General features: G+C 37.7%; 1 long non-coding RNA gene across 1 annotated transcript; it reads right to left on the bottom strand.

Annotated features, from left to right (window-relative positions):
• Nucleotides 1–11,713: 11,713 nt before the first annotated feature.
• LOC103884253 lies at nucleotides 11,714–32,181 on the bottom strand. Its single transcript, XR_646781.4, has 3 exons — nucleotides 31,550–32,181; nucleotides 29,769–29,871; nucleotides 11,714–14,909 (listed from the first exon to the last, which is right to left on the bottom strand). It is a non-coding gene; the product is annotated as an uncharacterized LOC103884253 (long non-coding RNA).
• Nucleotides 32,182–72,089: the final 39,908 nt, after the last annotated feature.

Raw genomic sequence — 72,089 nt, 5'->3', positions numbered from 1 at the left:
CTATCAATCCAACTGCTTCATGATGATGGGGAACATGGTCAGACCAGTGAATTCCATGAGCGTGAGCCCACTGCCACACTTCTTTAGCTGTAAAGTGAGTGCCTTGGTCAGAGGCAATGCTATGTGGAATACCATCATGGTGAATAAGGTGTTCCATGAGTCCATGGATGGTAGTCTTGGCAGAAGCATTGCATGCAGAATAGGCAAACCCATATCGGGAGTAAGTGTTTATTCCAGTGAGGACAAACCGCTGCCCTTTCCATAATGGAAGAGGTCCAATATAATCAAACTGCCAGCAAGTAGCCAGCTGATCACCCCGAGGAATGGTGCTATATCAAAGGCTCAGTGTTGGTCCCTGCTTCTGGCAAATTGGGCTCTCAGCAGTAGCCATAGCCAGATCAGCCTTGGGACAAATTAAATGTTTGACAATTTCTAGATAATGATTATTTATGGTTCCCTAAACACACGAAGATGTTTCATATTTCCATGCCTTCGCATATGCTGTTCCCCCAGCCTGAAATACCGTTCCTTCTCTGGCAAAAATAACCTTGCACTTGTTCTACCTGGCGTCCTCCTCTAGGCATTTGATTGCTCTGTCCATGGTCACACTATGATGCCATTTTCTTTTTTTAAACTGTAGAATCAGTCAAAATATATTGCACAATCTTTCTGCTCCCTATGTCTCTGCCACTGCACTTTGAGGACCTTGGATTCAGTGACTTGCTTGACCCTTCAAGTGCCCAATACATGTTTGCTGGTTGAATAAATAACTTTTGTGGTCCTCATTTGAGTGAACCTTCTAACATAATTAGGATGGCTACCCTTCTGGAATACCTAATAATAATCAGACAATTAATGTATATTGTAATTAGTTATAATTTAATTTTTAACCCTGCAAAGTTTATATTATCACTACCTTCTATTTTGTAGATAAGAAAACTAAGTCTCAGAGAGGTATAGAAATTTGCCCAAGATGCCACTAGTAAGTGGTAGTGCAGTGATTAAAAGCCTGTGCTATTTCCTCCACATTATATCACAAACTTTGCTTGAAATAGTTATTTAAAAAATTTTCTAAAATGCTTCCTTTTGAACATTCCTTGAATATTCTCTTGAGGGTTCTGTTTCCTGCTAGATTTGTGCTACCTGCTTCCATCTGCAAAATCAAATAAACCACTTTGTGCAGCTCCTTCCTCAGGAAATCTGGAAAACTGAGCTGTTCTTTCTAGGAACACTAACAATTCATCTCAATTTACTGGCTCAGTTTATAATTTTTAGTTTAACCCGCTGTGGCTCATGTTCCCCTGGGCTGGCGTTGTTAGCATGCTAAGTCTAAAAAAGTTTCCATTCCCAGCAAATAGAAGCCAGAAACAAAAGTAGAATTTGGGAGAAGGCTGGCTGAGAAAGCAGTTATTTCAGTAACTGAAGTCAAACAAACGTTTTTATTAAAACGATCTTACTAATTCCAATTCTTACTTTGCTCTGCCAGTGTAAGTCTGGTCTACACCTGTCATACTCTGCAGTGCACTTTACTCCAGCGATTGCCAAATGCTGGTCTGTGAATTTGTCCCACTCAAGGCTTTGATGAGGTTTTCACTAATCTGAAGACAAACTAGAAACAAAGGGACAGTGTTACATGTGCATATGAATATACGTATACATCTGCACAGCACGTGCGTGCACACACACACTCACACATACTTTCTCTCTCTCTTTTACAATCATTGGTTCCCTTTTTGATAAGGATTCTTTTTTATTCTACAATTATGTCCTGCCATCTTTTATTGGCATGAAAATATCTTTTCTTTTTAAAGATTATGGTGTGAGTAGAGGGTAGGTAATTTTGTTTATGTCTCCATTTGACAGAATAAAAATGTCTCAGAAAGCCCTATTTCATTCCCTTGATTTTTAATCACATTTTACAGGTCTATGAAATTCCAGAGTCCTGGAACCACGTCTCACTTCCTTTTTTTTTTTTCACCTTTTTTTTTGGTCAGCCACAAAATAACAAATTTGCTCTCAAAGAGGGAAGACTAACACTTTCAAAATGAGTCCTTCCTCTGAACTCTGGTCTCACCTGTTGTCTTTACCCTCCGTTGGCAGTTAGAATATGACACACTGTATTATTAGCTATAGATTTATGTCCTAGCTAATAAAATAGACTGTAACTGATGCTACCCAAGACAGGAAGCATCGCTCTCTACATATTGCCAGAATCTACACATAATTGATGTTCAGCTGTTTCAATATAGATTTATTGTCAGGAACTTGAGCGCAGAAAAGTAATAAAATCATAATGACAATAATTAAAATCAATATTTATTAAGTGCTTTCTACGCACTAGCCACTATTTTAAGCATTTCATGTGTGACTCACTTAGTCCTCCTGACGGCCAAAAGAGGTTTTGTTGTCACTGCCTTCATTGTACAGGAGAGGAAACTGAGATAATAGAGGGTTAAGTAACTTGTCTAGAGTCACATGACTTTTACTTGGTAGTACTGGGATTTGAACCTAGATAAGCTTAGCTTACATGCTCGACATTCTTAACCACCATACTACGCTGCCTTCTGCAAGAACAGCTCTGGGAATTGCATCTGGAGAATGACAGTAACAGCGGTCACAATTGCAACAACTAGAATTGGGATGGCCCCAGGACCGCATGTGTGCTAAGACCCTTATGTTCATTATTTCATGCTCACAACTTTTGCAACTTGGGCTCCCATGATACCTATTTTACAGACGAGGAAGCTGAGCCACAGAGGTCTTAAGTGGTTGGCCCAAGACTGGAGAGTGGCAGAATCTGAATTCAAGCACCGTAGTTTTGTCTGACTCCAAACCCGGAGAGCTTACATGGTGATGATCTGCTTGTGTGAGCCTGGGGTTTGGAGTGAGAAAATTCCTTCTCCAGGTCCTCCAGTAGCTGAGTGGCCATGATCATATTACTGGACTGTCTGCGATTGTTGATTGTCTAAAAAGAGGAGGGTATGTGTGTAAGGTGCTTAAGAAACAACAATGTGCTGCTTAAATGTAATTTATTTATGTGTGTATCAGAGGTTTGTTCCACCCTCTGATCCTCTGAGCATCTCTGTAGGTCCTGAAGATTCTCTGTCCTTCATCTTTGCTTCCTATACTAGCAGGCACCTCAGAAAGGTTTGGGGTCCTCTTCCTAAGTAGCTCTAGGAAATATATTTTGGGCTGCCGATCACCTATAGCCACAGAAAGAAAATCAAAGCCGACAAGCACTGTGCTCATTAGGCAGATGTTCAGTTTTATCCAGTCATGAAGATATTAACAAAAGATATTTATAGCTGACCTTTCAAGATTAATAATTTCAGTGAAAGAGAAACTATGGTATTCAACACAATTATTTTAAATCCTGAATATTGAAGGAAATTATTATTTTACTGCTTGTAGTAAAGGTTGTCATTTATTAAAAATTTAATAAAATGCATATACATATCTATCAGACTTTAAAGACAGTAACAAATAGTACAAATCAGTTCAGTTTTCTAATTTAAAACTGTATGTGTAACATTCTTATAACTCCTAGTTATTTTAATATTTTCTTAAAAATATGTACATTAATCTTATAATTTGAGAAAGTGAAATTCCATAATAACCAGTTGATAAGTGATTCAAAATTCGATCACTTAGACATATTAAAATCAAACCCTAAAGCATTCGTGATTTTAAACATTAGGAAATAAAACTAGAAAAACACAAAGAATTAACATACTGTCTTTTCTTAACCTTTGATCTTCCCTTTTTTTTTTTCTTCAGACTCCACAATACATTGGCAAATAATCTCATGTTTACGTAGCTAGCATGTGTCTGGTGAGGATCTTATTTATTGTCTTGAAAAGGCAAGAATCAGGAGAATCCATTTTATCTCCACATAAATATATTCTCATTGAGGTAGCTTCAGTTGATATACTGTAAGTAATGAAATGGTCTGTGCTATGAACATGAAGTATGGCATATGCTGAGTGCAAAAACTCACAACCCTTCTGGAGGGGAGTAACTTGAGTTTTTGAGGTGTGGAAAGTGAAGGAGGAGGTACCCAGGACCTAGTGTAACTTAACATTGTGGAAATATTTGCTTAAGTGCTGCATTTTTGCTTAAGTATTACATCTGATTTGTTGTTTTTAGTGGAATACAAAGGTTGTTATGAATTTAGCTGAAAAATAATTTAAAATAATTTTGTAAACATAAAAGAATTTCCTGAATTTAAACCTTATCCCTTTTTATAAAAATACTAACTTATTATTAAAAATTAACAATTTTTATTAAAAAATCACCTTGAACACACCAGCTATTTTATTACATTTATTCTTTTAAAGTCTTTGTTCACATATAATCAGAATCATCCATTTTATACTATTTTTAAAATATGCAAAGACTTACATTTTCTTTGTTATTGCCATTATGAAAGTCTATTTAACACCTTGATTTGGTTAGTCACTAGTTATTTAGCCATTCTTTATTTTTTGATAATTTGATTTTTGTTTATTTATTTTGCCTTTCTAGAAATCACAGCTACACATTATAGATTTTCTAAACATTTTGCTACTAGTTCTTAAATTTTCTTTGTATTTGTGTATCTTGCTTTTTGCTTAAAAATATGGTCTTGATAATCATAGTTAAAAATGCAACAAGCCTCTATATGCCTACAGATTTTTTTTTTCCCTATGGTAAGTTGTTTCTTTAAGACAAAATTTTCCTCTCTATCCTTGTTACTTTAATTTTTTGCCACATTCTCATGGTGAAGTCCTACTAATTATTTAATATCCAACTTAAATATCTTTCTGTTGAAGCTTCTATTGATATTCTCTAGCAGTATTTGTCATTCTGTCTTTTATATATTACTTGTTTAAGAAGAGAGTACATGGTGGTGTCATTATGTTTAATTTCAAATACTTCTGCTCCTAATACACTATGTATTTGTTAGGGCAGGCTCTGAGTGCATTTTGCACCTATAGTCCAACTTTATAGAACAGTTTTTGACATATTCAATGATTATTAAAATAATTGAATTAATGAATTAAATAAAAGAGCATACAAGAACCTGGAAGAGTGGAAGAAGAAATAAGATTTTATGTTAGAGTAGTTCAGGGAAAGGCAAGACAATTACAGGCTGGAGGAGAAGAAGAAGGGGAGGGGGAAGGGAAGGAAACCTGTTCGTATTGAGCTTTGTGTGTATCAGGCACTGTGCCAGGTACTTTACATGTCTTATCTCATTTAACCCTGAGAACAACTCTGAAGTAGGTTCTGTTGCTCTCATATTGCATATTTCAGATAAAGAAATTAATGTTTAGTAGTTACATAAGGTCATTCTATTAATAAGTGCCAGAGCTGGAAGAATGACAGAAAAGGGAGAGTTTTGCTGCCATTCAAAAGAAGGGATGATTGGGTGGATTTTGCAGAGGCAAATGCCCACACACAGACGAGAGAGATAAGGTAGTGTTTATAGGTTACCGAGGAGGCTGAGCTGGCTGACTTGGAGAAGTTTTATGGGGGTGAGAGATTGGTAATTTGGGTTCATGAAGTCACATGCTTTAAGAATCATTAAGTCATTAAGGGCTCTGACAGAGTAGAAGGAGTTAAGGCTCTGCTGAAGGATGCATCTATATAAATAATGGTTATAACTAGGTTGAGCCTGGGCAACTCCTGATACTCAAGGCAGGTCATATTCTTACTACTGCACTATTATCAGATGATTACACTGAGCCCATAGGAATTAATTTACATTGCCGGAAGCCTTTGTGAATGCCCAACTGAGGGTTTTAATGAAACAAAAGAGATAATTGAACCAAGGAAAATAGTTCTGGATAGAAGGTAGACTCTGCTACTTGAAGGATGACATTAAAAATGAAAGTGCTTTTAAAGAGAAAAGAGGATTAACAAAAGTTCTTCATTTAATCTCCATTTTTCTTCGTTGTCGGAACACTTGTGAAATGAAATGCAGCTTTTAGGCATGGGTGGTCATGGGCACCTTTTTAAATCAATGGTTTATCATTGTGTTTCTGGGTCCCTACTACCATGACCACCAAGTCATCATCAGTATCAACAAACATGGACCTGCTGATGTGCAACACTGGGCATAAGGCCCAGTCTCTGTTTCTGAATGGCTTATGCCTGAGGAAATAAGGTCTTCAAGGAAGGCAATAAGGGAAGAAACATGTATTGAGCATGTTCTATGTCTGGTCCACTTTTGCGAAACACATCGCATGAGTAGAGACTGAAAAATATCACTCTCTTGATAGCTGGCACAAGAGTTACTTTAAGAAGGAGAGAGTAGTTAGAAAACATTGCAAGGCTAGTTAGTGAGGCCTAGAGAACTGTTCTGGAAGAAGACTGTGTTACAAAGCAATGGCAAAAGTGAAAATTTAAAATTTGGGAATGAGGTAAGTAAACATGGCAGAGGTGGTGTAGTGCTCCATATTTCTCTCTTCTGAAGTGAAATATAGATGTTTGATGGTTAAAATATAGAGATCAAATAGAGTCTGATTGTATTAATTCAGGTCACATGCTTATATGTGCTTATCCTCAAACTGCCCATGCAAGGGGGACTAGAAAAAGGAGTTTTGAATTCTACCTTGGAGAGGTGAGAGAGATAATTCGGAGCACTCCTGAAACACACAAAAGCTGTTCAGAAGATGCCGGGGGGTGGGGGCGGGCAAAATACCGTAGGTTCCTTAGAAATAGAAATCCTCTTTTGAATTTATTTCCATCCTTTCCTTCTTGATTACAGAGAACCACAAAAAATAGTGCCGAGGGACACTGTGTACAGAGAGGAAACATGACTTCTTGGGATGTACCACTCAGATAGACTGTGATGTGAATGGCTCGAGTAGGGTTGTGCAGTTTGGAAGCCATTGAGGTTCCCCTTGCATTTACAATATTAGTGAATAAGAAAAAGCATTACTGAGTGCCTACTGTGTTTCAGGGACTGTCCTACACAGAGAGGTCCAATAGTACCTGGACTTTGGGGTCTGATAGTCCTAGGTTTGAATTTCACATATGGTTCTTATTAGCCATGAGGCCATGGATAAGTTAGTTAAACTCTCAGAATCTTTCTTACTTTGTCTGTCAAGTGGAGGTCCTCATCATGTTGTTCTGCATACCTGGCCCAGAGGGAGCACGTGGGAAATGGTAGCTCTAATTATGATGCACAAGCATTTTCTCGTTTCATTCCCATTATAGTCTTGTAATTCAGTTCTAATTCATGGGGACACTGAGGTTCAGAGGACATGGGACTTGCTCAAGATAAGATAGATGAGTGGCAGAGGATTAATTCAAACTCAGATTTGAGAGCCTGTGCTCATTCTATACTAAGTCGATTTTTACCTATTTCCAAAGATGAATCTCCAATCTAAAGTCCTTTTCCTCCAAGCCCCTCTTACCATGTCCAACATAAATATTAATGCAGCTACCATCTGCCACTACGTAAAAACACTTGGTCAAATCTATTTTAGCAATTGAAGCAAAATTGCTTTTTGTTTGGTTTAGCGTATCTGTGTTATGCTTTCTTTTGACTATCCAGTCCATTTTTGAAGTGGAGTCTTGGTTACCTAGGGAACTAGCATACAGCATTGGTAATTTTTTTTAATGAGTTGTAAGTTCAAAGTTGTTAGAATTGTTGGCTGAATTTCAAGTGGTGACCTCTGTACTCACTGGAAAGTGACATAACTATATATATATATAATAAAATTAAAAGTGTGAGAAAATTAGAGGAGTTGATGAGAGTTGGTGAAAAATAAGATTTTTAAGTTGCAGATATTCTGCCTGTAGTGGGAAGCTAGATAAATCAATATCTTTATTTAAGGCTATATAATTTGCACATAATTCTTATTGCTTTGAGACATGTTTTATGTGTTTTTAAATGGAAATAAATTTTGTGTGCTATGTTATAGGAAATATGTAGCCATGAATGGTTTTGAATTCCTTTCTGGAATGGCCCTGTAAAAAGTCTACAGGATTTTGTCTCTGTCTCTAGCCTTCGCTTTCTTTTTAAAGAAGCTGGGCTTAGTTCAGTAATTCAAAACTCTCACGTTGGACCAGCTATCATAATAAAGATAATTGAAATAAAAAAATAAAAAAATTACTCAGAGCCCCTTCCTCTGTCTCAGATAAAGATAAGGTCAAGGTAGAGAGATTCATCCTGAAGGACTTTGGGAACTAAAGGCATGAGTCAAAGCAAGGCTCGTCTGAGAAACCCAAAGCACTTATTCCAAGAAATATATCATGGGTGCCAGTTTAAAGGGCTGGGGGGATGGAAACCTAAGGATTCAGAATGAAATGTTTGCAGCTAGGTAGACTCAAAGTTGTGAACCTGAATTGCCATTGATTCAGGAGAAAGTAGGGTGATCTTTGTCTTTTACTTTAATGATGGCAGATGATGGAAACTTAGGTTGATCAGCCTATGTTAAAAGGCCAGTGTTGACAGAAGGATAAATATTGCATGTTCTCACTGACACGTGGGAACTGAAAACATTTTTTTATTTTATTTATTTATTTTTTTAGCTCATGGAAGAAGAGAGTAGACCTGTGAGCATTAGAGGCTGAGAAGGGTGGGGGCAGGAGGGGATGGGGAGAGGTTGGTTAACAAATAAAAAGTTATAGCTAGATAGGAGGAGTGTATTCTGGTATCCTATAGCACTGTAGGGTGAATATAGTTAACAATAATTGTTTGTGTATTATCAATATACATTAGAGAGCTAGAAGATTCTGAGTGTTCACAACACAGAGAAGTGATAAATGTTTGAGGTGATATGCTAGTTACCCCAATTTGATCATTACACATTTTATACACATATCAAAATATCACTCTGTATCCCATAAATATGTACAATTATTATCTGTCAACTAACAATAAAAAGAAAATAAAAAAGATCAGTGTTAGGACAAACATGTCCTCACCAAGTGTGTGTTTTAGTTTTTCCATGTTTCCTTCTTATTTATATGAAATAAAATTAAACTTGACTATGTGGGACTCAGTCAGGTTTCCTAAAAGCAGAGCCTGAGAACATGGAGCTTGGGGACGTATGTAAAAAAGTCCAGGGCTGAGGTTGGGATGAACAGCCAAACATAGAACTATCCAAGCATGAATTTAATGAGCCTGGGCAAAGGGAGATTCAGTTATGTGGTGGGAATCAGAGACACCAAAACAGAGCTGGTGGATGGGAATATAAAGCAGGAGGTACCCCAAGGTGCTGGGCGTAGCCACAAAGGTGTATTTCCTAAGGAGCCTCTGGCCACGCTGGTGAGAGCTATGCAGGAAGTTCTTAAGACTTATTGGACCTCGAAGATGGATAAGGTCTGATGGAGGAACCTAAAGGGGAGGGCATTTCAGTGGAAACATATCCATGGGAGGGGTGGTTGAAATGTTTCGTTCATCTCTTTTACCCATTCTCCTCAGCTGCGTGACACCAACATAATGCCATTTAAGAGTCACTTTTCTGGAACATCTGAGACCTTTCAGCTGAGCCCTTGCCTCAGCAAATGCTGAGATAAGAAAACCTAGCAGTTGGTGACGCCATGGGTTAGGAGGGTAGCCATTAACATTGTTCTGAGACATCTCCTTTCCTTATAATGTTATCCTGATTGGTGGTGAAATACCACAACAAAGTAACCTCTCCCTATTCTATAAAGACATTCAGACTGAATAGACAAAGGACATTCCAGAGGAAGTTCACTGGAAAGCAAAGTACTTTCAACCTAAAAGGGGCAGTGGCAGTGAAGTGCAATGCCTACTAAATGCAGAAGGGAAATGTGTGCAAGGGTCAGCAATTAGAGGCGAAGGGGACGGTGAGCTTCTAAGAGCTGGTCCAGGAGGAGGAAAGTCTGAGTAATACTATAAAAGGGCTTGGAATAAATGCAATGGGAGTGCGTGGGTGCCTTGCCATCCACTCAGGAGGAGTCACAAGGAAAGGAACACAGGCTAGAGAGAGCAGCAGTCAGACACTGACTGCCAGCCCAGAGGGAGCATGTGGACCAGCTCTTGGTGGGAGGAAGAACTGGTGGTCAAAACAGAAGACACAGGTGCTTCATGTGTATATGACAAGTATCTTAAATAATAGTTCAGCAAAAATTATTTAGTATGTATATGTGTTACTCTCATTATGTTTTTTCTAAAAAAATTATTAGCTCCAGTTGAGAATACCAGTAAGTTAGTGAAACACCTCAATCTGGGTGGATTTTTCTAGCCACTCATCCCCTGGATTAATGCTCAGACTGGACAGTCTCCCCTAATTTACGTCAACGTATATCCTTGTTTTCCTGATAGGGATGAAGGGGCTTTGGATATTTACTCATACATTTGAAATAAATGACCTTTGATGTAATGGAGTTGTGTATAAATGTAGACAAGCTGCCTACTCTTAAAAATACTTCACTTTTCAAGTGCAGAAAGGTGTAAATTTAATGGCAAACTTACATAAATAAATCACTCCATATGCACTTGGTGATATGTGAATCTACAGTGCTTTCAGAAACAAAAATCGACTAAAATGTTTATGTGAACATGTAAGTTCTTCGTATTTGAAAAATATGACCAAGGACACGAAACTACTTGTAGAGACCCCTTTTTTAGCAGAACTGACCTAAGACTTCCTTCCTTGCAACAGACCGTATGTAATTGTTATGAGGAGGACTAGAAATATCTACGTCTTTGTCCTCCACCACAGGTATGAAGGCAAATATTGTGTTGGAGGACCACACACTTTGAAACCTGTTCTGAGTGAATTGTTGGTACATTATAAATCTCCTTGAAGCACTGAATTATTAGATTTAAAAGAGCAAGCATGCATAGTTGTCAAGTAAATGCTTTATAATCTTGTTATAGTTACATATGGCTCTATTTGATCATCTGAAAAGCACGTCTTGGAGGCATAAAAATGCATCTTTGAATAAGGTGCGAAGGAGAGAAAACCTTCACATTAGTGGCTTTAATATTTCCATTTTTGGATATTTCTGAGTGACCCTGGAAATGCATTAAACATAGCCCTTTGCCATGGTGCATGTAATATAGAGCTTATTTTGGCCACAGAATCCATGTTAATAACCTTGTAGTTTATTTATTTCTGTCCCTATGAAATCTTTATACATTGGCTGGAGAGGATGTGGAGAAATAGGAACACTTTTACACTGTTGGTGGACTGTAAACTAGTTCAACCATTGTGGAAGACAGTGTGGCAATTCCTCAAGGATCTAGAACTAGAAATACCATATGACCCAGTCATCCCGTTATTGGGTGTATACCCAAAGGATTAGAAATCATGCTGCTATAAAGACACATGCACACGTGTGCTTATTGCGGCACTGTTCACAATAACAAAGACTTGGAACCAACCCAAATGTCCATCAATGATAGACTGGATTAAGAAAATGTGGCACATATACAACATGGAATACTATGCAGCCATAAAAAAGGATGAGTTCATGTCCTTTGTAGGGACATGGATGAAGCTGGAAACTGTCATTCTGAGCAAACTATCACAAGGACAGAAAACCAAACACCGCATGTTCTCACTTATAGGTGGGAATTGAACAATGAGAACACTTGGACACAGGGTGGGGAACATCATACACCTGTTGTGGGGTGGGGAGAGGGGAGGGATAGCATTAGGAGATATACCTAACGTAAATGACGAGTTAATGGGTGTAGCACACCAACATGGCACGTGTATATATATGTAACAAGCCTGCATGTTGTGCACATGTACCCTAGAACTTAAAGTATAGTAATAATAATAATAATAATAAATCTTTATACATTGGAAGGGGGTTAGTGGAAATTTCCTGGTTATATTTGACTCCATTTTTCTGGGAGAAATTATATGTTGCAGTGACATTCTTAAACATTCCTCATGGATGTTAAGGGTCTGTCGTATGAATAAACGTATGGAAAACATTTTTCCATTGTAATTGGAATTCCAGAGAGGGAACAGAACCTGATAACTGTGGATGCTATCCACATCCATATAACTGTGGAGGGGGTGGTGCTAAACCATTCATGAGAAATCTGCCTCTATGATCCAATCACCTCCCACCAGTCCCCACCTCCAACACCGGGAATTACATTTCAACATGAGATTTGGGGGGACACATATCCAAATTATATCAGTTAGTATCCTTAATTTATGAGATATTTTTAAAAATCAATTTTTAAAAATGACAAACAAGAAGAATGAGCAAAGAACACAAAAAGGCAACTTGCAAAAGAAAAGGTCAATAGCATGAAAGAAAGCTAAACCACACCCACAGCAATAATCCAATCATTCAATATTTTAAAACAATAAGAGAAGTGGTACCAATAGTGGATAAGAACACTAACTGTAGGGCTAGAATTTCTGAGTTTGAAGACCTACCTCTGAAATGTACTAACTGGGTAACTTTGGGCAAATACCTTGATCTTTGTTTCAGTTTCCTCATCTGTGAACTGGAGGTCATAATAGTACCCACGTCATCGGATTGTTTTGTGTATTAAATGGGTGTTAATATAGGTAGGTTACTTAGAACAGTGCCTAGGGTATAGTAATCGTGTGAGTTTTAGAAATTGCTGTTATTATTGCCGCTTAGTGTTTATATCATTCTTAAATGTTTATAAAATGACAATACTTAATGTTGGCTAAGTGCAGGAAATGAGTGTTTTCATACATTGTAGGTGAAAGTGTATATTGGATTATTATTTTGGGAAGAAAGTTTAGCAATATGTCTCAAAAGTCTTAAACTAACTGAAATCTTTAATAAAGAAAATTCTACTTTTGGGAATTTAACCAATAATCCATACAATTATTTGCCCCAGTGGATAGTCACAGCAGTGTTACTTACAATGGTAAAAAGTTAGCAAAAACCTGACCTCCAGATAAAGAAGTGGTTTGAATTTATTCATTTATTTTCATTTACTCTCTAAACTTCATTAAAACTAGAGTAAAAGTATTATTTTTTGTTGAAGTAAAATTTACACATAGAAAAATGTATTAAATGGATAATTTGATGAGTTTTGGGAAAGGTATACACCCATGTTAGCAAGCTCCCAATCAAGAGTGTCTCCATCCTCCTAGAAAGTTTCCTCTTGCCCTATTCCAGTCAATCTCCACCTCCATGGGCTTCACTGTCCAGATTTCTCTCACTGTAGATTAGTTGCCTTTGTTCTTGGACTTCACATAAATGAAATAATACAGTGTGGGCTCCTTTGTGTCTGGCTTCTTTCATTGAATATACTGTTTCTGAGAACCCATTTATGTCATTGTTATATCAGTAGTTATTCCTCTACTTTTGATTCCCATATCTTCTGTCCCTTTATTGCTGAGTAGTTGCTAATAGAAAAAAAATTCTATTTTTGAATATACTAGAATTTGTTTTTTTTTTCCCATTGCTGATACTGTTTTTGACTGTTATGAATAAAGCTGTCATGAACATTCTTGTACAAGACATTTTGTGGTCATATTTTTTTTGCTTCTCTTGGGGGAAGATAAATGGGAGTACAATTGCTAGGTCATGGAGTGAGTATATGTTTTATGTTATAATAAACTGCTAAACAGTTTTACAAAGTAATTGAACCATTTTATACTTTCACTAGTATTGTTTAAGATATGTTGCTTCATTTCTCTGTGAACATTTGGTGTTGTCAGGGTTTTTTTTCTTTTCCTTCTTTTTTTTTTTTTTTTTTTTTTCCCCAGCTATTCTCCTATGTGTGAAGTAGTATCTAATTGCAGTTTTAAAGCATTTCTCTGCTGAGCACCTTTACATGTGCTTATTGGCCATTCACACATCTACTTAAAACTTTTGCTTAAGGTTGTAAAGATGTTCTAAATTTTCTTCTGGAATAGTTACAGTTTTAACTTACACATTTAGGTTTATCGCATATTGCTAATTAATTTTTGTGTATGATGTGAGGTGGAGGTCGAGGCTCAAGTTTTCAGTTTTTTTCTGGTTGTTTCAGCTCAATCTATCTTAAACTTTCCTTTCTCCATTGATATTTGGGTATCTTGGTTGAAAATCAATTAACACTAAATGTACAGGTTTATTTCTGAACTCTATATTATGTTACATTCATGTATTCATTCTTACAGTACAGTCTTGATTACTGTAACTTTATAGGAAGTCTTGAAATCAGATAATGTGAATAATCCACTGTTGTTCTTCAAAATTGTTTAGACTGTTCTAGGTCCTTCAAATTTCCATATAAATTCTAGAATCAATGTGTCAGTTGCTTCCTAAAAGCCTAGAGATATACTTGTATACAGTACAAAGACATATATCTAAGCATAGTCATTTTTGTAGTTTGATGTAGCAAATAATTGTACATAATCTAAATGCTGATCAACAAGGAACTGGTGCAATATAGTGTGTAATGTTTACACAATGAAACTTTATGCAACCATTAAAGAATAAAATAGATGTATATGCTCTAATAAAGTAGATCTATATGTGCTAATTCTAAAAGATATATTAAGTGAGAAAGTCGATAGGCAGAACAGTGTACAGAGTATGCTCTCATTTGTTTTAAAAATAAGGGTATAGACATGCATATATGTATGTACATATATATACTTTCTTTATATGCATAAAACTAATTGGCTCATTTAACTGAAAAGTCGAGCATTGAGTTGTCCTTCAGACTATGTCCAGGGGCTCACAGGATGTTACTAGAAACTGCTCCTCACTCTGTAGCTTGACTCCACTTTTCTCTGTGTTGGCTTCATTGTCAGCTTCTTTCATGCCATGGCAACTCCAGGCTTTCATAGTTACTGCAGTTCATGGCAGACGCTATTGATCTCACTGTTCTTTTATTAAATGTAACAGAGGATTTCCACTCTTGTTTGAGTTATTTGCCCATCCTGTGGATCCCTCACTGTGAATGGAGGGATGAAGAACCTTGATTGGCCAAGTGGATCATGTGATTACATCTGTAAATAAAGGAGAGAAGGACACCATGGGGGAAGGAGCAATCAATGGAAGGGACAATGAGTAGATTAAACCACATATGCCCAGATACTGACCTTAATAGTATCTTTTTCATTCATGTGTAAGTATGGCGATTTTCTATAAAATGTGGCTAAAATTGTACTTCTGTATCTCAATAAATTCTTTCATACTTTGCCTTTCTCTGTCCAGCTTGAGCATACACATCCTTCTTTTATTTCCCTGATTTCCAGCTGTGGGCTCTTACCTATTTCTCCCCCTTTGCCTAGTCCATTTGCACTGATAACCAGCTTGCTTTTGACCCTTAGATCATATGATTTGGCCTAATGCATTAGAGTTCCTGCGAAAATACACTTTACCCCTGTGATTAGTCTTACTTGAGTTCAAACTCTGGGTTGCCCTATGTTTGGGTAGGAGATCAGACAAAATTATCTGATGTCTTATTCTGGTCACAAAAGCCCTTCTGGCCACGTTAGTCCTTAATGGATCTGCCAAAGTGGCTGCTTTCATGCCTGTATTTCCCTGCTAGGTCCTCTTGATTCCTCTGAAGTTGCATGAGTGGACACAAAACTGGAAATTGCACTTGACCAGCTGCTTGTTTCCAAGTAAGAATAAGGTAATATTGCTGTATGATCATAGATATTAAATTATTCTGTAAGATATACCTATTTTATTTAAAAATATATATTATAATAACAGAAAGAGTAGATTTGGAATGTTCATAGCACAAAGAAATGATAAATGTTTGAAGAGATGGATATCCCCATTATCCAGATTTGATCATTACACACTGCATGCTTGCATCAAAATGTCATATGTACCCCATCAATATGTACAATTTTTACATATATATACAAATTATTTTGAAAAATTAATAGGGAAAAATTGAGTAGCTAGTACTGCTTCTGAATGGCACAATTTATTTGTTATAGAATAATGTACTAATCTGGAATTGGTTGGAATTAAAATTCTTCTAATATGATTATCATTACCTAGAGAGGAGCCAAAGACAGTGAGATAAAAATAAGTCAAGAGTTGATATAACAGTAAAATAAAAAGGAAAAAATTGAATATTTGGGTGAATTTTAGGATTTTAAAAACATGTGTTAAATGAGCTGAGCTGTTATCCAGATTAAGACAACCAGTAGCTACAAGAAGCTCAGAGAGCAAAGCTTCTAAGTATAGAAATACATCTATTCAAATAATGCATTGCTAATTTTGAAATAAATTGGGGTGCAGAGAAAGGGACTGACTTGGCTTACAGATCTCAGATAAACTAGCAAATGTAGTAATTAATTTGCTTGGTAACATTCATTTGCTAATTCTTAACTAACCAGGGAAACATATTCTTTAGTCATATTTAGTTTTTAAATGGAAATGATGATCAATTCATTATAGACTTGAGAACATGTAAGAGTCTGCCCCTGCAAATAAGCCCCTACTCCCCTCTTCAGGACTGAGTCACACTACCCTTTTGCTTGGGCTGGTTCTTTAATCTTTGGACTAATGTACTCAGGCCATCCTTTTAGATTTTTTTTTTTAGATTTCCTAGCATATTGCGCTATCCCACTGGAATATTTAAAATTTATATTATGCATCTAATTTTGTTTGTTACAGAAAAATAAGAAATAGGTAGAAGTTTAAAGAATGAAATAAAGACCAATTTTAATTCTAGCTATGCAAAAAACTTATCAATGTTAAATAATTAATAACATTTTACTGTACATCATCAAATCTAAGAGACCATTGAATATAATTTACATTGTTTTGCTTACCACTAATGAAGAAGAAATGCTGTAAATTTAACTATGACATATTGCTCTGTTTTTTATTAAAAAAATTATACTCATTTAAAAAGTTCTCTTTAGGCTGGGTGCGGTGGCTCATGCCTGTAATTCCAGCACTTTGGGATGCTGAGATGGGCAGATTGCTTGAGCTCAGGAGTTTGAGAGAAGTCTGGGCAACGTGACAAAACCCTGTTTCTACAAAAAATATGAAACTTAGCTGGACATCATGGCAAATGCCTGTAGTCCCAGATACTCAAAGGTTGAAGTGGGAGGATTGCTTGAGTCTGGGAGGTTGAGACTGAAGTGAGCCATGATCATGCCACTGCACTCCAGCCTGGGTGACAGAGTGAGACCATTTTGATATAGACTTCTATCACATACGACTTTGGAACATATATAAGAAAGAAAATATAAGAAAAATAAATTGGGTAAAGTAGTCCTAAAACCTCTTCACATTCAGAGTCTAACTTTACTATGTCACTTTTTGAATCTGAGTTGTCAATATCTGTGTTTTTGCTTACATTTTCATCCTCTGTGCTATCAAGAACATTGATGATATGGCATTTGTTGAAAGGGTGCTCCACTCTTGTCTCCTAAATTTTCATCCATTCTTTTCTTCTTCCTTTAGCATTGAAACTTTCCACTCTCCAGTTTAAGGTAGGCATGTGATAGCCCAGCTGGAGACATTCCTGAGCCTCCCCTGGTAGCTTGGCATGACCATGGTCTGACAGGTGAGATAGGAGAAGAAGTGGTACGTAAACTTACTGTTCACATCCCTAAAAGGAAGCAGCTTTACTTGCCACTTTCCTTTCATCCTTTCTTTGGGCCGAAATGCAGATATAGTGATAGTGAGTCAGTCTTAATCATGGAGAAGAACATACCCTACAAATGATGGAGCAACCAAATAGAAAGAACCTGGATCTCTTTGGATTACCTGTGGAGCAGAGCTGCCTACCTGCCGAACTGCACAGCTACTCTTACAGAAGGGAAAAACGAAGATTCCATCTTGCTAAACTATGGTTATTGTCAAAGCAGCCAAATCAATATTCATATTGTATGTGTTTACAAATTCTTCTATTTAAAATCATATTGAAGAATGCTTCTATATGGCATTAACTTTCCATGGGTTTCCATGGGTTTCTACAACTTTAATTTGGACATAGTACAATAGGCAACTCCAAAGGGCTAACTTCTGGGCTGCAGGAAAAAATCCTGTTTTTTTTTTGAGAGATGAGAAATTACCTTAGCAGTGCTGATCTAGGGACATATAGGCCAATCAAGATTAGAAGATCAAACAATTATTGGCAACTCTCAATCTGCTTTAAATTAGTAAGGATTTGGACTGACTTATGAAGCCTTAAGATGGTCATATTTGTATGATGTTGCTCAACTATGGCAGAGGTTAAAACCTAAGTAAATACAAATTATACCAAATAATGTAGAATAGTTTAATATCTGTTAGATCTGTAAAGCATGAGCTATGCCTGCTAGGGAAATAAAAGCAACTTGTTTTAAATCTATTTAATATAAAGATCTAAAGAAAAATAGAGAATCACATTTTTAGGAAGTAGCTTATGCAGACATGTCAAGCCAAATTACTTTGGTGATTTCACTCAGATTTTTATGACCTCCAAAAATAGGAACCATCCTCCTGATGTCAAAGTCTGAGATTCTCAAAAAAGAGTAAGTCTCAGCTCCACTGAGTTTTTCAGGGATGATACTATACATAGATGGGATAGAGCTCTAAGGAGAGTAAAATATTCACATTCATTTTGGAGGGTTAATGGCTGAGAAAAGTGACAAGCTAAGCAGCTATAATAATTCCAATAGAGAGCCCCTTTACATTTTTCTAATAACATAATTCATGTAATTCTTTATACTACGTACATCTTTTCCACATACTTCCAGATCTTTGGCTTCAATATGCTCCGTAAAAGCTGTAAGATGAGTTCAAATCTTCCTTTTCTCTGATTTTTTTCTCATAAAAATATTATATTTTTCAGAAGAAATATTACATGTAATACATTGAAAATCACTCATTGCTTTTTCTTCTTTTTTCCATGAATGTGTAGGTGTTTGAGTCTCTTGTATTTCTTCTTTTATACAGGATATGGGCTGTTTGAAAACTATTTCATTATCTTTATCATCATCATTCATTTCAGCCACTTCAAATTTTTATCTCTCCAAAAATGTTGGTGTACAAACTGGTGTGGGGCCCTGGCTATCCGGTCTTCTCAGAAGTGTCAAGAGTGCCTAAAATCTTTCTCTTCTTTCATAAAACCTGGCCTTTTGTAGATGTCTGATGATTAGTTTTTAAAAGACTTTCTGTTTTCTGTTGATTTTTTTTTTTAATGAGTTAACTTCTTCCCATGACCTCTAGTAAGAGGTCTTGTTGGCTGAACTTAGAAACCTGAGTAATTTTTCCTCCATTCTCCCCACCTTCTTTTCTGACAAGTGCTAAGGTTTATTATTTAAATATATTTCTTACATATATTTTATTACATATTTTGCATTTTGTAGCTCACCACTTCTTCATTTCTTATCTTTTAGTTGGTGGCTTTAGATAATGCAGAGCTTTACTACAAAGGCAAATAATTGCCACAAAAAGAGGATTGTCATATTTTCCCCAAGGAACTCTATCTTGTTAACTCCTTAAAATTGCTGAGCACATTTTTCTTAAGGGATTTAGCATTTATTTTTTCAGTACTTTTATGCGGCTAAAAAACCATTTTATGTATTGAACAGAATTCTAGTAATATCTGTGATGGCAGTCTTGTCAAAACACTCAAAATGTGTCTCGCTTGTTATGGAAATTTTGAAAACCTCTGTCCCTTAAAAATACACGTTTTGCTTTGGAAGCTATACCAAACATCTTAAATTTCAACATGCTGTTAGGAACAATCCTCATAGAACAATCCTCATTAGAAAAAAAAGTTTTCTAGTTAGACAGTGCAGGACAATGTTACAGGACAGCCTAGACAACATCACTTTTTCTAAGGCAATTCTAGTAACACCTTCTAATACATCCCATGCAGCAGAGAAATTTCCATTTTCTAGCATTGCCCTAACAATATATCGGCAGCTTAAAGAATTGCAGTGCTTTAAATGCAATCCATTGAAGATCCAAATACTGTGAATTGGTCCTTTCTGACAGAGGAGAAAGACCCATAAGCCAGCCCCAAATGGTGTAAACAGGAGCAGTGCATAATTAAAAGCCATCTGCATGTCTTGTGTGCCCCTTTCTGTATGTGAAATAGGGCCAGCACTATGTGAGTACTTAAAAGCTCCTTTCAAAAATTTCAAATCCTTATTGAGACATTACCCTACAGTGCAGAGAGTAAGACAAACCAAAGTATTCATGACCAACCCCCTCCCACTTCTTATTTTCGCATAAGATTTTCGCATAAGATTTACAACCAAATTAACATAATGCCATACCACCACATCTATAGATGCGTTTATTGTAGATTTTAAAATATTCTATAGTTCAGAAAAAAAGTTAAGCTGTAGGAGCTAGGAAAATAACTTTGTTGTGTGTATCCATCAACATTATACTCCAAAGTTCATTCTGAATTTGAATGGAGGCTGCGCCCTACTCCCACAAACAAATGCTAGTTCCTGAGCCTTCAGATTCAGAAGCTTTACTTTTTAATTTTTTTTGTCTTGGAAATGTTATTGTTTTTTTAAAAAAAGGCTTTATTTTTTAAGAGAAGTTTTAGGTTTACAGCAAAATTGGGAAGAAGGATCAGAGATATCCCCTTTGCCCTCTGCCACTATATGTGCAATTTCTCCCATGGCAACATCCCCTGCCACAGAGCAGAAGTATTATTTTATCTTCTTTAGGATGAATTTGACTTCTAGGCACATGTTTAATATTTTTTCTTTACTAGGAAGTAACTGGTAAAGGAGCCTGTTCATTAGTTCTTGTAATAAGTTTGAGTTATAACTACGTGGTGCTCCTATTAATCCCAAAGTGATAGCCTGTCTTGCTTGAGAATATATGTGTTTAGCAGGCAATTGTAGAAGACGGATTCATTCGACACAGATCATCAGTACTATCCAAGGGTACATTTTGTTGTGTTCTTGTGGTTTGGGATGTTTAGGGGGGAATCTGAATTGTTAGGAGGGGAAGTTGTCCTTCCCTCATCAGGCTGTCTGAGGACAGCCCTGATGTCCTCAGAAGTTCCTTCCAACTCTTAGATTCTATGATTTTATGAAAATTTTATTTTTGAAATGCTGTATTTCTAGTCAGTGAAAGTAGCAGGGTCCTTATATAAATACATGTAAGAATATTCCAAGATTTTGAAATTTAAAAATGTTTATGCTTAAATTTTTAAAAATTAAGATAATTTTACTTTCTCCATTTTGTGTCTGTAGAATTTACATCAGGGTTCCACTCTCTCAACATTCCCCATGACAGGGAATTCTTTAATATAAGACTTCAAGAACAACTTTTGAGGTTCCATTTAATTCTGCTCTTCAAGAATAACTGATACTGTGCTCAGGATGGGATACAAATGTCTGATATTCTAAAATGCAACATTGTTTTCACACTATCCACCTGGAGATAAAAAATGTAACAATTTTGAATTCCCACAGACCCATAAGTTAGCAGAGCGTGCAGTCAGTCTTGCCTTACAGTCTGTATTGATTCGCTTCATAATCCCTGGGCTTACAGGTGTCTAATTGGTCATTTCTGGTTGTTTTTGTCATTCATGAATGCAGCCAGAATCCAGCCTCTCCCACTCTTTCGAAGTCAGAGAACTTGGTAACCCCAGACCATCATTCTTTATATATGGGGCTCCTGCTGTGACTGCCACATAACCCAGTCTTCATAGAGCCACTTGGTCTTAGCGTGGTTTTATGTGGCTGAGATGCAGTACCTGATGCATTCCATGCCTCTCTGGAGCTCAGAGTCTTTGTCCCGTTGGTTTTAGCTCTACGGAGAGGAACCAGGCTTGCCTTTTCCCTGTCTTCTGATTCTGCTTTCTGGCTCAGGACTAACCTCATGGGATGATTGAGAGGAATGATGCATTTCCCGCAGAGAAGTCCTCATCCCCTACCTCAAGAGAGTGGTCTGGCTTCTATGGACCTGAAAGGACAATTAGTAACTAACTTGACATGCATATCAGGGTTGTGTGGCTACTTCTTATGCATAAACAATCTAATGAAGGGACTTGCTGAATTGATATTTACATAGACCTCATGGGGAAGGAAATGCAGGTGTGTTAAATTCTCTTCTCTTTATTCAAGCCTATATATACTTTCTAATTTTAAAAAATTACAGTTTCCCCAAACTTTGTACCTCCATGATAACTCCAATTCTAGAGTGTTCCTTATTTAACAGTGATTATTGTAAGTTCCACTTAGGAGAAAACAATCACAGGCTCCGTAACTTATTCAGCAATAGTTATGTGGCTCCATTAACTGAAATAATACATAGGTGGTATCAAGTTTCATTAATTCTATAAATATATATTTTATTTCTACAAAGTGTCACTGCTGTTATGGATCTCTGGAGACTGTGAAGAATAAGAGAAAACCTTGAAGAACATTGTTTATATTGGAAAACCTGGGAGTAAAGTGGTTATAAAATGATTCACATTAGTTCAGAGTCAGAGTCAAGAGCTGTATCTGTGATAATAATATGAAACAAATGGTTTATTAAAGAAATTGTTTTCAAAGAAGTATAATAAAGGTCTATGGAACTATGGATGAAATTCATGATTATTCTGAAAGCTATGAAAATTAGTGTGGCAAAGATCTTGTGCACTGTCACTTACACAAAAGGGGAAAATAATTTTTTCAGAGAATTTCTGCTTTGTTTTCCTCTGGCTATGTTGCTGCCTTGCCTTATTTTCTCATTTTTTCCCAAGCTGCAGCATGAAAACAAGGCCTCTATCAAAAGGACTAAAAATGTTTCTTTGCAGTAGTTTAGGTTGAGGAAGCAAGGTCTATGGATTCATTGTCTGTGTAGTGTTTTATGTGATTGGAAGGTACAGCTTCAAGGATGTTGGTAGTGAAAGAAAGTTTAATTGCCAATTTATATCTGTGACTGCTAACATTGAGGGATTAACTCTTTTCTTTCAAAAGTAGATGTTTGCTGCTTTTAAAATCATGTTTTAAAATATGTTTAAAGATTTTATTAGACTTAATGTTTGCCATCAGAAATGACAGGGAATTAATACATATATGTATTTTTTTAGGTCACATGTTACTTTGTGCCAGTCACTTTCCATGCATTTCTTCATTTAATTTTCACAACTTTAGGGGGAAGCTGCTCTCTAATCATCTATCCATTCATCCATATATCCAATAAATGTTTATAACATGCTTATGATGAACTCACCATAATGATAGCAATAATAATTACAATAAGAGGTGCCTTGTGAGTTAAGAGAAAAGTATGCTTATGATTGGAGTGATTGGAAAGGGGAAGGCTGGTTCTGGACTCAACACATCATTGATGCTAGCTAGAATTTCTCTTAATCCCAATCCTCAAGGAACTGTTACAGGAGGCAGCAATGAAGACAATTATTGGAAGTTTGGTTGGAATTTCCCAGCATGCATGGGTTTAGTGTCTATACCATATGGATAATCAGGATGAGGGAAGAGGTCCTTTTCATGGGCTGATGACATTCTTTGGCAGTGGGACTATTGCTATGGACAGAGAAAGCAGCACTTGTAATCCAAGGAGTGCCTAGAAGGAGTATGGACTGAGATTCACAGGATGGAATTTGAGATGTACAAATTAGGACATTAAAAGAGTGACATCACTGTGTGCACACGGTAATAAAGGTGGACATGTGGGTTGTATACATTTGAAGAAAATGAAGCTTTGAGAAGTCATAGGAGACGCTAAGCAGAGATACTGGGATTCAAATCCAGGCTTATATATCCTCCTTGGATAGTTTTTTAAACCATTTGTAGATGATGGTCTGAAACACTTTCCTCAAAAACTGCCTTGGCTATTGCAGGAAAAATAATCTGTGTGAAGTGGAGCACTTTTTGTAACAGTAATATCTTTGGTAAATAGTGAGAAAGTCATTCTAAGTTGTACTCTGACTCTCTGTCCTTTGTTCAAATTGCACTATTCACATATCCAGAGACAGAGTGTCTCATGACAATTATGAGTATAATAATTGAGAGTAGGTTATATTATGCCAGAGGAGATAATTAAATGGGGGAATTGCACTATTAGCTGGGCTTTTAGTATCATGCATTATCCTATGAAAGATGATATTATGATTCCACTATACATTGCTCAGATAAAAAATGTTTACCGAGTCAACACTTCAGATCAGAGGTCATTAAGAAATACATTAGAAATAGAAGACATCCCAGAGAAATTATTAAAATACTTTGGAAATTTTATAAGCATAAATACAAGGCATAGGCTTACTTTATGACCAGCAGTTTTATTATCAGTAGGATTGGCAATTCTTCATGCACCCACAATTTTAGCAGAAATAAATTAATCCTTGAAGTGAATATTATAAGAGCATAGTGCATAGTGGTAGCTTAGTTCCAAATCTTTCCACTTCTTTTCTTGGAAATCACATACACGAAGAATAGAAAAAAACTGTCCTCACATTAGAGTCTCATCAATGTGAGGAAACAGAGAGAATCTACAAACTCTAAGTTTTGTATTATTGTAGCCCAAGCAAATTAAATCAGCATTAACTTCATGGGAATGATGGGGCTTCTCAGGGCTGAAGGTGGAATGAAGAATGGGAGAGCAGGGAAGGGGCCTATCAGTGGCAGAGCTTAGAAATCAGAAGCAAATACTCAAAATATTTACTCCCAGAAGGAGTGGGCCCTTCTCTGGATTGTGCTGTGAGTTGGACTGAGGTACAACAGGCTGCAATTGCTAAGGAAGGTGGGTAAAAAGTTGTAGAGCAATCAGGGAAAATCAAGAGGTGACCGAGTTGTTTTAGAAAATTCCATGTTCCAGAAAAAAGTGAACACTTTGAAAGGCAGGAGGTATATCCCTTAAAATAGTGACAAGAAGAGGACCGAGGGAAATTAGAGCTGGGAGTAGAAGCTCTTCTGAATCAGGAGCTAAGAGGCAAAGGAGATGTGGGTTGTATTATAAGTAAATAGCCTACTACTATTTTAACAATATTGGGGAGAGCTGTTTAACAAAGAATCCTAGAGAATGATCTACTGACTCTCTTACTAATAACTGGCCCAAGAAATTCCAACTCATTTAAACACGAAAAAATGGAGTAAAAATATAGACAAAAATAGTTTTAAAAGTGTGCAAAAGATCACTCAAAATTTAATAAGAAAACTCATTAAAATGTCACCTTAAAGCAGATAAAAATTTTACAATCCAAAATTTCAATGTGAATTAAAAAAATTAATGTGGAAATTGCAGCTGTGAAGGAATACCATGAAGTAGAAATCAAATCAATCAGGGAGAAGTTGAGCAGTCAACAGAAGGTATGAGCCAGACCGTCCAAAGAGTTGAATCAGAGTGGTATATTTCAAGAAAGAACCGGAAAAAAATTATGTAGATGTTAATACTAAATTACAAGGAGCATGAGAGAGAAGAGACATCTTAGGAAGCACAGTAAAAGGCACAGGAAAAATAAGCAAGAAAAACAATGAAGTATAAATAGAAAAAATAATTAGAGAGAAAAGAAAGAGATAGAATAAAGACAAAGGAGATCCACTATATGTAGAATTGGAGTTTCTGAAGGAAAACACCCAAAATAATGTAATGGAACAATAATATAAAATATAATTATAAAAAGTCTCTTGAAAAAAAAGGAAAATCTGAAGTTATGTATTGAAAGAGTGCACTAAATTCCATGGAAAAGTGACCCAGAGTGGTCAATGCCAAGATACAGCAGAATAGGCTATAAAGATAAAGAATCTATATGACACAAAACGATTGTGTCATCTATAAGTGAAAGAAAATCAAGCAGTCAGACTCCTCCACTGCAACACTGAATTTCAGATGACAGTGGAGCAACACCTAGAAGTTATTCAAGGAAGTAAGTGTGACTCAAGAATTTTATATTCAGTCTAGCTGTCTGTGATGGTTAATATTAGCTGTCAACTTGACTGGATTGAAGGATGCCTAAATGGCTAGTGAAGTATTGTTTCTGAGTGTGTCTGTGAGGTTGTTGCAGAGGAGACTGATGTTTGAGTCAGTGGACTTGGAGAGGAAAACCCACCTTTCTTTGTGGGTGGGCACCATCCACTTGCCTTCCAGCCAGTGTGGCTAGAAAAAGCAGGTGGAAGAAGGTGGGATAACCTTGTCTGCTAAGTCTTCTGGCATTCTTCTTCCCATGCTGGCTGCTTGCTTCTGCTCCTCCTGCCCTTGGACATCAGGCTCCAGGTTCTTTGACCTTTGGACTCTGGGACTCATGCCAGCAGCTTGCTGGGGCTCTTGGACCTTTGGCCGCAGACTAAAGGCTGCACTGTTGCTTTTGGCTTCCCTGGCTTTGAGGCTTTCAGACTTGGATTTAGCCATTCCTGGCTTCTCTCTTCTCCAGCTTGCAGGCTTATCAGCGGACTTTGCCTTGCAATTGCATGAGTGAATTCTCCCTAATAAGCTCTCTTTTATATATACATACATCTTATTGGTCTGTCTTTCTGGAGAACCATGACCAATACGTTGTCTTTCAAGTATACAGTTTGAACATGTGAAAACTGAGGGCAGATTGTTCATATAATCCCTTCTTAAAAGAATCTATTAGAGGATAAACTCCGCTCTATTAAGAGATGATAAAGGAAACTCCAGCAAAACAGATAAGCGTTAAACACATCTAACTATGGTTCTAAGACAAAATCGTAGGTAAAACAAGGGTGTCAGTGTGACACGTTAATAGCATGAGCTCTGACAATGTAAAAATATAGCTACAAAAATGGCTGAGAAGAGGCCTGAGACTACCCTCCTTTAAAAATCCTGCTAGAAAGGTTGGTCCTTGGCCTGCATCTGGGAACTTGAATTTGGGAAGCGTTCCCACCGTTCAGAGCTAATAAAAAGGCTTATGGTGCCTAAAGTGTTTGTGCAAACATGATTTGTACTGAACAACTGCTTTCCTTTTGAAAGTCTGAAGTTTTGGTATGTGCTAGGCAGAAAGTGTGATCCGCCCCTGCAAAAATCTTGGGCTCTTGGGCATGGAGGCTTTAGTGAGTTAGCTTTTCTGGTAGACAACATTTCACACATGCCATTACAACTTGCTGCTAGAGGAATGAAGTGTGTCCTATTTAACTCCATTGGGAGAAGAATCTTGTATGGCTGTACTTGCTTTTCTCTAGACTTTGCCTCATGCATCTTTTTTCTTTGCTGATTTTGTACATATCCTTTCACTATAATAAATTACAGCTGTGAGTACAACTATATGCTGTGTCCTTTGAGTTTTTCTCATGTGTCATTGAAACTGGGGGTGGTATTGGAGACCCTAACACTGATTGAGGGTAACCATTGAAACAAAATACAAACCTTTTGAAATATCAGAAGAATTACTATAAAAGGAAAGTAAGAGGCCACATAGAGAGCTTCTATCTATCTATCCATCCCTCCTTCTACTTGTAACATGATAGAACTAAAATAAAACATCAATTGTAGTAAATCAATAATTGTAAATGTAATTAAAAGAAAAACAGATGTTCATTTTGGATCACTAAACAAAACCCAATTCTGTGCTGAATCTGAAAGACATACCTAAATTAGTTTAGAAATGTTAAAAATAAAAGCATAAGCAAATGTATACATGCAAGTGAAAACTAAAAAGAGTAAGCAGGAATCTGAAATGTATATCAAAAAATTTAGACCCAAAAACATTAAATGAGAAAAAAAAATATCATTCAATTTACCATGAAAATATAACAGTTATTGTGATGGTTAATTTTGTATGTCAACTTGACGGGGCCCAGATAGCTGGTAAAAAACTATTTGCGGATGTACCTGTGAGGGTACATCCAGAAGAGATCAGCATTGGAATCAGTAGATTGAATCAAGAAGATTGCCTTCGCCATGTGAATTGGCATCACCTAACCCACTGAGGGTCTGAAGAGTGAATTTGCACTCTCTTCTTCAGCTGGGCTGACCATATTTATCTGCCCTTTGACACTGGTGCTCCTGGCTGTGAAACATTTGGACTAAGACTAGGCCTCATACCACTGGTGCCCCTGGTCCTCACGTCTTTGTGCTTAGATTGCAACGACAACACCTGGGCTTCCAGCTTGCAGGCAGCAGACTGTGGGACTTCTCCACCTTCATGTCTTATGAACCAGTCTTTTGCAATAAATCTCTTTCCCTATATGCATATCTAATTGATTCTATTTCTCTGGAGAACTCTGACTAATACAGTTATATAATGTTGAAGAATAAAATTCACAATGAAGATACAATTAAAATAATTTTCTATGTACCAGATAACACAATTTCATGAAGAAGGGAATAGACGTAATTAATAGAAAATAGACAAAACACATTAGCAATAGCTTTATTTCATTTTTCTATGAAAGATGTGTAAGATCAAGAAGTTAAAAATAAGTATATAGGTAACCCACAAAATGTAATTAATAAGGTACCTCTGTTGGGACATGCATCAAACTCTATACCCTGATAATAGAGAATATCTTCATTTCAAATTTCTTTGAAACCATTATAAAATTGACTATATATTAGACCACAATTCCAAAAAGAAGAAAAAAATCTGATAACATTAGCACAATACAGTTATATAGTAATTAATAACAAAAGCACAAAATGAAAAAGCTTTTCCACCTTGAAATAATTTTTAAAGCTGTATTAAAGGACTCTTGAGGAAAAATAAAAATTTAGCAGGAAATGCAGAATTTCTTGAAAAAAGTTATCAAAAAACACCACATATCAGAATCCATGGGATAATCCGTGCTCAGAAGAAAATTTATAGCCTTAAATACTTACAGCAAGAAAAACAGTAAAAATATGAAAGATAGAAAAATAACAAAATAAATTTTAAAAAGTCAAAGGAAAGGATTAGCAAAGATACAAGCAGAATGGAGGTTAGAGAATATAATTAATAAATAAAATAAAAATCTGGTGATTTCAAAAAAATTGATTAAATGAATAAATTACTAGATAATCCAATTAAGAAAAAGGAAGTAAGTACAAATATACAAAGACACACAAAAAAGAAAACAAAAAGAAGACACTAAAACATGAGGTATATTTTGTATAACTCTATGAAAGTAAATTTTAAAACTTGAATAAAATAGCTTCCTAAGAAAATATTGCTTAGATATATGACCTAGGGGAGAAGAAAAATCCCCTTTCTTTTTTTTAATTTAATTTAATTTTAAGTTCTGGGATATGCGTGCAGGACGTGCAGGTTTGTTACATAGGTAAATGTGTGCCATGGTTGTTTGCTTTACCTATCTACCCATCATCTAGGTATTAAGCCTCACATGCATTAGCTATTTATCCTGATGCTCTCCCTCCCTGCGAAGGCCCTCCACCCCTGCCAACAGGCCTGAAGATCCCCTTTCCATAGGAATAAAATAAAGAAACGGAGAAACTCGGCTTTCCCATTTTCTGTCCCTAGGCTCCAAGTCCAACCTTCTAAATTTTTCTCTGTTGTGCCAGGGCTGGGGCTGGTTCCCAGGTTCAAACTGCAGTTCATAGGTTCCTTTGTCTGCTTTCTTCTGTCAATAGGGAGCCCTAAAGGAGGTTGGGAGGCAGGAGCAGAGGGAAGGAACTTTCTTGTGGTTTGTTGCTGTTTATGTCTGTTATCCCTGCAGCTACACTGCCCCAGTAGGGGTGTTCTACTCTTCTGCTTCCAGCGGAATCCTTGGAAACAGCTTTGTTTTTCCCTTGAGGTGAGAGCTTCCGCTCTGCTAAGGTCCTCTTCTAAGGTCCTAGGTTTTTATAACTCAATTCCCTTTCCCTTTGGGGCTTCATTTCTAGGGGTGGTACCAGCATTCTGCAGTTATCTCTTGCTGTACCTCACTGCTCCCTTCTTGTTCTTTCACCTTTTTAGTACCTGTGTAATTCATTCCCTGTTTTAAATTCCATCTGATGAAATATGTAGTGGTTCTTTTCACCCGACTTACCCTTTTGTGGTTCACTTTCCTCAGACGTAAAATGGAGATGATGATGGTGATGACAGTGATGATGACTGACAGTGATGGTGGCAATAATCCTTATCTCCTTAGCCTGTTGTAAAGATTAAATGAGTTAATGTGTGTGAGTTCTGACAGCTGTGGCACACAGTAAGCTCACTATCAATTATTATGAAAAAGATTTACCCATCCACTTCAACTTCCCCACAAAAGCACCAGGCCTTGACAGATTTACAGGGGACTATTACAAAAACTTTAACATGCAGATGCTTCTATTGCTATTTAATCTATTCTAAAGTGCTGAAAAGAAGGAAAACGCCCACATCAATTTTTGCGATGTGAGTACAACCTTGATGAGAAAGTTTAAGAAAAATTTTATAAGAAAGATAATAGTCTTACTTTATAAATAAAGATGAAAATCTTAAATAAGGCATTCACAAAGTAAAATTCCAGCACATTAAGGAATAATACATCATGACCATGTCAGAAATGGAAAAAAGTCTCAATATTAGAAACTCTCTTAACATAATTCATCATATTAATAAGTATCATCAGTGTAATTTACTGTTTGAGGCCTCAGGGCTGGCTTAGTCTATGATACTTTTCTCCTTTCTATCTTCACTCCTTTGGAGATCTCAAGTTCTCTTGACTTCAAATGCTATCCATGTCCTGTTTTTCTACAGACTTCAAGTTAAGAATTGCTTTTACATTTTTTTTTGTAAAAAATAACAACAGAAAAACAATGAAAAAATCCCCAGTAGAGACTATACGTGCCTCAAAAAGCCTAAAATGTTTACTATCTAGTTCTTTGCAGAAAAGGTTGGACTGCGCTCTTGGATACAATATAATGGCTTTTGGGGTAGACTGACTTTAACATTAAAAAAAATTTAAACATAGCACACATTCAGAAAAGTGCACACACCCTGTGCACTGCTGTATGAATTTCATAAACTGATCACAGCTATGTAACCAGCACTCAGCTCAACAAACAGAATATTACTCGGTCTCCAGAAGCTACCTTGTTCTAGCAGTGGTCTGGCTTTTGTTCTTGCAGATGCATATCCACATTTCCACTTCATTATAATCTTTAGAGTACAGTTTTCAAATGTGTCTCTCATATTCTTGATTTATTCTTTACCAACTCCCTTCCCACCAGAAATAAATATGCCTTAACTTTATCATCTTGCGAAATTCCTTTGAACAACTTGAAAACTTTAACAGAAAAGAAAATTCAAAACTATATCAGGTTGAGCAGCATGAAACTAACACAACAGCATCGTGTAGGATGGCAGTTTATATTTTTTCCTAAATAGACCAGAACATAACACTGAGAAATAACATAGTACTTCACTTTAAATAGATGAGAGGGAATTATGCTTTGTGTCTTCAAGGTAGCACATACACAATTTAATGCCAAAGTTGCTATGGAAACTATTGAATGATAGGAAAAATAGTTGCATAAATCTTTATAATTCATGAATTTCTGAGAATTTTCAGCTTTAAGTTTATAATACACAGAGCTTCTTACCCGTTGAAGCATTCATCTATTTGGTAAACATATTTTTTTTTTTGTCTATATGTGCTGAAATACTTCTATTGATTGAATTGGTCTGAAAAACCTACCTGAATTTTCAAAATTCTGTTTTGAAGGCTTAAAACTGTTAAACATTTTTTATTTTTTTGAGAAAGAGCCTTGCTCTTTCACCCAGGCTGGAGTGCATCTTTTAGAAAAGATGGGGGGAATCTACATCCTGGACTACAGAGACACTTACCTTTTAACATGAGGTTGTTAATTCCTTAAGCCTTTACTGAAGCTTTCTCTCTCAGCGTTTTTTCAGGCACCGGGGATAGAGCAAGACCACAGGAGCAGAATCACTGTTCTCACTGATGCTTTCCTTCTGCCAGTGGTAGACAAATGATAAACAAAAATATTAGCTAGTAATCGGTGTTCTAATGAGAATCAAACAGAAGGGCTATTTATTTTGCTAGCGGGTAGTCAGGGAAGTTCTCATCAGGAGATTATATTTGATCTGAATTCTGAATTGCAAAAAGGAGGCAGTTGGGTGAAGATCTGGGGAAATACCACTCAGGTGGAGGAAAAACTGGGACAAAGTGCTCTAGGACATGGATGAGCACAAGAACTGCAAGTGAATTTTAGTACTTAGTGTCCAAGTACAATTCAGAGATCATTGTGTTTTTGGACATTTGGGGTATGCCATTAAAAGGAAAGAAAAATTTTGCCTTTTCTGTTCACTACCTTCTCTGCAGTCACAGCCTTGATGCTTCAAAGTGATTCCTGCCCTCAGACAGAAACAGAGTGTTCAACCACAGTATTCTAACTCAGCATGCACAGTTAGAAGTATACATATCTTTTTCTTTTCCATTGCCTCCTTTCCCTTGTCCACTCTCCTTCCTGCCATCCTTCCTGCCTGCCTGCCTTCCTGACTTCCTTCTCTCCCTCCCCCTTCCCTCGTTCCCTCCCTCCCTCCCTTCCTTTGTTCCTTCCTTCTTTTCTTCCTTCCCTCCCTCCCTTCTTCCATACTTTTTCCTTTCTTCTTTCCTTCCTTCCTTCCTTCCTTCCTTCCTTCCTTCCTTCCTTCCTTCCTCTCTTCTTTCCTCTCTTCTTTCCTCCCTTTCTTTCACAAACATCTGTGAAGTGCTCAGAGTGTATGTATGTGACAAAGACACAATAGAGGAAGTTTTGTGGGGGGCAGATCCATCAGTTGGAGTTCACCAAGAACAGGTGGTCCTCATTCAACAAATTCAAATGCACAGCTTGCTTCAGCCTTGGCTGATTTTCCGAGGCAGAATTTAAAAGTTCCAGATTCCTAAATTTCAAAACACAATAACCTCTTCTGTTTGTTTCACTTATTATAGCAAATGTCTCTCATTTGTGAGATCAACATTTTTGGTGTGCACATTATGAGGTAGGAGTGTGGGGGAAAGTGTTATGCCAACAGTGAGGGGGAAACTAAACTTCGTCCTCTAGCATGAAAATAATGACTCATTCCTTTACATCAGGGTTGGCCTTTGGGATATTGGTTTTAAAAACTTAACTCATTGGCGGCAAAAATATAAAAAATAACATTCACACAACAGACATACCCACGAAGCCATTAAAAAGTCCAAAGTGGAAAATATGCTGAAGATGACTGTAAAGACATACCATAGCATGTAGCTCATCCTGACAGGAATACATTTTAGAGCATTTTCACAAGGGGCTTGGGAAGGATGACTTATCTGTTTTACCCTCTCTGGGTTACACAATGTTGAATACAACTGTTAACCGTGTCAACAGCATTTGGATATTACGATTACTATTATTGTTGTTTTAACTAACACTATGAGGAGCTTCTTTAACTGGAAATTTTATGAAGACAATTGAAGGTTTAGCTGAGAATAGCTGAATCCACATTAACAAATGAAAACTATGTACAGTTTATTCACTACATATATAACTTAAGCACAATTATATTTGTAGTTTTAATAACTAGATATTAACTTTCTATCCCCTTCCACTAAGAGGTAGTGTAACCCTTAGTTTTGCCTTGCAAGGGAAAGGGCAGCTCTGGGCTGATGTGGATTCCCTCTTTCTTCAATGCCTGTTGATTCACGCCCGGCCCCCCACGAGTTGGTCATGGGAAAACTGCTTCAGTTCATTTGGCATATTAGGTTCAGAACTATTTGGACAGTTCTCAGTCTCTACTTCTCCAATTTTGGATATTCAGTCTGTAAGCACAGTTTTTGTTGCTTTTCCTCAATGTCCTTTTAAAAACACTGGCTGGTCAAGGCTGCTGTTTTGTGGCCCAGGGTTCTCAGCACCATCTCTCTTCTCTCTCATGGGCGCTTCTAGACTTGAGCATGGGGAGGGCTTGATCAATCCCGAGTTTCTATGTGCCAAGCAAACACACAAATGATTCCCCTTTCCAGTGACTGTCTGTGGACCCTGCACTTCTCCCTGGTGCCTTGATGAACACCTCCTGTAATTGCCTATAAGCTCTGGTCGCTGTCCATCTACTTCCACCTACCTTCCTACCTACTTCTGCCTACATTCTTGCTCTCTGTGCTTCAGATACACAGGACTTTTCCTAGTTCCTGGAAAAGGTTCCACGACATTATCTCCTGTCTCAGGGCTGTCTTACATGCTGCTGCCTCTGCCTGAAAAGCTTTTCTGCTGTGGTCAACCTTTTGCTCTGCCCCAGCATCCCTGCCTGTTTGTGCTAGTTGATTCCTCCCCATTTCTCAGATCTCTGTGAAGTGCCTCTGCCATAAAGATGCTGTCCTTGGCCATGTAGTCTATACTGGACTTGCTTACAATATGTTCTCTGCATTAGTCAGGGTGGTGCTAACTATTACAACAAATAAACTTCCAAATTTCAGTAGTTTTACACAAATTTTATTTCTTCCTCACTGTTTTAGGTTCCTAGGACTAATGTAATAAAGTACCAAAACTGAGTGGCTTAAAATAACACAAACACATATTGTCTCACACTTCTGGAAGCTGGAAGTCTGAAATCAAGGTGACAGAAAGGCCATGTTCTCTCTGATGGCTCTAGGGGAGAATTCTTCCTGGGCTCTTCCAGTTTCTGGTATTTACCTGTAATCCTTGGCTTGTAGCCTCATCACTCCGGTTCCATGGCCCTGTTCTCCCTGTGTCTTCACATTATCTTCCCTCTATCTGTGTCTGTCCGTGTGTCCAAATTTGTCCTCTTTATAAAGGACATTAATACTATGGGATTAAGGTCTACTCTAATGATCTCATTTTAAGTTGATTACCTTTCTAAAGACCTCTTTCCAAATAAGGTCACTTTTTGAGGTAATAAGAGTTATGACTTTGATATATCTTTTTTGGGGAACACACTTCAACCCATAATACCCACAATGCTCTCAATGTTTTTGGTCAATGGGCAGCTTTCCTACCCATGACGAAGGAGGAACCAGACTCCTCCCACTTTATTGCACTCTGCTGCCTTAGGCTTTGGCATCATCTGTGTCTAGCTGATGAACAAAGAAAATGTGCAAAGGCACATTACCTCACACCCACACTGGCCCAAGAGGTGGTAACATCCTTTTCATTCACATGACCTTCTGGAGGACGGGTCTCAGGGCCTCATCTAGATGCAAGGGGAGAATGGAAGATGTAGTCCCTGCTGGGCAGTGCTTCTTTTTTTTTTTGGACGGAGTCTCACTCTGTCACCCAGGTTGGAGAGTGCAGTGGCACGATCTCAGCTCACTGCAAGCTCCACCTCCTGGGTTCATGCCATTCTCCTGCCTCAGCCTCCCCAGTAGCTGGGATTACAGGTGCCCGCCACCATGCCTGGCTAATTTTTTTGTATTTTTAGTAGAGACGGAGTTTCGCCATGTTAGCCAGGATGGTCTCGATCTCCTGACCTTGTGATCTGCCCGCCTTGGACTCCCAAAGTGTTGGGATTACAGGCGTGAGCCACCGCGTCTGGCCTGGGCAGTGCTTCTTAAGCCATCTGTGGTGAAGAGCTGGCATTTCTATTTACAATTCATCACAGGCCAATATTTTATAAAACAGAATTAAAAATGTACTATATTTAAAAAATGAGTGAAAAGCATGCAAAATACAAGCTCCGTTTTAGAAATTATTAAATTTAACAAATCTAAAGTTACTTCACCAAAATTCTGCAAGTTTCTAAAGACTTAAATTCTCAATTTCCACACTTATTCTTGTCATGGACCACTAACAGTTTGCAGATGGGCACTGGTCCATGGCCCACACTTTGAGTAGCACTGCCTTACATTGTGGAAGGAAGTATCACATTTGTCATGTAGATGACCATCTCTGCCTCACTCTAGTAGCCCCTGGCACTTGCCCTAACCCTGTTGTCAGACTTTATTATGCTTATCTGTTTGACAGTTATCTTTCCTGCTCATCTAGACTCCAAACTCCGTGAGGTCAGAGACCATGTTTGTTTTGTTTATGACTGTGTCCTTAGAACTCAGTTGAGTGACTGGCATAAAGTTAGAGATTAAGAAATATTTGACAAAATTTTGTTTCTGGTCTGTATCTGGAACAAGTCAGTACCTGGAACAATTCCTAAGAAAAACATGTTTACATAAAATTAGTGACATTAATTTACTTAACAGAAGCTCTATTATTTTCATCTGCTTTTAAATGTTTTCCTTTTGCTTTGTTTATCAAGCACTCATGCCCTAACTCTATATAGTACAGAAAAGAAGGAGCTCTTTGAAACAATGGGCCAATGAAATGACAAGCAGGAGTCAGGCTGGATGGCTGGCCTTTGTTAAAGCAAGAAGAATGGTAATAGTTTTCCAAACTCTTACTGAACTTAGGAAGAATAATTTTGTAAGCAAAGTAAGAATATTTTTCTAAAGAAGTAAATACTGAGAAATAAAGAGAGGGCCCAGTTAGTTGCCATAATCAATGAGAATTCTTCCATGAAGACAGAAAAAGAAAAATTGTAGATAATAGCTTTTGAAAACATGTACCCTTGGAGAATGGAATATTGCTGAGTTCTATAAGGAAAAATTTAGTGACTATTCTAAATGCAAAATTCAGAAGTGGCCCCATTAGTCAAGCAAGAATCTAATAAATGATTTGAGCAGGATTATTTGTAATGTTTTTCTCCAAAAGCTGGAAATACTATTGTTCCGTAGAAAGAACTTTGGAGGATTTTTTTTTCTAATTTTATATCTCATAGCCTTTTTAAAGAGTATAGTTGCTACACACGGAAAGGAACATATAGTTAACATGCATACATTATGAAAAATAGCTAACATTTATTCAGAGATTACTTGTGTCAGGTACTGAACTACATACTTTTCCTTTTGCTTTTTTGTTTTGTTTTGTTTTTGAGACAGACTCTTGCTGTGTCACCTAGGCTGGAGTGCAGTGGCACAATCTTGGCTCACTGCAACCTCCACCTCCTGGTTTAAGCAATTCTCCTGCCTCAGTCTCCCAAGTAGCTGGTACTACAGGCACCTGCCACCATGCCCAGGCAATTTTTTTTTTTTTTGGTATTTTTGGTATTTTAGACAGGGTTTCACCATATTGGCCAGGCTGGTCTCAAACCCCTGACCTCAAATGATCCACCCACCTCAGCCTCCCAAAGTGCTGGGATTACATACTTTTTATGCATTGTTCATTTGACCTCCACTACAAGTCTACAAGGTATTATTGTCTCCATTCTGCAGGTGACAGAACTGAATCTGCAAGAATAAATAATTTTCCAGAGGTCTCCGAACTTGTTAAGTGAGAAATATTTTCCCAGTTGTTAATAGCTTCCTATTTTAACGATGAATTCAATCATCCAAAAGTCAGTCCTCCCCCAAGGACAAATCACCACAGATTTCTTTTAGTTTTAGAAACAGTGACATCTATGAGCATTTATTTTCTTTTTGAAACTCTTTATATGATCTTAGGTTATATTATGTGAGGTTGTGTTATACCACTTTGTGTTATTTATTTGGGTGACAAAGATTTTCTTCACTGATTTGGGATCACACAGAATTTTCAGAGCCAATACAACTCAGAGTCACAGGAACAAGATAATTTATAAGAATTTAAATTTACATCACTCAGGATCTCATAGGCAACAACTGCTTTCATTTATTACCCCCAGGAGAAGATCTTGGGGAGAGAGAAAAATGTGAAACTCCAGTGACAATAAACCAGCAAAATAATGTGTTAAAAATGTTTACTGAAGATATAATTTGATGAAATAAAAGTTGTTGCCGCAAGAAAGGAGATAATGGTGACTTTCAGTGACTTAATTTCTTTCTGGAAGCTAAATGTGTTTCAAACTCCTAAGCTTCTATTGTGTATTGCTTGAGTTTCTTGTTTAGCAATCTCATTGATTTAGTATGGCATGGCCTTTCTTTCTTCCTTTAAAGAGACAATCAACTCAGGTTTGCATGTTCCTTCCCTTCTTTTCCTCCGTATCCTCTGGCTTTAGGACAGATGTGTGTCTCATTAGTTTTGCAGGCATTTCCAGGCCACTTGGAAGCAAACCCTGCAGCTGCAAGGCACCTTGCTTGGCCTGTTGTCTGGGATGCAATAAACCATGATACAATGTGTTATGTCTTTCAAAGTACTAAGCATAATGGGTGCACAGAAGAGGGAATCAGTTATATTTATAAGAATGAGGAGACATTTAACAGACAAGAACAATTTTAAGGCCGAGTTTTCAATACCCCAGACAAATAGCTCCATGAAGACAAAGCTATTGCTATCTGTTGATCACTGTATTACACAGAGCTTATGACAATTCTTGAAACATAACACATTGAAAAAATATTTGCTGAATGGATCAATAAATGATTTAAAACTCATTGTGGTGTAATGGAGAAATGTAAGGCCAGTAAAGTTAAACACTGTAGGATTGTTTCCTTCTTAAGTGTGCTTGTCATCGGCTGTGCAGTCTTGGTAAAGTCACCTGCTTCTGAGTGTTAGCTTCCCTCCCTATGAAAAAGCAGAAAGTAAAGCAAATGTTCAAATATTATTGTGAATATTAAATGAAGTAAAATGTGTCAAAACCACACACAAATACACACACACACACACACACACACACACAACATACCAAGATCTCTGGGATGCAGCAAAAGCAGTACTAGAGAAAAGTTGATAATGTTAAATGCCTACCTGAGAAAGCGAGAAGGAGCTGAAATTAATGATCTAACATCATACCTAAAGGAACTAGAAAAACAAGAACAAACTAACCACAAAGCTGGCAGAAGAAAAGAAGTAACTAAAATCTGAGCAGAATGGAACAAAATTGAGACTCCAAAATCCCTACCAACAAATCAACAAAACCAAAGCTTTGTTTTTTGAAAAGATAAATAAAGTTGATAGGCTGCTATCCAGATTAACAAAAGATAAACGATCCAGATAAACACAATCAGAAATGAAAAAGGTGATGTTACAACTGATCCCATGGAAATACAAAAGATCCCCAGACTAATATTAATACTCTACACACAGAAACTAGAAAATCTAGAGGAAATCGCTAAATTCTTGGAAACATACGACCTCCCAAGATTGAATCAGGAAGAAAGCAAAACACTGAACAGAATGATATTGAGTTGTGAGATTGAATCAGCAATAAAAAAACCCACCAACTAAAGAAAAAGCCCAAGACCAGATGGATTCACAGCCAAATTCTATGAGATCTGTAAAGAAGATCTGGTACCAATTCTAGGGAAACTATTCAAAAAACTGAGGAGGAGGACCTCCTCCCTAACTCATCCTATGAAGCCAGCATCACTCTGATACCAGAACTTGGCAAAGGCATAATGAAAAAAGAAAAGTACAGCCAATGTCCCTGATGAACATAGATACAAAAGTCCTCGACAAAAATACTAGCAAACCACATTCAACAACATATCAAAAAGTTAATTCACTGTAATCAGGTAGGCTGCATTCCTGGGAAGCAAGGTTGGTTCAACACATGCAAATCCATAAAATGTGATTCACCACATAAATAGAACTAAAAACAAAAGCCACATGGTCATCTCAATAGATGCAGAAAATGTCTTTGATAAAATCCAACATCCCTAATAGATGCAGAAAAGGTCTTTGATAAAATCCAACATCCCTTTATGATAAAATCCCATAAGAATCTATGAATCGAAGGAACGTACCTTAAAATAATAAGAACCATTCATTATTTTGATGATATACCCAAGGTCAATTGCATACTAAATGGGTGAAAACGGGAAGCATTCTCCTTGAGAACTGGAACAAACAAGGATACCCATTCTCACTACTCCTATTAAACATAATATTGGAAGTCTTAGTAAGAGCAATCAGGTAATAGAAAGAAATAAAAAGCATCCAAATAGAAAGAGAAGTCAAACTATCTCTCTTCATGGATGATATGATCCTATGCCTAGAAAAACCTACAGACTCAACCCAAAAAGTTCCTGGAATGGATAAATGACTTCAGTAAAATTTCAGGGTACAAAATCAATGTAAAAAATCAGTAGCATTTTTATACACCAACAACATCCAAGCTGAGAGCCAAATCAAGAATGCAGTCCCATTTACAACAGACACACACACACACACATACACACAAACACCTTTAATCATACCACTTTGTGAGACCAAGGCAAGAGGATTGCTTGAGCCCAGCAGTTCAAGACTAGACTGGGAAACGTAGGGAGACCTTCTCTCTACAAAATAAATAAATAAATAAATAAATAAATAAATAAATAAATAAGCTGGGCATGGTGGTGCACACCTGTGGTCCCAGCTAAACTCAGGAGGCTGAGGCAGGAGGAATGTCTGGGTCCAGGAGGTCAAGGCTGCCATGAGGCATGATCACACCACTGCACTCTGGCCTGGGCTACAGAGCAAGAGTCTGTTGCCAAAGCAATTAATAAATATATTAAAATAAAAATATGATATTATACTATAATTTACAGAATACTGTTCATGATGTATTAAAACTCTTGACACTTTAGTTATGTGCAAAGAAAATAATGAAAACATAAAACAGAGAAAAAATAAAAACATGGCATTATAATCTTATGGGACTGCTGTCTTATATGTGGTCTATCATTGACTAAAATGTCATTATGCAGCACATGACTGTATATAGTCATATACAGATATATAGGAATGAAGAAATATATGCATATGTATATCTATAGGGCATATAAAAATGAAGGAATGCAATTCCTTGAATATAATAAAGTATAAATAAATGTAACATTAATATAATGAAGGCCACATGTGACGGGTCCACAGATCATGTCATACTTAATGGTGAAAAGCTGAAAGTTTTTCCTCTGAGATCAGAAACAAGCTAGAGATGCTCACTCTCACCATTTCCATTCAGTATAGTATTAGAAGTCCTAGTCAGAGCAATTTTAGGCAAGAAAAGAAAAAAGTCATCCAAATTGGGAAGCAAGAAGTTAAACTGTCTCTGCAGATGACGTGATCTTATGAAATCCTAAAGACTACAAACAATAAAACTATTAGAACCAATAAACAAATTCAGTAAAGTGGCAGGATACAAAATGAGCACACAAAATTAATAATAGTTTTATACACAAACAATGAACAAGAAAACAATCCCACTTATAATAGCATAAAATACTTAGGAATAAAGTATTTAACCAAGGAAGTAAAATATTTGTACACTGAATAATATACAATATTGACAAAATAAATTTAAGAAGACACAAATAAATGGAAAGATACCCTGTGTTCATGGACTGGAAGAATTAATATCCTAAAAATGCCATGTTACCCAATGTGACCTACTGATTCAATGTAATCCTTATCAAAAGTCCAGTGACTTTTTTCAGAAAAATAGAAAAAAATCCTAAAATTCATATGGAACCACAAAGGATCCTAAATAATCAAGGCAATCTTAAACAAAAAGAACAAAACTGAAGACATCACACCATCTGATTTTAAAATATACTACAAAGCTATAGTAGTCAAAACAGCATGATACTGGCATAAAAACAGACATATAGCAGAATGGAAAAGAATAGTTAAGTCCAGAATAAATCCATGCATTTATGGTAAATTAGTCTTTGACAAAAGTGCCAATAACACATAATGGGGAAAGGAAAATCTCTCCAATAAATGGTGTTAGGAAAGCTGGATGTCCACATGCAGAAGAATGAAATTGAACCCTTATTTCACAACATAAACAATAATCAGTTCAAACTGGATTAAAAACTTAAACCTGAAACTGTAAAACTACTAGAAGAAAACAGGGAAAAAGCTTCTTGACACTGGTCTGGGCAATGACTTTTTGAATATGACCCAAAAGGACAGTCAACAGAAGCAAAAATAGACAAATGGGATTATACCAAACTAAAAAGCTTCTGTATAGTAATGAAAACAATCAAAAGCATAAAGAGACAACTTACAGAATGGGAGAAAATATTTGGAAAACATACATTTGATAAAAGCTTAGTATGTAAAGTATATAAGGAACTCATACAACTCAATAGCAGGAAAACAAAGTAACTCAATTAAGAAATGGGCAAAGGACCTTAACAGACATTTTGTAAAAGAAGACATACAAATGGACAACAGATATTTTAAAAAAGCTCAACATCATTAATTATCAGGGGAATTCAAATTGAAACATCTTGTTTTAAAATGGACCCTTTCAGACTTTTCTTAGGGTTAGTTTTCAATTACTATTTCAAGAAACCTTTTTTTTTTTTGAGACAGAGTCTCACTCTGTTGCCCAGGCTGGAGTACAGTGGCATGATCTCGGCTCACTGCAACCTCTGCCTCCTGGGTTCACGCCATTCTCCTGCCTCAGCCTCCCAAGTAGGTGGGACTACAAGTGCTCGCCACAATGCCCAGCTAATTTTTTGTATTCTTTAGCAGAGACGGGATTTCACTGTGTCAGCCAGGGTGGTCTCGATTTCCTGACCTCATAATCCACCTACCTCGGCTTCCCAAAGTTCTGGGATTATAGGCATGAGTCACCGTGCCTGGCCTTTAAGAAACCTTTTAAGCAGAAATACACTTAGACATCACCCAGTGTTGTATAGTAAGCAGTGATATAAAAATAAAATATTTCCTCTCATAAGGGCAGGTATCCTTTCTTCTTGTTAGGACACGGCTCAACATAGACAATTCACATAATATATGTAAAAAGTGTGCTGTCACTTTCTAAATACAAATATTGAATTTTTTCCCTAGTTGACTGTATTTATTCGAAAGGATATGATTAGGGAGTCTCATATGACAATACCTGCAACTAGACCGTTAGAGATGCAAAGAGCTTATCACAAGCTAATCGGGCCTTTTCCATGGTTTAAGACCTGTGTCTACGAAATTTCTCCCTCTCAAATAAACCCAGAGACCCAGGGTTTGGTTTTCTTATGAAACAAAATTCAACAAAAATATTTAAGTTAAAGAGAATTCCATTATTAATTGTCACTTCTAAAAATTATTAAGAGGATTCAAACTTACGGGGCAATGAACAGTAGAGTATTTTAAGATGACCGCCAAGATTCCCATCCTGTGTTCACATATTTTGTATAGTCTCTGGAACCTATGACATGATGCGATATCATTCACATGATTGGGTTACTAATTAACTCTGAGTTACTCAAAAGGGGGGATTATCCTGGATGAATCTGATCTAATCAGGCAAGTCTTTAGAAGAAGTACTAATGTGATGTGATGATGAGACATGAGGCGAAGAATTGAGAGTGCTCTCCAGCCTCTAGGAGCTAGCAAGAAAATGGGGACTTTTCCAGTCCTGCAACCACAAAGGGAATCCAGTCAACAACTGAGTTCAGTGAACACCTTGAAAGAACTTGGAAGAGAGCCCAGTGCTCCAAATGAGAGCTGTAGCACAAGAGGCACCTTGATTCCACGCTTGCGAGAGGCTGGACAGAAGATCCAGCTAAGGCGTGCCTGGACTCCTGACCCAAGAAAACTGTGAGATAATAAATTTGTGTTGTTTGAAGTCTCCACGTTTGTGGTAATCTGTGATGCAGCAATAGAAAAACAAATAATACAGTTTTTGCAACATTCACTAGAATCCCCTTTCCTGCTCTGTACTGTTCTCTCACCTCCACAGGCTCATTCAACTCATTCACTTCTCTGAAAGCTTCCTCCTCTACGTCCAGCCTGATTAGCTTTCTTATGCTTTCCTCCCTTCTAACGCCCCCTCAGCATTTTAATAGGAAGATTAACTTAACTTGCCTTCCAGCAGGAATGTTTCCTCCCCTAGAAGAAGTCAGGAGGTCGGTTAGGCAGGCAATTTTAGTAATCTCTTGCACACAAAAAGGAGTGGATTAGTCTATGTCCAGTCTTTTGTGACAGTTTTTGGACCTATGTGCACATGCTTACACGGACTGCACACTCATGATGACGCTTAACCATTTGCTTTCGACTTCTAAGTGAAAACAAAGCATATTTAGCCCACTCAAGTTTTTCCCCAGACACCCAAGAATGGCGTATCTTCATTTTGGTTCCTTGGTGAAAACGGAATTTTCTTCTAATATCTTTTCACTTTTTTCCATGTAGTAGAAGTTTTATCATTGAGCACCTGACCAATCAATTATATAGATTACATTTTCTCACCTCTCTCTTTTTTTTTTTTTTTTTTTTTTGAGACAGAGTCTTGCTCTGTCGCCCAGGCTGGGGTGCAGTGGCGCAATCTCGGCTCACGGCAAGCTCTACCTACCAGGTTCACGCCATTCTCCTGCCTCAGCCTCTCGAGTAGCTGGGACTGTCACAGGCACCCGTCACCGTGCCCGGCTAATTTTTTGTATTTTTAGTAGAGACGGAGTTTCACTGTGGTCTCAATCTTCTGACCTTGTGATCTGCCCGCGTCGGCCTCCCAAAGTGCTGGGATTACAGGCGCGAGCCACCGTGCCCGGCCTCTCACCTCTCTTAGAGCTAGGATATGATTAATAGGATGTATGAGAAGGTGATATTTGCAACTTCTAGGGCATGCCCATAAAGGAAAGGGGTTTGCCATTTCACCTTTTCCATTTCCTATTGGCAGGAATGTGGCTATGATGGCAGGGCACTGTTCAGCCATATTGGATGAAGAGATGGAAGTCACATGAGGACAATGGCAGGGCCACAAGATAGAAGAAACCTGGGTGTGAGGGAATTTAAGGGTAGCTTCTTGTGACAGCAGCTACTAATTGTCCCCAATATTTATTCTCCATTTCTTCTCCTTTTTAGCATTGGGTGTCTGCCTCCAGACGTATCTAGACACATAGGAAACCAGCTGGATAACTCATTTCCTAGCTTCCCTTGCAGTATGGTCATGTGTCCAAGTCCTCATCGATGAGTTTTAAGCAGGAATGGTGAGCTGAAGTTCTGCCTTATTCTAATTAAAACATGGTCATAACTCTTCTTGTCTTTTTGGGATAGAAATTAGGTCAGTCCAATCCTGCAGATAGCCAAGGTGGATAACTGTTTGAAATTTTTGTATCAATTGGACAAATCATCTAGCATCTGTTACCAATATGTAGAATAACAACAGCAAGTAGGCCATTTGGTTCACCTGCTCTTCCTTTAGGCTTCTTTGGTTCCCTGTCAGACCTTTATAAAATACTATACCGGCATTGTTTCTTTAGTTGTCTGTTTTGTACACTAGATTGTGGTTCCTGGAAGACTAAAATTTATCTTCATATTTCTCTGAATTCCCAGTTCCCGGAATAGCGCCTGATACACAAAAGGCATCCAGGCGATGTTTCTGAACAAAGAAATGAAGGTAATGTTTGAAATGAAGGTAATGTTTGAAGTTGAGAGGGAATGATGGGAAGGCAGACTAAACACAGAATTGAGAATCAGGAAAACTTGAAGAGATTATTTCCAAAGCTCTTATTGGTTACAGAGTTGGTTGGTGACATATCCAGAATACGATTGTGCTGGCTAACTTCTAGTCTATACTTTTACTGCACCAATGTAGCTACAATTACATCCAGATCAGCAGACATTTAGGAAGGACATGATCTTTTTTTTTTTTGAGACAGAGTCTTGCTCTGTTGCCCAGGCTAGAGTGCAGTGGCATGATCTGGGGTCACTGGAAACTCTGCCTCCCAGGTTCAAGCGATTCTCCTGTCTCAGCCTCCCAAGTAGCCAGGATTACAGGTGCCAGCCACTGTACCCAGATAATTTTTGTATTTTTAGTAGAGACGGGGTTTTGTCATTTTGGTCAGGCTGGTCTCGAACTCCTGACCTCATGTGATCCACCTGCCTTGGCCTCCCAAAGTCCCGGGATTACAGGCGTGAGTCACTGTGCCTGGCCAGGAAGGACATCTTAAGGAGAGGTTATAGACAGGAGCAGGAGACAAAAGAGAATAGAAGTGGGTACACATACCAATGAGCATGGGTGTTGATATGGTTTGGCTCTGTCTCCACCCAAATCTCATCTTGAATTCTAACTCCCACAATCCCCACATATCATGGGAGGGACACAGTGGGAGGTAATTGAATCATGGGGGTGGGTCTTTCTCGTGCTGTTCTCGTGATAGTGAATAAGTCTCACGAGATCTGATGTTTTTATAAGGGGTTTCCCCTTTTGCTTGGCTCTCATTCTCTCTTGCCTCATGCCATGTAAGACGTACCTTTTGCCTTCCACTATGATTGTGAGGCCTCTCCAGCCATGTGGAACTGTGAGTCCATTAAACCTCTTTTTCTCTGTAGATTGTCTAGTCTTGGGTATATATGAGCAGTGTGAAAATGCACACATACAGGTGTGTACCCCTAGAGTGGATTTTGGCAGAACATATTAATGCCTGAATTTTCATTTCTCTATTTATCCACGCCCATTGCCATGTAACTTTTCAGTTTATTCCACTAAAGAGGCAGAGTATGTTTCTCTGCCCCTTTATTTTGGGTTTAGTCACATGACTTGGTTTAGTCACATGACTTGCTTTTGCCAATGGAATTTTGGCAGAAATGACATGAGCAGGCTTGCTCTATTTTGTCTCTGATATGGTCACAAAACACGAAAGGCTGCCTGCTGTTACTAGGAGAAGGATGACAAGCAGATGGAGCAGAGAAGAGTTTCTACGGTTGAACCCAGGCCAGGATTTGCTGCGTCCCTGACCACCTTCAGATGTGTGAATGAGACCAGGTGAGAGCAGTTGAGTGGCTCAGTTGAGTCCAGGGTAAATCAATCTACATTGTAGCCATGAGATAAATTTTTTAAAATCCCTTTTATTGTATGCTGCTGATATTGCACAGCACAATCATAACCATAATTACCTGATGGGGGTTATGGCTAGAAATAGCTGATATGGATGAAGGGGAATTATGTCAGCAAAGCTCTCTTGAAATGGAATTGTTGGAATTTAGGATTGCATTTCAGTGGTAGGGTGCAGGCTGCGAAATGCCACATTTGCATGTTAGTCTCCTAGTGGTGTCCTCATCACACATATTTCAGTTCTAGATGACAATATTTCAATCTAGGAGTGATTATTTTCATTTTACAAAGACCAAAGAGTCATGAAATAGCACCTTTCCTGAACTATGCCATAAAGGCTAGATAGGGATAAATGAGAAACAATTTAAATAAGTAACTGATTCTAGCTGATTCTCAATTATTGCTACATGGTTGAACAATTAGAGGAAAATGTACTTTATTAAAATTTGGGGAACTCAACATCATTTGTAATATTTGAACAATAAATAGCCTTTGCTTAATGGATAGAGATACTATTTCATGTCACCAACACATTTGCCCATATGATTGGCGAACTTGGCACTGCCAAAAATACATTATTGGCTTTAAATTATCGTAGAAAAGTGAAATGCTCCGGGCTGGGTATTTTTCAAACTCCTCTTGATTTATGTCCAGGGGCTCAATACTGGGAAGACACTCTTTTCTCCCATTTCTCCTTCTTCAGCCAAGTCCTCTGCCTCTATCATCCTTAAATCTCTTCTTTTTCTTTCATTTTGTTTTGCCTCCAAATGGAATTATTTCCTTCCATCAAAAAGGCTTTTTTTTTTTTTTCCCCTTTTTGAGATGGAGTTTTGCTCTGTCACCCAGGCTGGAGTGCAGTGGCATGATCTCAGCTCACTGCAACCACCACCTCCCGAGTTCAAGCAATTCCCCCACTTCAGCCTCCTCCAAGTAGCTGGGATTACAGGCACACGCGACCACGCCCAGCCAATTTTTGTATTTTTAGTAGTGACAGGGTTTCCCCGTGTCACTACAAACTGGTATCGAACTACTGACCTCAGGTGATCCACCTGCCTTGACCTCCCAAAGTGTTGGAATTACAGGTGTGAGCCACCACGCCTGGCCCAAAAAGGCTTTTCAGCTTTAGTATTTTCACATTCCCATGACTTTTATTCATAACTCATCCCATATCTGGTTTGTTCAAAGAAAAATACCAAATTCAGTTAGGTAAGGGTAAAGTTCCCAATTATTTGAGAAGAGACCAAGGTACTATAATAAGGAGACTCCACACTACAGAGGCTCACGGAAGAGAGGTTTATTTCTCTTACATAATGGTTCAAAGGGAGGCAGTAGTCCAAGACAGTAAGATCACTCTGCCTCATGAGGGTCAGCCGGATATCCAGTCTGGGTCCTTTGATCATGTTGTCCTGCTATTGACTAGGGTGTTGTCTGCATTTTTGACAGTGGTATTCTATGACCACATTTATGTTCTAGTGTATAGGAAGAGGAAAGTGGAGAAGTAGAGGAAAAGTGATGCCCATTTAATGAAGTGATAGAAAAGCTTCATGCAAAACTGCTGTTTACGTTCCACTAGTGAGAACATAGCCACATGGCCATATTAAGCTGCAAGGGAGTCTTGGAAAATGGATTAGACAATTAGTGGACAACATGCCATGCAAAACTGTTTTGTGGGGATGCAATATTAAAAGATAGAAGGGAAGCCTGGATATTATGGTCAATTAGCAGCCTCCCTTAGTTTCCCAGAAGGGGACACATATATATTGCATGAGTGATTTTCTCTAGTACTAAAACTCCTTAGTGGAGCTAAGGGGTAAACCTTGATACACCAGCTACTCCCATCTTATGAGGGATAAAACATACTGTAGAAATCTTCCAGATTGGATTTTAAGATCTTGTGATACTGAGCTCACTAGCCAGTCAGTGAACTGCCCCCTCCTTCAACTGAACCTGTCAATTAACTACTTAAAATGGGAAAATAAAGACATCACCATGCTTATAAAATACACAGGGAAAAATTACAGAAAGTATTTTTCTTCCTTCAGAAGTACTTCCCTTGAACAAAAAGTCTGAGGAAAAATTTAGCAAAACATATTACTATATAGTAGTTGTGAATCCTGTTTCACCAAATACTAAAGCATCCTGAAGGTGTTTTCTCCTCATATACTGCAATGATAAGGTCCCTAATAATTTTCTGGTTTATTTGGTAAGGCTTTGGTTAGGGGGTCTTTAAATTTTTTTTTATAGATTCAGGGGGTACATGTACATGTTTGATATATTGTGTAGTGGTGGGGTTTGTGCTTCTAGTGTACACATCATCCAAACAGTAAATATTGTACTCAGTAGGTAGTTTTCAATACTCACCTCCCATTTTGGAGTCCCCAGTGTCTATTATTTCCCTCTGTATATTCATGTATACCCATTGTTAAGCTCCCACTTACAAGTGAGAACAAGCAGTATTTGATTTTTTATTTTAATTAATTAATTAATTTTGTTAGAGACAGAGTCTTGCTATGTTGTGTAGGCTGGTCTTGAACTTCTGGCCATAAGTGATCTTTCAACACCTCACTTGGGGCCAGGAGTCATTTAGGATAATGGCCTCCAGCTCCATCCATGTTGCTGCAAAAGACATAATCTTATTCTTTTTTATGGCTGCATAATATTCCATGGTATATATGTACCACATTTTCTTTACCCAATCATCTGTTGATAGAGACTTAGATTGATTCCATGACTTTGCTATTGTGGATAGTGCTGCGATAAACATATGAGTGCAGGTATCTCTTTAATATAATGACTTCTTTTCCTTTGGGTGGATACCCAGTGGTGGGGTTGCTAGGTCAAATTATAGTTCTATTTTTAGTTATTTGAGAAATCTAATTTCCACAGTTTGCACTAATTTACATTCTTATCAACAGTTTATAAGCATTCCCTTTTCTCTGTGTTCTTGTCTACATCTGTTGTTTGACTTTTTAATAATAGCCTTCTGATTGGTGTGAGATGCTATCTCATTGTGGTTTTAATTTGTATTTCTCTGATTAGTGATGTTGAGTATTTTTTCATATGTTTGTTGGCTGCTTGTATATCTTCTTTTGAAATATGTCTGTTCACATCCTTTGCCCACTTTTTAATGATATTGTTTTTTCTTGAGTTATTTAAGCTCTTCGTAGTCTGGATATTCTTTGTCAGATGCGTATTTTGCAAATATTTTTTTCTCATTCTGTAGGTTATTGGTTTACTCTTTTGATTATTTCTTTTGCTGTACAGAAGCTTTTTAGTTTAATTAAGTCCCATTTGTCTATTTTTGTTTTTGTTGCATTTGATTTTGAGGCCTCTGTCATAAATTCTTTTGCTAGGCCAAAGTTGTGAAGAATTTTTCTAGGTTTTCTTCTGGGATTTTTTATAGTTTCAGGTATTACATTTAAGTACTTCATCCATCTTGAGTTATTTTTTGTATATGATGACAGATAGGAGCCCAGTTGCATTCTTTGGCATATGGCTATTTAATTTTTTCAGCACCATATATTGAATATGATGTCCTTTCGTGGGGGATCTTTGAAATAAATGCAACTTTTCCATTTTGCTTCATTCTGTTCATTTCCTTTTGCTTTCCGTTTAACTCCAGGCACATGTTTTTTTCCTTTTTCTTTTTAAATTTGTATAAATTTAAGGCAGTACAAGTGTAATTCTGGTACCTACATATATCGTATAGTGGTGAAGTCCTGGCTTTTGGTGTATTCATCACCTGAACAATGGACCTTGTATCTATTAAAATTTCTCATGACCCTCCTCCCTTCCACCTCCTTACCCTCTGAGTCTCCAATGTCCATCATTTCACACTCTATGCCCATGTGTACACGTTATTTAGTTCCTGCATATAAGTGAGAATATGTGGTATTTGACTTTCTGTTTCTGAGTTGTTTCACTTAAGATAATGGCCTCCACTTTTATCCATGTTGCTGCAAAACACATGATTTTATTCTTTTTTATGGCTAAATAGTTTTCCATTGTCTATAAACACCCATTTGGATTATTCAGTCATGCTTTGAGGGATACTTAGGTTGATTTCATATGTTTGCTATGTTTTTTCCCTCCCTCCTTCCCTTCCCTTCCCTTCCCTTCCTACCCTCCTTCCCTTTGTTTCTGTTGTAACAGTCAAGGTTGAGTCAGGAAACAGACTTCATTCATTTATTTATTTTATAAACAACCTTATTGAAGTAGAATTGATTTATAGTGAACTGTGCATATTTTGTGTGTAAAATTTGATGTTTTGACATATGCGCACATGTACAAAATCATTACTATAATCAAGATAATGACCATCTCTGTTCTTTCCAACGGTTTCTTTGTGCCTCTTTGTAATTTCTCTTTTCCTTCTACCCAACCGCTGTCTCATCCTCAGGCAACCACTGATCTACTTTTGTTATTGTAGATCACTGTTTGCATTTCCCAAAACTTAATAAAAATGGAATGATGTTATATAAGGGTATGTTCTTCTGTCTTCTTTCATACATCATAATTATTTTGTGAGTAGTCTGTGTTGTAGCATGTATCAATAGTTCATTCCCTTGTATTGCTGAATAGTACTGATCGAATTTGAATTTATTCACAAAATTCCTTTCTTATTTTTTAATATCTGTAGAATCTGTAGTAATTTCACTTCTCTCATTCCTGATATTGTAAGTTGATATTAGTCAGGCTAGAATTTTATCAATTATTTTAATTTTCTCAAAGAACAAGATTTTGGTGTAATTGATTGTCTCTATTTTATTCCTGTATCATTGATTTCCACTCCAATTTTTGTTATTCTTCCTTTCTACTTAATTCAGGTTTAATTTGCTCTTCTTTTTCTAACCTCTTAATGAATAATTAAAGTTTATATATTTGAGAAATTCCTTCTTTTTAATGTAGCATTTAGTGCCATAAGTGTCCCACTAAGTACTGCTTTAAAGGCATCCCACAAATTTTTACATGTTGTGTTTTCATTTTCATTTATTTCAATTCAAAACACTTTCTAACTTTTCTTTTGATTTCTTTTTTGACCTGTGTGTTATTAGAAATTTGTATTTACAATTAAAATATTTTTGTGTTTTCTAGAGGTGTTTATACTATTGGGTTCTAATAAAATTCCACTGTGGCCAGATAACTTGGCTTAAAATTCATTAAATTTTTTAAATGACCGAGAATATGATAAATCCTAGCAAATGTTCTGCGTACATTTGAAAAAGAGTTTACTCTGAGGTTGTTGTGGATAAATCGTAGCAAATGTTCTGTGTACATATGAAAAAGAGTTTACTCTGAGGTTGTTGTGTGGACTGTACTACAAATGTCAATTAGATCAAGTTGGTTGAAAGTGTCTTTCAAATCTTCTGTGTCCTTACAGATTTTCTGCTTATTTGTTCTACCAATTAGAGAGGGGTATTGACATATCTCATTAAAATTAAATTCCTTTTTTCTACCTTCAGTTCCATCAATTTTTGCAACTTATGTTCTGAAACTCTGTTATTGCGTGAATAGACAAACCTAAATATGAAAGCCAAAATGTTAAAACTTCTAGAATAAAACACAGAAGTAAGTCTTTGTGACTTAGAGTAGGCAAAGAGTACTTAGGTCAAGTACAATCATCATGCATAAGAAAAGAAAAATTGATATTTTGGAATTCAACAAAATTAAAACCTTCTGTTCTTGGATGACACAGGAAATAAAATGGGAAGCTCTGGAGTGTTAGTTGGCTTGGGCTGCCATAACAAAATCCCATTGGTGAGGTGGCTTAAGTAACTTATTTCTCACAGTTTTGAAGTTTGGAAGTTTGATCAGAGTTACAGTATGGTTGGTTTCTGGTTATAGCTTTCTTTCTGGCTTTCAGATGGCAGCTTTCTTACTATGTCCTCACTTAGCAGAGAGACAGCTCTGGTGTCTCTTCCTCTTCTCATAAGGGCACTAATCCCATCATGAAGGCTCCACCTCCTGAGTGCATCCAAACCTAATTATCTCTCAAAGGCCCTATTTCTAAATTCTATTTCATTGGGGGTTAGGGCTTTAACGTTTGAACTTTGAGGAACACAATTCAGTCTGTTGAGCATGAACTCTGAGAAAGTATGACGGATATAAATCTGATAAAGAAGTTGCTCTTAGAATCTATAAAGAACTCTTGTATACCAATAGAAGACAAATTACTTAATAAGTAGACAAATAAAATATTTAAACAGGTACTTTACAAAGAAGATATCTGACTAACAAACATTGAAAAAATGCTAACAATTATTAGTTATTAGAAAATACAATTCAACCACAATGAGATACCCCTACACACCCCTGGAAAGACGAAAATTCAAAGACTGACCACACCAAATGCTGGTGAGCGTGTGCAGGAGCACAAAGGTACTTTTTGGGATGATGAAAAGGATCTGTATTTTAATTGGAATGATGATTACATTAGTATATGTGAAAACAAAACTTTAAAATGGAACTAGAACTTAGATGCACTGCTGATGGGAATATGATATATTACAATCACTTTCAAAAGCAGTTTGACAGTAAAGCTAGATATACAACCACCATATAACTCACCAATCTCATTACTAGATATTCACCCAAGAGAAATAAAAATATGTCCATTCTGAGACTTGTACATGAATGGCATAGTAGTTTCATTCATAATAGCCCCAAACTGGGAACAGCCATATGTTCAACAACAGGTGACTAGATAAATAAACTATAGTACATCTATGCAAAGAAGTATTATTGGCAACAAGAAAAACATTACTGATTCTTGCCACCATGTGGATGAATATCTAAACTGAAACCACATTTGCAAAATTATGACTGAGACTGAAAGGGATCTGACCTAACCAACTCCATCTTGCTTCTAACCTCTAAGGTATTCTTGTTCATCCTTGGGTGTAGGCTAAACTTAGTTTGGGAGAAATTTAGTTTATAATTTAAAACAAAGACAATAACAGCCCTTTCCCAAAGCAGACCTCCTTCTTGTCTAGGGACTAGACTGCCTTTGCAGGACTAATATTCGCCACAAGATTAGAAATTATGGTTCAGGAGTCAGGCAGCTGGAGGTTACAAGATTCTGACCCTCCCTCAACTGCTCCTAAGATCAGTGATTGAAATATTTTGCAGACCCTGCACTTAATGGATCAGCTGGCACCACCTAGATTGATTAACTGGCTCATCTGATCTTGTGGCCCCCACCCAGGATCTGACTCAGCACAAGAAGACAGCTTCAACTCCCTGTGATTTAATCCCTGACCAATCAGCACTCCTGGCTCACTGGCTCTCTCCCACCCACCAAATTGTCCTTAAAAACTCTGCTCCCCCAATGCTTAGCGACTGATTTGAGTAATAATAAAACTCTGGTCTCCTCCACAGCTGCCTCTGCGTGAATTACTCTTTCTCTATTGGAATTCCCCTGTCTTGATAAATTGGTTCTGTCTAGGCAGTGGGCAAGGTGAACCCATTGAGCAGTTACAATACATTATATTGAACAAATGAAGCCAGACACAAAAAGATACATACTTCATGATTTAAATATATGAAATTGTGGGGGGGAAGGCGGGGCTGGGCGCCGTGGCTCATGCCTGTAATCCCAGCACTTTGGGAGGCTGAGGTGGGCGGATAACGAGGTCAGGAGATCGAGACCATCCTGGCTAACATGGCGAAACCCCATCTCCACTAAAAAATACAAAAAAAATTAGCCAGGCGTGGTGGCGGGCACCTGTAATCCCAGTTACTTTGGAGGCTGAGGCAGGAGAATGGCATATGGCGTAACTATATTATTACTGTTAGAAGTCAGGTGACAGTGGAGTTGATGGTGAGGATGGTAATGGGTAGGTGGAGTAGGAAGAGCATTCTACCCTGGCTGGTGAAGTTCATGTTATTTAATTCGAACTTAGGATGTTAGAAGAGCAGCCCAGGGGAATTGAGATGAGTTGAAGCCAGATTATGAGGAGTCAATCATAAATGCCATGCTGAGAAATTTAGGCTTTCTTGTACAGGTAGTGGTATGAAATCAAAGCCTTCTAACCTGAACCATAAAAATCATTATTTTATCATTTAAACTAGCGATTTTAAAACCTGAGTGTTTATCAAGCTCAGTTGGGGCAACTTCTGGAACTTTCATACACTCAGGTGCTATTCCAGACTTTTCTGAATCAGGTTGATAATCAGCTCAAACTCCATTTTTTTCATGGAGTACTTTCTTGATCACAACTGAAAGTGGCTCCCCAGTTATTCTATATCACATTTTATTGTTTTATTTGCATAACATCACTTAATCATCATTTGTACTCATATTGTTTATTTATTTGATGACTCATTTTTGTTTGTTTCTTCCAATTAAAATATACGTTCCGTGTAGGGAGGGACATGGTTAGTCTTCTTCACTGCTGAAACCATGGTGCCTGCGGTGGTGCTGGACACATGACAGGGCATCAGAATAATGTTTTTGGTGAATAGATGAAAAGTCCAGGTTGTATTTTAAGAAAATTTATTTTAAAAATTCTTGTCAGTCTATTTCTGCTTTATTTTTGAACCACCGATTTAAATCACCCCAAATCTGTTCCAATTTAGATGACAATAAGATGCAGGGGTAGTCACTCTAGGAAATTAACTACACTTTCAGGGTTCCTGGGACTTTCTAAACCTTAGAATATCAGGCTGGCAGGGGGAAGATAAATGTTAATTGAATTAAATTATTTTAAGTTCATCTGAGTGAGCATGAAAACTTCTTGAGCAAAGGCGCCATGTTTTTCTGCTTAAATGTCTTTAATTCTCAAGGTGACCTCTTATTCTTTCAAGAGTCCTTGGAAAGGTCTCCTCTTTTGGGAAAACTTCTTTGATTCTCAGAGCAAATGGATGTTCTTTCCCATGCGTTTCCATAAAAGTAATACCTAGCACTTATTAAACATTTATTATGGGCCAGACCTGCACTGTCTAAACTCCAACATAGGTATTATTGCTTTTAATCTTTACAGCAATCTTATGAAGTTGTTCCCATTATCCCCACTGTATCAAGGAGGTAGCTGAATATAAGTAAATTACTTTATTGATAATAAGGGTGCAAGGCATCAATTCAGTCCCTCGGACTCTGGAATTTTGCACTGACTTATCCAATTTGGCTGATTTTCCACTAAAGCCTATTCATATCTTCATTAGAGAATTTTTCTATGGGCTTGTTAATTTGTATAACAACCTGTCTCTTTTGGGTTTGTTTTATAAAGTATTATTCAATTTTCCAACCACAGTATCTCACCCAGTGTTTAGGCATAGTAGTTCTTCCATAAAGGTTTTCTGAGTGGATGAATATGGTTGCTTCTATAGTGCTTGGCATCATAGGAAGGAAATTACATAGTGGTTCCAACCTAGTAGACTCAAAGAACAGGGGAGTGTGTATAGCACTCAGTGTTCATCCAGGAAAATGGAAAGCATTAAATATTTAAAACAGAGGCAATTTAATGCAGAGGGTTGGTTGTGTGAGTTTTAGAGGAGGAGCTGGGAAGTAAAAGACTGATGTAGCAACCTTGAGATTAGCAATGGCTGGAAGACCTCATTGCTTTAGGCAGGAGGGACACATGGAGGAGGTGCAGGTGGAAACAATGCCAGGTATTTGTAGAGGGGATCTGAGCATCTGAGAAGTTGCACTGGCTACTGGAGATCCAGCCTAAGGCAGAGTGGGAAAGTGAGGCCTATCCTACTTCTCTTTCTTTCTGTCTTATAATCTTTTTCCACTACCTTTCAATGGCTTTCCATGGGCACCTGGGAAACTGAGCCTGCAGATGTCAAGGCCCCTCTAACACAAAGCAGAGCAGGTAGAAGGTGAGAAAGATCTCAGGGCAAGCAGATCCAGCCCTGGCACAGAGTAGTGGGATTTGGCATCAGCAGAATGTGGGTTGAAATTTGTGGTAGGCTGCAAAACAGCCTATCATGAGGTAAAGGCTCTCTCTACTCTGAGCTTAAATCTGGGCTAGTTTGGGGGCTGGGTTTGGCTAATGGGAGAGTAGCAAATGTCATGTAAGCAGACCATTAAGGGGCTTGGGCTGTAATCCTGAAAGACCTAATCCCAAATGCCATAACGTCAAAAATAAAATTCTGGAAAAAAATTTGGAAACTCTTTAAAAGACATTTATTTTCATTTATAAAAGGGGACTTACTTGAGAAACATAAGAAAACATGACAGAACACTTCATAGGCCACTTTAAATGATAAAACAGGTAATAATAACCTACATATTTTTGTAAGCATAAAGACTCAGGTACACCGACAGTGCCAGGAGTATAACAGTTATGAGGTAGAGGAACCATGGCCATAAAGGAATAGCTTATATAACGGTGGTCATCTGAAATACCATGATGAACGACCTGTTTTTTGTTGAGATCAAAAAGAGCAGAGGAAAAGTCTGTCCCAGCACTCAGAAGGAGATGGATTTTCTTTCTGTGTTTGTTCTCTCTGGGCCCCTGGTCAACTGGATGTTGCTGTTGTTCGCTGATATGGTTTGGCTGTGTCCCGACCCAAATCTCATCTTTATTGTAACTCCTATAATTCCCATGTGTTGTGGGAAGGACCTGGTGGGAGATAATTGAATCATGGAAGTGGTTTTACCCATACTGTTCTCATGGTAGTGAATAAGTCCCATGAGATCTGATGGTTTTATAAGGGGAAACCCCTTTCATTTGGTTCTCCTTCTCTCTTTTTGCCTGCTTCCATGGAAGATGTGACTTTGCTCCTCCTTTGCCTTCTGCCATGATTGTGAGGCATCCCCAGCCATGAAGAACTGTGAGTCAATTAAACCTCTTTTTCTTTATGAATTACCTAGTCTTGGGTATGTCTTTATTAGTAGCATGAGAACAGACTAAAACACCCACCAATATTGAGGGCAGATTTTCTCCCCTAGTGCACTTAGACTCACACAGTTATCTCTTCTGGAAACACTCTACAGACACACCTCAAATAAGGCTTGACCAGGTTTCTAGGCATTTCTTAATCTAGTCAAGTTGACATTCAGAATTAAGTTCACAAGTCTACCCCTTATCAACTTGGCACATGCATGTATTTCCTTAACTTTACTAAATTCCAAATAAGATAACAACAAGGTAATAGTTCCACCTAACATGATGAAGGTAACATGATGTAACTATCACACATACAATAAAAAATGCACTACTTGTGATTTTCAGAATTTTCAGATGCTAGATATTTCCGACTTTAGGGACTTAAATTTTAGGGGCTTTGATCGTTTGGGATTTCAACATTTGGGATTGTGGCATTTGGGATTGTGTCTTTTAAGATTATGATCAGTAGTGAGGATCAAAAAGTGTGTGCATATTGAGACTTGCCCTCTCTAGCTGTGAGTGGAACCCTGCTGCTACCATATATATGAATGAGTCTGAGCTAGCTTTCTGCAAAATGGGAAGCCATGTGGATGAGAATCCTGGTATCCCAACTAGTCAATAGCTGACTGCAGGCACATGGGTGAGACCCAGGTGAGATCAATTGAGTCCAGACCAAATTGCCGACCCAAGGATTTGTGAGTTAAATAAATGTGCCTTAAACCACTACGTTTTGGAGTAGTTTGTTACGCAGCAAAGCTAACTGATAGATAATCCCAGCTATCTTACTAGCTATATGACTTGGTGCAAACCATATAATCTCTAAAGATCACTTTCCTTCTTTGTAACATGGGAATGATAGTAATCCTGGCACCACAGGACACTTGGGGAGATTCAATGAAATAATGCATGTGAAATAGAGCCACAGTGCTGGACACATGATGAGTGCTCAATAACTGTATCCAGGACAATGATGATTTCAGGCTTTTTCAGCCTATCTGCTCTAATTGTTGACCCTCCCTATGTGAAAAAAAAAAAAACAAAAACAATAAGGAGGTTATTATTTAACAGGATAGGTATTGACACAAATGTCTTATTAAGAAGCTGTCTTAATTTTCCTACTGGCAGGAGGCAAATGAAGAGGGAAGATTTAAAAAAATAATAATGTAAAAAATACACAATTGTCTCATCAGAATAAGTCTATATGTAACTCTAAAGCTAAATCTCTGAAACAGAGAGAATATTCACTAAGGTGTGGCTTGAATGACAATTGTGATTCACATGGATTGTACATTTGTATTAGAGATGCTGTGGATAAGATTATGTCAAAAAGTGCAGGATGCTAAATTGCTGAAACTCATCAGTTCACATAAAACCGACGTGCATTGCCATATTCCAGATGCTTGATTGTGGTTCTTTAATATAATGAGTTGCCAATTCCTCTCTCTAGAGAGAGATTGACAGATTGTAATGCAATCTGTTGATGTTCTTTGACGGTGATTCTCAGTCATTGCCACCACTACTAAGGAGCTTGGGAGTCTGACCACGGAGCTTCGCTCTGGGAACTGTGTGTCAGTGTTGGGTGTTGCAGCCATTCCAATTGATATTAAAAAAGATAAACTATCAGCTAAAGAGTGGGATTTGAGGATCTTCAAAAACTAAGCAGAAACTGGCTAAGTATATTACACAGAGAAGCCAACAATTAAATTACTGTGTGTGTTTCACGGAACAAGATGTCTTCACAGGAGACAAAGAAAAGCCGATAAAAATGAATTATAGAATGAATTATAGGAGGATTAAAAGACTATACAATCTAGAGCTTGTTGAAGCTTGTATCTTTAAATCTTTGGGCAGGGATGACTCTGGGAAAAGGCTTGGTGTGGGTAAGAAGGTAAGCCTCCACCTGGGAGGAGTAAGCTCACAGGTCGCAATGCTATTGATCTTTGGTTATTATACATAATGTTGCTTTCAGTTGATATTTAAATCTTATTTTATTTAATCAAATTATAAAAATAATATGTGTTCATAGGTGGTAGTATGGCACGATAGTTAGTTGTGGAATCAGCCTGCCTGTGCTCAAATCCTTCATAGCTGTGGGATTTGGGGAAAGGAATTTCACCTCTCTTAGTCTTGTGTATATTGTAGGAAAAATGGTGGGACTTGCCTCGTCTGCTCATTTTGAGGATAAAATGAAATAAAGCTTGGAAACTGCTTTGAACAGTGCCTGGAAAATAGAAAGCACTCTACAATTACTAGCTATTAGAGAAAACTTGGAAACAACAGCAAGGATAATAAAAAAATTCACCTATCACCCAGAAAGCAATTACCATTAATATTTTGATGTATTTCTTTTTGGAGTTCATGCCTTCTTAAAAGGATGTTGGTGAACTCAGACAAACTCTGAAGAGACTGGCATCTCTATTACTTAGAAGAATTTCTTTTGGGAGAAAATGGAAAATAAAATCAGTTCAAATGAAAACAATTTGTATACTATAGCAGGTGGAGATTTAATAGAATGCAAATTCAGAAGATGCATTGGGATTGAAGAATAGTTTTTATAAGCTGGTGTTGAACATCTACAATATGCAAATTTGGAAAGTTCTATAATACACAACGTGGGTGATGGTATGGGGAAAAGGATTAATTTTAACACTGTTTTTGGAGTGAAAATTGGTGTAGCCCTTTAAGAGGGCTGTTTGGCAATGCAATTTTTTAATGTAAGATTTTAATGTACATACTATACTCTTAGACTTAGCAATATCATGCTTGAATCTTTTCAAAACAGGGCAAACCCAAGAATTGGCCATTGTTAGCAATAGTAAAAGAGTAGAAACAACCTAAATGACTGTTAAAGAAAAACGGGGGTAGTTATCATGAATGATAGCATTTCCATAATATGGAATACTATGCAGGCATTAAAATTAGTGAAGTAGGGCTACCTAAATGGCTTCGTAAGAATACTGCACCATAACAATTTAAGTGGCAAAGGGCAATTGCAGCATTATACATATATTACTGTATAACTCCATTCTCATGCTTCTATAAGGACATACCCGAGGCTGATAATTTATAAAGGAAAGAGGTTTAATTGGGTCACAGTTCCACATGGCTGGGGAGGCCTCAGTAAACTTACAAAATCATGGCAGAAGGGGAAGCAAACATGTTCTTCTTTACATGGTGGCAGGACAGAGAAGTGCCAGCACTGGAAACGGCAGAGGCTTATAAAACCATCAGATCTTGTGAGAACTCACTCACGATCATGAGAACAGCATGGAGAAAACCATCCCTATGATCCAATCACTTCCCACTTGGTCCCTCACATGACATGTGGGGATTGTGGGAACTATAATTCAAGATGAGATTGGGGCAGGGACCCAGCTAAACCATACCAACTACAACAGCATTGATGTTAAAAATAAAAACAAGGCCGGGCGCGGTGGCTCACGCCTGTAATCCCAGCACTTTGGGAGGCCGAGGCGGGTGGATCACGAGGTCAGGAGATTGAGACCATCCTGGTGAACACGGTGAAACCCCGTCTCTACTGAAAATACAAGGAAAAAAAAAATTAGCTGGGCGTGGTGGTGGGCGCCTATAGTCCCAACTACTCGGGAGGCTGAGGCAGGAGAATGGCGTGAACCCCGGGAGGCAGAGCTTGCAGTGAGCCGAGATCGCACCACTGCACTCCAGCCTGGGCCACAGAGAGAGACTCTGTCTCAAAAAAAAAAAAATAATAATAATAAAATAAAAAAATAAAAACAAGTCATACATTTCTATGTATACACAAGGTGAAACTGAACAGAAAAATCCCTGAAATGATGCACATCCGACTAAGGGCTTAACCCCAGGTCAGGGAGGGGAAGAGGTGGGGAACTGGGACTCAGAAAGGGCTTCACTTTGTCTGTATTGTTTGCATTATTTACAGGGAGAAGGCAGTTATGTATTTTTTGAATCATTATTAACTGAACAGATTAAAAGTTTACAAAAACCTGAGTGTAAATTTATAAAAATATTTTTTATGGAAAATGACACTTTTGATTATGGTAAGACATATTTTCACAAAAGTGTCTAATTTTGCAAAAGGCTGGGGAAAACCATATTTAGTACATTTGGCAAGTCATTTATGAATAAACAGAAAATACTCAAATATAAAATAGTTTTTATAGTTCTGATTCAGAACTTCTACTCTATCTCCATTAAGAAGTTTAAAAAAAAAAAGAATTAGAATTTCTGGCAAGGGGAAGATTTTCAAGCTTTCAGTAAGAGTTATTTGAAGGTGGAGCATTTTGTGAGTTATTTTTTGAGAAATTACTGTAAGGATTATGGGTGCTTTGCAACAAGGTTCTTGGCTTCCTCTCTACTTTGCCAGTTTCTTTCAAGAACTCTCAGGAATCCACTAGACTGGTGGTCCTCAAAATATGGTCCCAATGACGAGCACCTACATTACCTGGACCCATGTTAGAAATACAAATTCTCAGCTGCACTTAAGCTCTTCGGGTGAGGTAGTTGCTCACTAATGTTTGAGAACCATTGTCTTAGACAGTAAATACTTTGAAGTCAGGGGCCATTGTATTGCCAGACGCTCACTCAAGCCCTAGGATGCTATATTTATTCAATGAAAGAGCAAGTTTTGGAGACAGAGAAAGAGGGAGTATAGCAAGAGAGGTGTTTGTAGGCTACAGAGGTCCATGTGATGAATAACCTTAGAGGTACTGAGTTAGCACCCATCATACTGGAAAATTAAACAAAAAGTAGGGCAAGAAGATCTCTATTTTCTGAGAATAGAGATCTTGCCCTACTTTTTAATATTCCAGTAGAAACATATATTCTTCCTGGAAGGAAAAAACAAATATATGTGGAATATTCAGAGGCTAATAGAAGTGCCGATTTTTTCATTTCTTAGGTTGAGTTTAGAAACAGGAGTATTTTCTGATGGGTTGAATCTGAATAGCTCCTTCTTTGACATATTTAGTAAATTGTAGACTATTATATAGCTTCTAGGAAGCTAATAATGGTGAAATAAAATAAGCATGCTCTTTTAAAATGCCAATCTGACGATGCCATTCTCCTGCTTCAAGTTTTTTTAAAACTATATGCCCACTTCACAGTGATTTTGCACATTAGCCTTTAAAAATACAAACCTTCATTCAATTATTCATTTATTCATTCATTTTTCACAAATATGTATTGAGCATTTACCATGTGCCAGGCAAATAATAATTTTTCCAAATGTGAGTAGTAGTCCTCAAAGTGCTGAATTTAAAAAATGTAAATGATATGTAATAAAATCCTTCTTTGCCTCAAGTAAAATCGCTCACTCATATAATCAGTCCCATTATGTAGTGAAGATTTGGCGATTATTTAATAAATTTCAATCACAAGGTCAAATGGGATAGCTGATGCTGCAGAGTTGGTTCCCTGGATCAAAAGACCTGATTTTGCTATCTGCAAAGATCAAATAAATGGAGAATTTCCAGATGCCTACTTTATGTTGCGTTTGGTGGACAGAGACAGAGATGAGCAATAAAGCTGGATTTTAAAAGATAAGAAAACCAAACACCGCATGTCCTCACTCATAAGTGGGAGTTGAACAATGAGAACACATGGACACAGGGAGGGGATCATCACACACCGGGGCCTGTGGGGGGCTGGGGAGCTGGGGGAGGGATAGCATTAGGAGAAATACCTAATGTAAATGACGAGTTGATGGATGCAGCAAAATCAACACGGCACATGTATACCTGTGTAACAAACCTGCACGCTGTGCACATGTACCCCAGAACTTAAAGTGTGATTAAAAATATTTAATTTCAAAGATGGAATAACATTTAGGGAAATAAACTTTATGTTATATGGAAGAGCATTGATTACATTAGGTCGGAGGGAGCAGGGTTGATAGACAGGAAGACGAGAGATCTAAGACTCTGGACTGATCAAGGGGCGTGCTAGAAAGTGGTACAGAGGACACTTGGTCATTAAAGTCTAACCATTAGGAAAAAGTCCATCATAAAATGTCTTTTGTTTGCTGCTGAAACCTGCAGATTCAGGTACGATGGGATGAGTAGATCAAAGTGAGTTTTCTGTGATCTCAGATTTGGCACTTTTATTTGTGACCCAGAGTTAGTGACTGGGAAAACTGGCTTTGGAGTTTATCAGGAATGGAGAATTCAAGATTGTTTTTAGGTGGTGAGATGGGTGAGAAATCATAAATTGTTCACAGTTCTGGTCCGTGATCTCTTCTAGCACAGGATCTGTGTCCAGCTCACCTTTGTATTCTGGGGGCACCTAGAACCAGCTTAGTGAAGATCACTAGAAGTCATTGGATTGACTGCATCTCTTGTTTCTTTATTGCTCTTCAAATAAAGTCCCCTCCTGAGACAACTCTTCCCAAATCTGGAAAGATCAAGAATACCCCCAGAAAAAACACTTGTTTCTGAAGATGTATTTTCACCCTGGAATCTCAACTTTACAATTTTAATAGCAAATATCTGACCATTAGCGCAATGAATTTTAAAGCCTTTTAAAGAGTTTTTAAAAAGTAGCAGCTTCTTGCAAAATGCATACTGATTTATTTACTTTAATATTTATTAAAGTCACCAAAAGTAATTTTTAAAAACTTAAAAAGTTGGTAAAAAATATTGTGACTGGTTCATTTAAACTCCTCCCTTTGTGTGTTTGGGCTGCTATAACAAAATACCATAAACTGCGTAACTTATGAACAGCAGAACTTTATTTCTCACAGTTCTGGAATCCAAAATCAAAGTACAAGCAGATTTGGTGTCTGGTAAGGGCTTGCTTTCTGACTCATAGATGGAGGCCTCTAGCTGTGTCCTTGCATGATGATAGAAACAAGGCAGCTCTGTATGATAGCTTTTTAAAGGGCTCTAAATCTCATTTATGAAGGTTCCACCATCATGACCTAATCACCTTCCAAAGACTCCACCTCCCAACATCATCACATTGATGACTACAATGACTACAAATTTTGGAAAACACAAACATTCTGACCATAGCTACAGCCCGCAAACATCCAAATACTACCCTGGGGAGTGAGATGGGAGGAGAAAACCTGAAAAATTGAACATTTTTCAGAATCCTTCAGGAAGACACTAAGACATCTAAAGAAAATAGTAGGGTGGGGGAAGCTGTCCTATACTCCTTGTATGCGCTTGAGGCAATTAGGTAAGAAGTTTGTCTTTACTTCTTCAAATTCCAGCTCCTCATCTTTCTCTCTGTGCCTTTCTCTGCAACAGAAAGACCAGATGAATGAGGCATGTGGCAAAAGAAGGGACTGAAACTTCCTCTAACAGAATATATTTGGTGCCATTGCAGTACAGGTGGACTTAAGGAACTGCCTGCCCCTTTTCCTATCCTCCCCTGCATGTCTTTCTTCAAGACTCAACTTTTATATTATCCTGAAGACTTCATTCCCTTAGGTAGAATTTCACTTCTGGGCAAACTCTATTGTAACTGTATGTCTTCATGAAGGCAGTGAGCCTATAAGATAGCACTTTCTGATTTACTGTTGTATCTCCAGTGACAAGTAAGGGCCTAATCTACCAAAAGCATTCAATAAACTGAATGAATAAATTATTCATAGCTTGAAGTATCTGCACTGGAAACTATGACTTTTCAAGCTTAGACATTAAAAGGGGCATTCCAAAGGCAGAATGAAGAACCCATGAAATCTTAAGATCTTGACATCATACCTGGGACATGTTTTGAGCCCAACAGCTGAGTGGAGGTCACCCTAATTTAAAGAGCTCTATGAAAGGTTTGAACAACTGCTCTAAAACTTTATTAGAAGTGACTGTAACATATTATATGCAGAGGAGACATTGCTTCTGGCCATTGCCCAGAACTCTTGGGAGAACTGGATAGGAAAAAAATCAAATGACAGATTTATATAGTGCTTTACAGTTTATGAATTCTTTCCATAGGTTATTTCATTTGAAACTCATAAAACACTGTGAAGTAGGCACAGATTTTTATTCTCATTTTAGACATATGAAAAGTGAGGGTCAGAGACGGTAAATGACTTGCCTAGGTCTCAGAGCCCTGTGCTTTTGTCATTTCACTTAGGCTCTGAAAAGATGCCATCTCTTCCATCTCTTTATCTGTCTGAGTACAGCCAACCTATAGCTTCTGTGGTGGAATAATAAGAGCTAACATTTATCAAGTGGCCATTTTATGCCAGATGCTGAGTTAAACACTATTTGTGCATTGACTCGTTTAATGCTAATAAAATGCATCGTTATTGCTATGGTTTGAAAAGATCTGGATAGACATTTCTCAGAAGACATACAAATGGCCAACATACATGAAAAAATGCTCAACATCACTAGTCATCAGGGAAATTTAAATCAAAACCATAATGATTATCATCTCACCCCAGTTAGAATGGCTTTTATAAAAAAGACAGGGAATAATGGATGCTGGTAAGGATGTGGAGAAAAAGCAACCCTTGTACACTATTGGTGGGAATGTAAATTAGTACAGCCACTATGGAGAACGGTGTGGAGATTCCTTTAAAAATGAAAAGTAGAACTATGGTATGATCCAACAATTCCACTGCTGGGCATATATCCAAAAGAAAGGAAATCAGCATATTAAGGGGATATCTGCACTCCCATGTGTACTGTGGCACTATTCACAATAGCCAAAATATGGAGTCAACCTAAGTGCCCATCAATGGAAGACTGGATAAAGAAAATGTAACATACATACAGAATGAAAATTTTTTGTAGATATAAAATGATGAAATCCTGTCATTTGCAGTAACATGGATGGAACTGGAGGTCATTATATTAAATGAAATAAACCAAGCACAGAAAGACAAATATCATATGTTTTCACTTGTATGTGGGAGCTGAAATAGTGAATCTCATAAAGATAAAGAGTAGATTCGTGGTTGCCATGCCTGGGAACAGTATGGGGGAGAGAGGGATAAAGAGATATTGATCAATGGGTACAGATATACAGTTAGATGGAAGAAATAAGACCTAGTGTTCAATAGATCAGTAGGGTGGCTATACTTAACATTAATCTGTTGTATATTTCAAAATAGCTAGAAGAGAATAGTTCAAGTATTCATAGCATAAAGAAATGATAAATATTTAAGGTGATGGATAGCCTAATTACCCTGATTTGATTATACAAATATATTAAATTATCACACATACCCAGAAAAATATGTGTCTATTATGTATCAATAAAAATAAATAAATAAATAAAAGGTACACAAGAAAAAAAAAAACCAAGCACATAAAAGACTATATAGTATGCCACAATTTGTGTGATAGAGGACAAAAAGAATGTGCTTACATTTATGTTTATAAATTCACAGAATCTTCCTGGACATGTCTATAATAAAGTGGCATTAGAGGTAGTCTTAGGGAGAAAGATTAGGAAGCTGCACACAGCAGAGAAAGGAAGACTTCCTTTTGACTGCATTCCATTTGTAGTTTTAAAACTTTTTACCATATATCTATGTAACCTCTTCACAATAAATAATACATTAAAACAAAATAAAATGTAACAAAAATAGGAGAATGTTTCTCTTTAAAAAGATTAACTTCTGTTCTTTATAAATTACTCATTCTGTGGTTGTCTGTTACAGGAGCATGAAATTGACTAAGACAATTATTATCCCCATTTTATAGGTGGGGAAACCAAGGCATAAAGAAGTTAATCACCTTGTCCATGGTTATGTAGCTGCTAAACAGCAGTGCTGGGTTTAGAATTCAGGCAGTCTGACTTCAGAGAATACACGCTTAACCAGCCTACTACATTGTCATGTAAGAATACAGGTTCTGAAGTTAGACCACCAAGGCTGGAATACTGGCTGTTACTCTTGCTAACTGGGTGGCCTTGGCCAAGAAATGTAATCTCTCTAAGCCTCAGTTTTCTGATTTATAAAATGATATTAGAAGAATAAAATAAGCCATACCATCTGGCACACAGTAAATGTTCATCAAATATTAGTCATTTACTTTGTCATTTATTATTATTTATTCTGCTTTTCAGCCCTAGACCTGTTAATGGCAGACAGTGACAGAAAGTCATTTCTGGAACTCTTAAGAGTTTGGTCCATGAAATCAGAACACAACAGATGAGAAAAGAGCCCTGCAACTCACTCTAAGGAGACAGAACAACTCTCAGGTTACCAAAACTCGATGATAGCGTAAACAATAGAATGCCAAAAAGTGTGAAGATGAAAGAGCAGTTCTCAGCAAGAAAGTACATAAATATATACATTGATACATGCATGCATGCATAGTTCATTTAGAGTGGCAACACTTGGGTGTGTATGGCCAACACCGTCCAGGGAAGAGGACTTAACTTGGCTAACTCCTTTTTGGTGCTTGGAAGATACATTAATTAAGGATGAAGTATGGCTGCATAAAATACAGTACTGACTCCCATGACTTAACCCAGTGGAGGATTATTTTTCTCACATGGAAGTTTGGTGATAGACCATCTGGGGCTGCTACTACCAGAGATCCAGTCACCTTCCATATTTCTGCTTTGCTGTGGTTGGCTGTCATCCTCAGTTTGCCTCATGGTAACAAGATGGCTGTTATTCCTCTAGCTTCTGTGTATTCAGGTAGGAAGAATAAGGGAAGTACGAGAAAGAAGAAATGACATTTATATTTGGAGGAGAAAACATTTCCAAACTTTTTTTTTTTTTTTTTTTTTTAAAAGACGGAGTTTTGCTCTTGTTGCCCAGGCTGGAGTGCAATGATGCGATCTCGGCTCACCACAACCTCCGCCTCCCAGTTTTAAATGATTCTCCTGCCTCAGCCTCCTGAGTAGCTGGGATTACAGGTGTGTGCCACCATGCCTGGCTAATTTTGTATTTTTAGTAGAGGCAGGGTTTCACCATGTTGGTCAGGCTGGTCTCAAATCCCTGACCTCAGGTGATCCGTCCGCCTCGGCCTCTTGAAGTCATGGGATTACAGTCATGAGCCACTGCACCTGGCCCATTTACAAAAATTCTAAGCAGACTTCTTACATGTCATTGTCCAAAACTATGTCAGCAGGAGTTATTAAAAAGAAAATAAAACAACCATGGGAAATAGATGAGCAGTTGTGCAGAAATTTTGTCCGCGTTGATCCATATTCCAACCTTCTCCATCCTTTCTGCCTCTGGAAGCCGATCTGTATGGATTGCATCATTGTGCTCCCAGACCTTTGGCTTCCAGGCAGGAGACTGGAGGTAATAAAGGGAGAGAGGTCAGGATATATTTCTTCCTCAGCCCCTTCCTTGCAAGGTTATCCAGAGGTGGCTGTGCCCTGGAACAATGATCATGCATTTTCTCAAGATGACCCTTTATATAAACCTTTTTCCTTGGTTCCAGCAGTCATTCCTTCCCTTGTCTCTTGGGGCTTATGGGGTGGTGACAGCCTGAGGATTATGCAGTTTTCCTACATCTCCCCCACACTTTTATAAATATTAATATCCCCCTTATTAAATTTCCCTTAACTCATCCTAACATACATGTATGCTCTCAGTTTCCTGATGGAACTTTGGATGACATAGTAATCATTAGTGTCTTCCACACAATACATATTCTTATGATGGAAATGGGTGCATTAAATAACTACAGAAAGTGCCATTATTTATTTGGCCAGTATTTATTGAGCATCAATGTACCAGACACAATGCTAGATAAAAGTTCAATTGCTTTCCCTCAAGTAACTCACAGTTATTTGGACATATATGTCACCCAATTCACTCTTTTCGCTTCCTTTCTAAGCTTCTTGTCAACTCTAAATGACAATTTGGCTTTTCATGTAGCCAAATGGGCTAGCATAAAGAGTGAATTTGGTATTTATAGGAAAATTGAAATTGAAAATTGTATGGCATTAATATTTGGGAGAGAAAACATTTCCAAAAATTCTAAGCAGACTTCTTCTTATGTGTCATTGTCCAAAACTGTGTCAACAGGAGCTAGTAAAAAGAAAATAAAACAACCATGGGAAATACATAAGCAATTGTGCAGAAGTTTTCCTATAGGTATAAAATTCACTCTTTATGCTATCTCAAGATCTGGCTGACTAACAATTATATTCTTACTGAAAATGAAGACATCTAATATGGTGTCTGAGCAAGAATTTTGGAGTCAGACCAACATTCAAAATGAACTCACCAAATGTGTAACCACAGGCAAATTACATAATCTCTGTGAACCCAAACAGCCTTACCTAAGACGGGGGCTCACTTGCATTTACTTCCTCTGGTTGTAGTGAGAACTAAAGGAGTTCATGTAGTTCGTGTCCACGAAGCTCTTAGCACAGTGTCTTGTTCAATAAATAAATGGCAGCCATTCCCGGTTATTTATTACTTTCTTGTGAGTTTGTTTTCTCGAAGCTATCCTTAAATGGCTGATCGTCATTTGAGAGACTTGAATTTCTTGACCTGCACAACTTAGGAACAGATCCTGGTCTCTGACAACCTTACCCAGAAAATGCTACCAAGGAAGACTTTGTCTCTGGGCAGCCAGCAAGTTAGTCTCAGTCGTCTGCTTTGCTTGAGGATCCAATCTACCTTAACAATGAAGTCCTAGTCATTGGAAGTTTGGAGTTTGGAGACTAGATGAGGCATGATAGTTCAACAGGTAGGAAGTAGAATATTCAGGGTAAGCACAGGTTAACCAGACTAGACAGAGGCAGTAGGGCCAGGCAGGCTACAGGCAGGGGGCTATTTGAGTTCAGGTGAGTCCAAAAACGAGGGAGGGAAGCATCAAATAGTTTTGATGAGCTCAATCCAGGGTACAGGAAATCAAAAGGCTAGGAAAAATGCCTGTCAGGCAGGGGACACCAAAGATGAATCCTGACTACTTGCTTTCTTCAATCTTTTATGTTTTCTGCTCTGGTGTAGGCAGGCAAGTTCAAAGATGTGTGATTTTAGCCAGAGGAGGAACGAGAATTGAGAAGGTACAGTTAGAATCGGATGAAAGCAAGAAGAGAGGGTTAGGAGTTCCAGAATTTCTTCCAGTAAGACCTTGGACAGTTAAGAGCCTGTTTTGAAAGAATTTCTTCCTGCTTGGCTATTTAATCGCATAACCAAAAGGCTGGAGATAATTCCAAGAGTCTTTCATCATTAAGAATCCACAGAAAAGCAGCATTATACTGTTACTCTTCTATGTGGTTCTGATTGTACATTGTTTTTGACTTAATAATACCTTATGACTCCATAGCACGTTATAGTTTTCAAAATGTTTTTACTTGGATGATCTAATTTAATCCTTACAGCAACACTGTGTATGTGTGAGGTAGTTATTATTATCAGTCTATTGTAGATTCTGATCAGCTCAATTCCACTGAACATTTATTGAGCACCTATTCTGTGCCTGGCATTCTGTTAGCTGCTGCAGCTTAACTTGCTTCACGCATAAACAAAAGCCACCCAAATGAGACTAAACAAAGGTTATTTATCCAGAGCTTGCTGTAGCAAGGGAGTCAGCTACCATTGCTCATGTTTGGCTGATCTCATAGGCAGGCAGAGGAGTGAGAAAGCTTTGGTGTGAATAAAGAGGAAGGTTTCAGCTATGTCCTGATCAGATGTCGTCACAGGGGACTCTGGAAGTGGGCTATCTAGAAGTGGGACTTCTCTAATATTGGTTAAGGGAACAATACTGGCTTTCTTTGGGGGGGGGGTGCCTAAATTGTAAGTTGGGACAAAAATTAGGAAAGCCATTAATTATTTATCAAATCCGGGATAGTATGGGCAGATTGCTACAGAGATTGTGGTTCATCTCTTGGCCTGGTGGCTGCTGAGATTGTGAGTCAGGGCTCTATATCTATAGATGGTCTAGCTATTGCCTGCTTATATGTTCAGTCTCTCAATAGTGTAGGTGACAAACATGTAATGACACTAATCGGCCAAGGAGCAGTGAGCATCTGCCTGAGAGGATGAAGACATTGATGCAGGGGTGGAGGGCTGCTTATCTGCCTGAAATCATGAAGCAAACGGAGTGAAGAGCTGGAGTTTGAATCTGGATTTTCTAACTCTCTGTTTGATGTGCTTCCTGGTCATGGCTTCAGGAGTGTCTAATTAAGTTTGGGGAAGAGGCGAGCACAGAGTTTTCTTTTAATTTAATAGCAGGGCACTTCTGAGCATGAGTAAAATGTTCCTTTTGCATCTTCTATCTGTGTGGCTGTAGATGATGATCGATGAGACAGCTTCTTATGTCTACTGAAAATTTGGCAAGAGAAATCTGGTACAATTAGCAAAGATGTTGCAGAGACTAGCACCAGATCTTTAACTTTCCAGCCCCATGCCTCCTTTTGGGGACTACTTGACTGTTTTCCATTCTCCTGGAGATTATCACCATTATTTGCTAACCTCCTGGCAGACTCTCATTTCTTTTTCGGTTTTAACCTCTTCCCATCTTACCCTACACTCCATCTCCCTCCACTAGCCTCAGGAAGGGTGACAACTGTGCTGACCACTCTTCCATTATTATGGCTTCACATATCCTATCTTGTTTTTTGCACTAGACGAAAATTTAGCAGGCGATGACTAGGTGTTAGGGACTGTTTTTTTTTTGTGAAGAATACAGAGGGGAAAGATAGTAAAAGTCCTTGCCCTAGTGGTGCTCACACTCTAGTGGGGGAAGCAGACAAGACACAGATAAGAAAATGGATAAATATGTTATGCCAGGTAGTGATAAATGCTACAAAAATTACTAGCGGAGGTCAGAGTGGTAGGGTCTGGTGTATGTCTGTGTATGTATGTGGGTGCAGTTGTTTTGGGTAGCATGGTCAAAGAGGTGACTTTTAAACAGAGGCTTGAATGAAGAGAAGGAGTGATCCCAGGGATGTTCTAG

The sequence above is a fragment of the Papio anubis genome, chromosome 3 (genome assembly GCF_008728515.1).
Source record: "Papio anubis isolate 15944 chromosome 3, Panubis1.0, whole genome shotgun sequence".
NCBI lineage: Eukaryota > Metazoa > Chordata > Mammalia > Primates > Cercopithecidae > Papio > Papio anubis.
The sequence above is the reverse complement of the archived record's forward strand: the minus strand, read 5'-3'. Positions and strand labels throughout refer to the sequence as shown.